Source organism: Podarcis bocagei (assembly GCF_964188305.1).
Source record: "Podarcis bocagei genome assembly, chromosome: W".
Classification (NCBI taxonomy): Eukaryota; Metazoa; Chordata; class Lepidosauria; order Squamata; family Lacertidae; genus Podarcis; species Podarcis bocagei.
The window spans coordinates 59,270,232-59,342,320 of record NC_138131.1 but is presented as its reverse complement, the minus strand read 5'-3'; the positions used below and the strand labels follow the sequence as shown (position 1 = coordinate 59,342,320).

General features: G+C 44.2%; 1 pseudogene across 1 annotated transcript; it reads left to right on the top strand.

Moving 5' to 3' along the window:
* Positions 1-35,187: 35,187 nt before the first annotated feature.
* LOC308578201 (protein CIMAP1C-like) lies at positions 35,188-61,054 on the top strand (annotated as a pseudogene). Its single transcript has 5 exons — positions 35,188-35,299; positions 36,191-36,360; positions 37,699-37,809; positions 38,430-38,533; positions 60,578-61,054. The product of its transcript is annotated as a protein CIMAP1C-like (transcript).
* The last annotated feature ends 11,035 nt before the right edge of the window (positions 61,055-72,089 follow it).

Below are 72,089 nucleotides of genomic sequence, written 5' to 3'. Positions count from 1 at the left end.
CCTCTGGATTTCCCTCTTGCATAGATGCTGTATTGGGTCCCTGGACAGCAGGTGGAGGATATCTGCAGGATTAGGAGCAACCGAGGAAAGACACAGTTGTTGAAAATTAGGCTTCGGGGTACTTACAGAGGAGAAGGAAGGGGTGAGGCATACAGAACTTGGCTGGGAGTGGGATTTGTGGGGCTGGCAGGGTGAGGTTTGGGGCTGGGGCTGGGGCTGGGGCTGGGGCTGCAGCAAGAAACTGCTAGGGTGTTTTCCTTGGGGGAACAGTTTGCGACAGAACACTGGGGAAAGAGTTTGTGGTGTAAAAATCCTTTTTTAAAAAAGTTTGTATTTATTGATTGATACTTATTCTAAGACAGACAGAAATAATATTCATTATAAATATATATTTTATAATATACTGAGTTAAAACAGCTACTTAAGCTAAGAAAGAGCAGAAAGAAAGTCAGAAGGAAGAAAATACAAGAAAAAGAGAAAACAAAAGTAGAAGACAAAGGGAAAGAAAGAAAACAACTAAAGGGAGAGACTAGAATAAAAGGACTTCTGGGTCTCAGTAGCTACGTATGATACTGGTTTATAGAAAATAGAATGTTAAAGAGAGTATTTTTTTTTCAATCTTCAAATTCAGATACTGCAAGTTCATTTTCTCTTTCACACAAAAGGTCCATAGGAAACTTCCAATCCTTAACAAATGCTAGTAATGATTTTTCTCTAATTAAACATGTTAGCTTAGCCATCTAAGGCAATGTGGGGTAAAACTCCTGTGGTTGTAGATATTTTTATTTTATTTTTTGCAGCAAGGGGAGGGCTGGGAGCAAGGTCATTGAGGCTTTTCCCAGTCCATGAAATTCAGAAGCATTATAAACAAACATTACAATTCAACTTTAGCTTAAACACATTCCTACTTTCATCTCGGGTTTCCCCCACCTTAAAAAAGAAAGAAAAAAAGCTTTCAGACTACCCAAAGAGGATTAGCAATGAGATTGTAAACTTGAGGACGGGAACTATCTTTTTTGTTTGTGTGGGGGGGAAATTATTTACTTAGACATAATATTTGTACCTACTTAACATTTGGTTTATCAGTTTTCCTACTACATAAAAACCAAATATTAATACAACTTTTATAGTAGCAAAAAGCAAAGGCAGCTTTGCATAGCCTATTGCGTTTAGGCGTTATTCAAGCTTAAGCTTTAGGCCCGGACCCAAAATTTCAAAGCCAATGTTTCCAAAAGATTGTGCTGTTTTAATATTAAGTGTGAAAACATTTAAACAATCGTCACTTACAGTTCCCATAGTTGTTTGCTAATAGTAATGGAGAATCTGTGACTCTTTTGGATGCTATTGGGACTCCAGCTGGAAGAGAAGCTGGAAAAGGAATACCGTATTTTTCGCTCTATAACACGCACCAGACCATAACACGCACGTAGTTTTTAGAGGAGGAAAACAAGAAAAAAAATATTCTAAATGAAACAGTGGATGTATGATTTTTGTGGTTCATGCTGTGGCCACAGACATGTGATCTGACAGTGAGTTTGGAGTAGCCCATTGCAAAAATCCTGAGGATCCATGTGGATCCATGCTTTGTAACCATGTTTTTGCACCACTGCGACCCTAGGCAACAGTGGGTGTGTGATTTTTTGGGTGCAGGCTGTAGCCATGGACATGTAATGTGATCTGATGGTGAATTTGGGGTGACCCAGTGCAAAAATCCTGAGGATCCATGTGGATCCGTGCTTTGTCACCACGTTTTTGCACCATTGCAGCCCCAGGCAACAGTGGGTGCGCGATTCTTTTGGTACAGACTGTAGCCATGGACATGTAATGTGATCTGATGGTGAATTTGGGGTGACCCAGTGCAAAAATCCTGAGGATCCATGTGGATCCGTGCTTTGTCACCACGTTTTAAATGGGGTGGGAAGGAAAAACACAGAAGGGACAAGGAGCACAAGAGGGGTGTGCGGAGAAGCAGCTGGCTAAGAATGCAGGGGAGGGGGTTTAACGGGGTGGGGGGAGGAAAGGAAAGCAAAAGTCCCCCCCCAAGCCAGCCCCCCCTCCCTCTCTCCCACCTGCATGTTTTTCGGCTGCCTGCGAGTCCCTAGAGCACGGAGAGGAGGAGGTGGTGGGCTGGAGCCTGCACGCAGTGTGACTCGGAAAGAATTAGAAGGAAGGACTCAATCCTTTCCTTAACCCTCTGCTTGCCAGGAGGGCAGGGGATTCCCTTCTCTTTGTTGAGTTTGAGCAAACGCAGCAACAGAAGCAGGTGGGCAGTAGGACCCTGAGGCAGAATGCAGGAAAGCAGCAGCTTCCGCCTTCCCTCCGCCCGCCCGCCCGATCTTATTTTTGCCTGATTTTTGCCTATTTTTGCCCCTGCGCTCCGGCGAGTCAGCTCCAGGGACCACACATTCGCTCAATAACACGCACAGACATTTCCCCTTACTTTTTAGGAGAAAAAATCTGCGTGTTATAGAGCGAAATTTACGGTAGCTGGGGAAAGACACAGCTGTTGATAATGAGGCTTCAGCGTTCTTAGAGGAGAAAGGGGCGAGGCAGAAAGGCTTTTGATTTTCTTTCACCCATAGAAGCCCAGCTAATACATTTATATATATTAGAAAATTTCAGTACTTCCTAATCCATGAAATTCAGAAGCTTTATAACGAAACATCGCAGTACACCTTTAGCTTAAACACATTCCTGCTTTTCTCTCTGGTACTGAATGTGGGAAACACCCTATGTGCTTTACAGGCATTTCACACAACCTTGCCATTACTTGATAAGTGTAATTGCGTGTCAAGGTCCCCAAGCCACCCCTCAAATAACTCACAACACACACATAATTTTTGTTTAAGGTTTTTGGCATAATTTTGGCCACAACTTTATTAACATACATGATTGTTAGTGGTTGCTTAGGCATTGGTTAAGACTATCTTTTTTTTTAATATAAAATATTTTATTAAGTTTTAAAACACACAATAAAGAGTAAACACACAAAATCCCCTCACCAAACAGAATAACAAACAAAACACCAAATGCAAGAACACCAACAAACACTATAGATAGAAAAAAGAAAAAAGAAAAAGAAAAACATAACTATTCAAAAACTTTTTTATATAACTAACTGGACTTCCTCACATCTCCCTTACCCTGCGTTCTTTATAATAGAAAATACCAGCAAATTGTTACCTTATTTCATATCTTATTTTGTACTTTTCAAACGTTATATTTTTTAATTTTAAAGTAGTTTTTGTCAGTTATTTGTACCTTAAATTAAACATTGTATTACTTTAAACTTCGACCTTATCTTACTTATAACTTAGTTTCTATATCTCACAATCAAATTACTGGAGCCATATTTTTCTAGACCATGCAATTTCTTAACATTCATATAACTTATATTGTTTTTGTAAGTAGTCTTTAAATTTTTTCCAGTCCTCTTCCGTTGTTTCTTCTCCCAACTCCCGGATTCTGCCAGTCATTTCAGCCAGTTCCATATAGTCCATCAGTTGCGTCTGCCACTCTTCCAGTGTGGGCAAATCTTGTGCCTTCCAATGTTTTGCAATAAGTATTCTTGCTGCTGTAGTCGCGTACATAAAAAAGGTTCTGTCCTTTTTTAGCACTTTCTGGCCGACTATGTCCAAAAGGAAGGCCTCTGGTTTCTTGGTAAAGGTATATTTAAATACCTTTTTTAGCTCATTGTAGATCATTTCCCAGAAGGCCTTCACTTTTGGACAAGTCCACCAGAGGTGAAAAAATGTCCCTTCAGCCTCCTTACATTTCCAGCATTTATTATCAGACAGGTGATATATCTTTGCAAGCTTGACTGGGGTCATGTACCACCTATATATCATTTTCATAATGTTTTCCTTCAAGGCATTACATGCCGTGAATTTCATTCCGGTGGTCCATAACCTTTCCCAGTCCTCAAACATAATGTTATGCCCAATATCCTGTGCCCATTTTATCACGGCTGATTTGACTGTCTCATCCTGAGTGTTCCATTTAAGCAGCAAGTTATACATTCTTGAAAGTACCTTAATCTTTGGTTCTAACAATTCTGTCTCTAACTTCGATTTTTCCACCTGGAATCCTATCTTTTTATCCAATTTAAATACCTCTTGAATTTGAGCGTAGTGTAACCTTATTCTTTAATTTTTCCAAACTCTGCAACCTCCAATTATCTCCGATTTTTTCTATTATTTCCCAATATTTCGGCCAACCGGCCTCCATATTGAGTCTTTTTCGGGCCTTCGCCTCCATTGGTGATAACCATCTCGGGGTCTTGTTTTCTAATAAGTCTTTATATTTTGTCCAGACAATAAATATTGCTTTTCTGACAATATGGTTTTTGAATCCTTTGTGAACCTTTACCTTGTCGTACCACAAATATGCATGCCATCCAAAAGCATTATTAAACCCTTCCAGATCTAGGACATCAGTGTTCTCTAACAGTAACCAATCCTTCATCCAGCAGAAGGCTGCGGCTTCATAATATAACCTTAAGTCCGGCAGGGCAAATCCCCCTCTTTCCTTTGCATCAGTTAAAATCTTAAATTTTATTCTGGGCTTTTTGCCCTGCCAGACAAACTTAGAAATATCTTTCTGCCACTTTCCAAAACACTCCACTCTGTCCACAATCTGTAGGGTTTGAAACAAAAACAACATCTTTGGCAATACATTCATCTTTATAGCTGCAATTCGACCCAACAAGGAAAGTTTCAATCTTGACCAAGTTTCTAGATCCTTTTTAATTTCTAGCCAACATTTTTCATAATTGTCTTTAAATAAGTTCAGGTTTTTAGCAGTCAAATTTACCCCTAGGTATTTCACCTTCTTTACAATTTTTAGGTCTGTCTCTTTCTGAAACCTTTCTGATTCCTCAGTTGTCAATTTTTTCCCCAAAACCTTGGTTTGTTTGCTTGTTCAGTTTATTTTTTTTTTTTAAATATTTTTATTGGGTTTTCACATTTTATATAAACACAAACAAGACACCAAAACAAACATAAAAAACAACGAACATGAATAGTTCCCGAAAATCTTATTTTCTAACCCTAGTCCTTGACTTCCCCCCACCCCCTCCCCTGCATCCCTATTCCCAAACTTATGTCAGCAAGTTGGCATTTCTTCCATCTTAATATTAGTCCTTTTATAAAAAACAAAAATAAATTTTCCCTAAGTTGGACCCCAATTCTCTTCCCTCGATTTCTCATTTTTTCTTACATAATTTTCTTAATACTAAACCCCCTGGTCTTGAGTGTTGTTTAAATTTGATACTTCCCTCCCTCCCCTCCCCGCTTTGCGTCCTTTCCCGAGACATGTCCAAAATAACAGTTTTTAGCCTGGATTCCGGATATCCGAGGCTCTCAATTCTCTTTTAGTCCCTCTCCGCCGGTTTTGTTGGTAGTCCTTTTTGTCTATCATCGAGTCTCGAAAGATTTCCTTAACAATCAATCCAATCAGTCCATAGTCTCTTCCCATATTTAAAAGCAACTGCTGAGGAATTTCCACAAGGCCTAAGTCTTGCTGATAGTCAAAATCAAAGTCTATGTGGAGGCCCCAATTGTACTTCTTTATTTCGAGCTCCTGAATTCCATAAAGTCCCAGGGCCTCCACTTTCATCTTCTGTATCTTTCGTAGGCTTAGAGTGGATTTAATCCAATAGTCTCCTTGCTTGTGTTCTCCAGATGTCGGCTTCTGGTTAGTACTTTCCCAGATAACTTGTTCTCTTTCTTGTTTTGTCTTCTCCTCTTCTTTGTTTATTGTTTCAAATTCAGCTGTGGGTTCTTTCTCACTCAGGCCCTCACTACTTTCAGCAGAACTACTTGTTTCCAAATCCAAGGTCGTCAATTGTTTACTCATAGCTGTAGTCTGCTCCTGTAGGGTTCCCACCAGTGAGAACATTCTTTCGATTTCTCTCAGTATCTTTCCACCCACAGCCATTGTAATTCCACAGAATTCCCCCTAGAGGGAATCTGGTTACTGAGTAACCTTTTCTCCAACAATCCTCTGTCCTATTATTGTTTCTTTGTTTCTCAAAATTTTAGTTCAATTGTAACTCCTTTTAATCCGGAGAGGTCTTAAACAGCATTTTTTTTCACTATTAATAGTCCATTTGACAGCTTTTGACAGCTGTCAAATTCTGCTCCTCTATACAGGCTCCAAAGCAGGTCGCTCCCGGGCCCGGGAGGGAGGGTTGTTTACCACAAAACAAAGACTCTTCCAACACTCCACTCTCCTGCTCAAATTTACCTTTCTAAATCTTGGAAGTTACTGTCTTTTTAAAACTCACCCTTTACAGGGTAGGCACTCCAGCTTAGTTCTTATTTCGTTGCTCTGGATCGTCTGCAAGGGGGGGTGTGGGGACTTCCTTTTAGCACACCCCCCGGTCGTCTCAAATTCAAAAGGTAAAAGTTTTAAAGTTCAGTTCCAAATTACTCACGGGTTCTTTTTTCAGTCCGAATTTCAAGGAAGGAAGTCAGCGCTCTCCAGTTATGGCTCGCGGCTTCGCTCAGCGGCGGTAGCGGTCGACTCTCAGTGCCACGCCGTCCCCTGTATCCCCTCCGTAGCCTTTAAAAAGGCTCATTGCGAATCAGGGGGGGCGCTTAAGGCACCCGCCGAGTCTTCAGTCCGCAGGCTTCCGCGCCTGCGGTTTTTAAGGGTCCCCGTGTCGCCGGCACGGCAAAGACCCATCCACCGCTGAGCCGATTCCCTCCGGAGCTCGGAGGGAATCCGCCATTTCCCGATCGCGCCAACCCGGAAGTGTTTGCTTGTTCAGTTTAAACCCCGCCACACGACCAAACTCATGAATTAATTCTAAAACTCTTTTCGTGCTAGATTCTGGCTCCTGTAATGTTAAAACCAAGTCATCTGCAAAAGCTTTCAGTTTGTATTGTTTCACTCCGACCTGTATTCCTTGCACCAACCGGTACTCCCTAATCATGTTCAAAAACACCTCCAGGACTGAGATAAATAACAAAGGGGATATGGGGCAACCTTGTCGTGTTCCTTTTTCAATTTTAAACTCTTCTGTCACCACATTGTTAACTATCAGTTTAGCTTTTTGCTCTGAGTAAATTGCCTCTGTTCCATTTTCAAACCCCCGTCCCACTCCCATCCCTTCAAGGTTTTTCTTCATGAATTTCCAAGAAATGTTGTCAAAGGCCTTCTCTGCATCAATAAAAATTAGCACTGCTTTTGTATTTATGTTGGTTTGCAAAAGTTCCAAAATGTCAATAATGTTCCTAGTGTTATCAAACAAATGTCTACCTGGGAGAAAGCCTGCCTGGTCTTTATGAATTACTTCATTTAACACTTTTTTGAGTCTATTTGCCAAGATATCTGCAAAAATTTTGTAATCCACATTTAGGAGTGAGATGGGACGGTAGTTCTTAAGTTGAGTCTTTTCAGTTTCCAATTTAGGTATCAATGTGATGAAAGCTTCTTTCCACGATTCCGGCGCCTTCTTCCCCTCCATGATCTGATTACAAACCTCCAATAGTGGTTGTATCAAAAAATCTTTCAATGTTTTATAATACTTGGAGGTAAGACCATCTGGCCCTGGAGATTTGCCTAGTTGCATATTCTGAATGGCACCCTCAATTTCATGTTGTGTTATCTTATAGTTCAGGATTGTTCTCTTTTCCTGAGATAATTTCGGTAACCCATTAATTTTTATGAATTGGTCTATCTCCGTCTCATTTTGCGTCCCTTGCGTATAAAGGTGTTTGAAGTATCTCTGGAAGCACTTTCTAATTTCCTCTGGTTTTTGGATATTTCTCCCTTCAATCTCTAGGTTTGTAACCGTATTCAATTTTTGTCTCTTCTTCAACTGCCATGCTAGCAGTTTCCCACACTTATTCGCTGATTCAAATGATTTTTGTTTCATTTGTTTAATTTTCCACTCAACTTCTTCATTTATCAATTTAGCATATTGTGCTTGGTGGAATTTGATTTCTCTCAGAACCTCCTGTGATTTTGGTTTTGATCTCAATTTTTTCTCACCATCTCTTATCTTCTCTAAGATCTTATCCTTTTTTTCATTCCAAAGTCTTTTCTTTATCGTGTTCTGTTGTATCAAAAACCCTCTCATAACAGCTTTACTTGCGTCCCAGATTACTCTTTTTTCCACCGTGGTATTCAAATTTATTTCAAAGTAGTCTTTCAAAGTTTTTTGGGCCTTCTTCACAATCTCCTGATCTCTTAATAGGGTGTCATTCATTTTCCATCTGAAGGAACCGATTGGAGTAAGTCTCATTTCCACTTTCATAGCGTTATGGTCGGAGCAGGTTTTGGGGCAGATTTCCACTTTTCTGGTCTTAGGTGCCAGCCCTCTAGTTATCCATATTTGGTCGATTCTTGTCCAAGACAGATGGGCTTCAGAAAAGAATGTTCCTTCTTTACCTAGGGGGTTCTTTGTCCTCCAAATGTCAATCAAGTCCATATTGTCAATTAGTTCAAAAAAGGTTTTAGGTAGTCTGCCGTCTTTTGTTAAGTTTTGATTTTGTGACTTGTCCATATTTGTGGAGACCACCCCATTCATAACTCCCATCATAATGATGTTGGTATAGTCCAAATAGTCCAGCATTGTCTCATGCAGTTTCTTATAGAATTCTGATTTCCCCTCATTCGGTGCATAGATTCCTAAAATTAAAAACTTTTCTCCTTGAGTCTGTATCTCAATAGCCAAAATTCTTCCTTGCTCATCTTTAAATAAAAATTTTGGTGACAGGCTCTCCTTTGCATAAATCACCACTCCTCTTTTCTTAACTCTCTCCGATGAGATAAATTCTTGGCCTAATCTTTTATTGATTAACACTTTCCTATGGAGCCTAGTCACATGCGTTTCCTGCAAGCAAATAATGTCCAATTGTTCTTTTTGCAATATGTGAAATATTCTTCTTCTTTTTTCCGGGGAATTCCCGCCATTAATGTTCCAACTAAGAAGCTGCAGAGCCATCCTGGATCAATCTGTTATTCCTTTGGTGGTGGCGTCTCTTCCTTTGAATCCTCTGGTCCCGAGGGTGCAGGTGTAGGTGCAGGTACCGGCGGAGGTGGTGGCCAGGATGCTATTGCTCCTTTCTGAAGGTCCTCTTTGTGGTCGTTCAAAAACTTTTGTTGGTCTTCTGCTGTCTTAATTTTAACTTTCTTTCCTTTGAAGTTGAAGGATAATCCTTGAGGAAATTCCCACCTAAAGGGAATTGAGTTGCCTTTCACTAGTTTTGTTAATTCCGTATATGTAGCTCTAAGGTCCAAGAGTTGTTTCAGAATATCTTTGTAAGTTTCTGCTCTGTTGCCTTGAATGTCAAGTGATTTTCCAAAATGAAGGCCTAGTATTTTATCTCTCTCTTGCTTGGATCTCAAAATGATCAAACAGTCTCTGGATCTGTCCTTCCTCACCACTCTTCCCAATCTAAAAGCACTTACAATTTTAAAATCCTTATCTTCTTCTATCCCCCAGAACTTTGAGAATTCCGATGTCAAATAGCCGATCAAATCTCCCTGTTCAAGTTCTGGGATTGCTCTCAATCTAAGGTTGTTTTCCCTATTTCTCAGTTCAACCATAGACAGGTAGGCCTGCTGTTCACCAATCTGTTTGTGCAAGGGCTTTACCTCCACCTTTATTGCCTCAAGCTTCTGATTGGCTTCCACGGCTTTTTGGTTAGCTTCCTCAGCCAATTTGCGATTTTCTGCAGTTGCTTCCTGGAGATTCCCAATTGCTTGTGTATGTTGAGCAACTTGGTCAGTCGGTTTGCTTATAGTGGCTGTGGCTTGGTCAATTTTGGACGAATGCTCATCCGCCTTCTTATTTAAAATTTCCAATTGTCCCAAAATTTGATCTAAGACTGCTGCAGATCCTCCTGAAGCCATATCCTCTAATGGTGTTTGCTCAGCTACCCCTTCTTGTGTCCCTAAAACAGCTGGGACAGATGATCTGCGTGGCGGAGAAGTCAAGGTTGTTTGTACCAGTTGTTTAGCTTTCGTTTTCGCCAATCTTGCTTTCCCTGTGCCACTTATTCCAATCCTGTCTACGTGCGGCATTGGTTAAGACTATCTGTCCCCCCCCCCCGCCCCCCGCCTGGGGACAGAACTTACTTCCGGATTCCACCGAAAGCCAGTAAGGGAAAACAATATTGGGGAGAAATGGAGCTGAGCGACAGGCCCTCACTTCTCCCCGCATGCTCCCTAGGGCTTGCCGGTCCTAGCCCCATTCCAGGGATTCGGACGAAAACATGGCAAGCCCCTGGGTTCCTTTAACGGAATTCCCTTTCCGCAGCAGCGTTGGAGGGGCAGGCCCAGCCAATCCTTGCCCCTGTTCCAAACAATTTGATAACCAATGCCTAACCGCAACTTACAAGTTGTGACGATTTGCAGTAGGCAAAAAACAAATCAGCCAGATGGACAAAATTCCTACCAGTCCCCTGCCACAACAGCAGATGACCCCATGACAGGCATAGCAAGGTCGATGCAGAAAACCCTTAAATTTAGGGCGGGCGGGCGGGCGGGCGGGCGGGTGTTCCGATGCACGCAGCAAAGAGAAAGTTTCCAAGCTGCGTGCACAGAGTATAAAGCATTAGATCCCTCCCACCAAATTGCAACACATAAATTGCCCCAGCAACTCAACCAACTAATCATTGCCACAGGCCAACTTTTCAATCATGCCTGGCAACCAAGGAGGGGGTGTGTGGCCTGATAGACCCCACCGCAACCAGCGCTCTCCATTAAGGAGAACACTCTTTGTCACATGAAAGTGGTGGGGCGTGGGTGAGAAGGCAAAACCTGTTTACATCCCAGGGGAAAGAAATGACTTGGGTATCAATCACCCATTTTCTGACTTCCTTCTACACTTGACCAGATGTACCCTCTTCGGCTGTGTCTGTCTTTCCAACCAGGGAAATGTTAATGCAATTTGGACTGTAAACAGAGTCAGGTACAGCTGTCCCCGTGATCATAGCTGGAAGAAAATTACATCTGTGTCCACAGAAATGCCTGCCAGTGTTTCAGTCAGTAGTTCAGTTCATGCTTACATGCCCACATGTGATTTCAGCTGAAGTCTGCTTATGTGCGAGGGAAATCAAGCAGGCAAACATTTGGCAGCAACTCGCCATGCACTCATAATGTACAGTACTTCCAGTCTGTAGGATGGTTCAGTTAAGAGAGATGTGATGTTTCGTTTCTCTGTGCCAAGTAACTGCAGCATCACAAGCAAGTTCCCCAGAGGTTGCAAAACTTGACACACAGATTCCATAAGCCCCTCTGCTTCTCAAAAGGCTAAACTGTGCTCTCGCCTCTTTTTTTTGCTCATTGTTAGTGCCCTCGCGTATGCATCTTGCTTTGTTGGGTTGCCAGGCTCCATAGAATCAGAGAGTTGGAAGAGACCACAAGGGCCATCGAGTCCAACCCCCTGCCAAGCAGGAAACACCATGAGAGCACTCCTGACATATGGTTGTCAAGCCTCTGCTTAAAGGACCTCCAAAGAAGGATGTGGATGGCATAATGACCCGCAGAGAATCTTGTGGTAGATAATGAGGTATGAAAAACAATAAATCACATTTTCTGCTACATTGTTAAGCATCAGGTCACCACTAGATCTTGACAATTTCCTGCAATGATCGGTGCTTAGAAGGCCTATGATTCAGTTCCAGGAGATATTGGTGACAGGCGCTGTAAGGCAAATACTGCTTCAGCCTACCAAGAAATTCCTCTTGAAAGAAATTTGTCTCTCACCTGAGGGATAATTACCTCCTGTACCTGGAAATGCTTCATTTCAAATTACTGTGGACTTGACTGTTCACATAATTTCACTCTCTGTGCTTATGTGCACATTCCACATGTACTAATCCAGGGATTCAAAGGTGAAAAGTAGGCGAATAGGTAAGCAGTGGCGGCGGTGGGGGGAGAATGGTGGGGCCAGAATGCACAAACTTTTCAAGGCTAACTTGACTGAAGCTGCATAGGCAGACCAAGCAGCTACTCACAGGCAGGAGAAGGGATGGCGGGCACAATTCAAGAGGCAGCTGCTATTCTGTAATCAGCTTTTTGCCAAATTGCAGTCAAATTCCTCGGATGTGACCCAGGCGTGTCCATCCACGTCCATCGCATCTCCTACTTGGCTACCTACATCCCATGCCTCCTGTGGCTGCTCAAGACGGCCACTTGCAGTCCCATAACAACCCAGCGGTGGCCAGTGGCGGCCCCTTCGGTATCGGAGGGACTGATCCCCCTGCCTAGAAATATTGAGGGGGCTGAAGCCCCATATACCCGTTACCCCTGCTTTCTTGTATCTTTTGGTTTAGAAAGGGGTCCTTACTGTCACAGTTGCTTCTCTCATAGGAGATAGATGGTGAAGACTCCACCTGTTCTGATTCTCTCATGTCCCACTCGGCTACCTATGGTGTGTGCCTCCTGCAGCTGTAGGTGACTGTCATTTGCAGCCCCATAACTACAACCTGGCGATGGGGGATAGTGGGGGGGGGGGGCGGGCTGAGCCCCCATGGCCAGGATTTAATCCAGCTGGGAATGGATTTAATAATCTTGTGTTTTCCGAGAATGCATGTAGCTGCCCCACCAGTTTGCCTGAGATGGGTGGGAGGAGTTATTAACATTCCAAATTCTCCTTCATCTTTCACTCACTGGCCCATCTGTGTGGTCAAATTACTCAATGTGACCTAGATGTGTTCATCCACACCTGTCGTACGTCCCGCTCAGGTACCTACGCCCGGCGCCAAATGAATTGTTTGGTCCCATAGGCTGCATTAAGATGGGGTGAAAAACTAAGGATTTTGCTCTAGTTTGAGTTGCCAATCATTCTGGTTCCTTCGTCTTGGTTAAAAGTTGTTTATTTGTTTGGAAACCTGTTATGATACCCTGCAGAATGCAAATGGATTAAATCAAATTTTTCCCCTCCCCTCTCCTCTCCTCCATCTTCGCCTCCCCTGCCAGGCGTGGCCATTCATATTTCTCGCATGTCCCTCGTGGCTAACAGGGCCCTTGGCCTCCCACGGCTGCTGGGGACAGTCATTTGTGGCCACAGCAACAGCCTGGTGGTGGGGGATGGCGGTCCCCTCAATACTGGGGGGACTGAGCACCCTTCCTAGAAATATTGAGGGGGCTAAAGCCCTGGGTATCTACGAGGTCTGCCCTGCCTTGTACCTGCAGTCAGTCATTCCGGCCAACTGAGGCAACAAGTCCTCAGTAGAGAATCAGCTCTGCTGGGATCATTAGAATTCTGCAAATAGCAGGGGCATCAGTGCCTTGGTACTTCATCCTCTGTTGGGTTCCTCATCGTCTTTTACAAAGGAAATGGGGCTGCTGCAGTTGGACAGTTGCTTAAGACATGCCTGCAAGGAGGTGTGGGCCAGCTCTGACACAGAGCACTCTGCACCCAAAATGGCAGGAAATGCAATCAAACTTCCGAATCTGAACTACACACAGGCTAACACCAGGCAGGCCCCAGAAGAAGGATCTTTCTTGTATCTTTTTGTTTGCAAGGGGTCCTTGCTGTCATAGGAGCTTCTCTGCTAGGAGAGGTACGGGGTAGGTTTCTTTTCCTGCTTCTGCTTTCCCAACAAATATTTTAAATTGCTAAATTATGGCTTGATTTTTGTATTTTTTGTTAACTGCCTTGATCTTTTCAGAAGAAAGGAAAGGAGAGTGTAGCAGGAGACCCCCCTTCATTACACTGTAATGCACAAGCTACACACACACACACACACACACCTCCCACACACACACACACCTCCCACGTCCCCGAGCCTGGAGATGCCCCTTCTAGAGGGGCATCCCCTGAAAACCTTCTGTAAATAAGGGAGCACTAACTTGACAGCTCCGCACGGAACCCCTGTTATTTTCATATCTTTTCCCTGAGTAGACCGTGAAACTCTACCTCGCCCTATTCTTATGGGTTGACCAACTCTCCGAACTCGAGGTCAATCGGCTGCCGCTTCAACCAATCAGTGCTACCGAACAGCGCCCCTTGTGGCGGCCACGCTGGTACTGCAGGCAAAGGCGCGCTTCCCTATACTTTGACAGCTCTCAAATACAAAGTTTCCGAGTTCAATTGACTGTGACTGATCTAATCAAAATGTTGCAACCAGCTTCCGGAAAAGCGAAAGCGCTTTGAACTTCTAGGACAGTTTTCTTCATAAATTCACTATAAATCAGCCGTACATCGGATCTTCACCGGACCACTTTTATTCTGCTTCATATCACAAGGACTATCAAAGGGGGGTGGCCATAATCCCTCAAGCAAGGAGGCACGTACACTACAGCCCTTCCCAGTTGGCATGGCAACCTTGATAGTCATCCTGATGGGCTCAGACAGAAGACTATCAAGAACACAACGAACTGCATACACTAGTGGATTCAACACGGACTATGACAAAGGGACAGTGATCGGATTCCCCTCAGGGGGCAGGAAACTGCGCCTATCCTTTTGTCTTCTGGAAATGACTCATGGGGAGGGGGGAAAGGGGCTCTGGCCAGGTGTCATGGTACTCAGATTACCTGAGCAACCCCTCCCCTGACTCCTCCTGTTTTTAATGTAGTCATGATGTAGTTACGATGTATTTCTAGGGGTGTAACTCAGGGGATTAGAAGCTAATAAAAGTTGGGGTCTTCTTTTGTTCTGGGCTTCCATCTTGCTTCACCTCGTGGGCGGTGGGAGTCCTGTCGCGACAGTCTTTCTTCAATAAAGACCGAGCCTACAGGCTGCTGATTTGCTCCAAATTGCTTTGGTTGGTGTCTTGATTTCTGCCCAAGGGAGCCCTCGGATTCTCCGGTAACAAGAGCAAAAGTAAAAATATTTTAAATAAATACATAAAGATATTCAAGGAGCCCATTGCTGTATACAGTGCTAATGTTACCATGGATTAAACTAGGGGTTTTTTTTTTATTTGTTTAAAAACATTGTATGATTTATTCTTTGTACCCCGCCCATCTGGCTGGGTTTCTCCAGCCACTCTGGGTGGCTTCTAAGCAGCCCATGGGGGTCGTTTAACCGGCCCCCGAGCCACCCTTGAACTGAACTGCCCGCTTCGCGAGTCCCCACAAGCTCAGGCTACCTTTTGGGGTGGCCAGGATGACATAATAGCAGCACGGGACATTTCAGCTGACAGCTAGAGTGGGCATAAGACAAACAGACTGCTGCGTTGATATTTGACAAGGTGACCACAGCTGTGCTTATCTCCATTTCCATTCTTTGGCCACATAGAATGGTGTCGGCTTCCTTTGTTTCTGAGATACATGGTACAAGTGGTGAGGCAACACATGCCATGGTCACATTACTTTGTATCAGTCTGAGCATCCGTTTCTTTGGCCTTGACTGTCATTGTCAGCTGAAACCACAGTAACAGGCTTTCCTGGGCTGTGTCCTCATGCTACACCCCAACCCCCAATGGTCTGCTGAGTCTATCTTGAGCCATCATGAAATCAGGCTCTGGTCACTTGATCAGATTATCAGGACACAAACATGGAAAATTCTCTCTTCAAATGACTAATCTCTTCACCACATATTTATGTATTTGAGGGGGAAACATTGTAGCTCGGTGGCATGCAGAAGGTCCCAGGTCCCTTCCCTGGCATCTCTGATTAAATAAGAACTAGGGAAGAATTGTCACTCCCTGAGACCCCATCAGGGCTATGCGGACAGATATTCTGTTGTTGTTGTTTTTTTAAATCATGGTTTTTATTGAGTTTTCCATATTTCATTTCATTTTATAATACATATCCCAAGCTTATATTACTGCTCCAAGCGAGCATCGACTTCCTTCCATCATTCTTTCTGACTTTCCTATTAGTTTAACATATTTGTCACATTTCTATAATCACTTCTTTACCATATATAATCATTTAACAATCACCCTTTCATTTGTAAATTAGCTCCTTCTTTCCACATTACAAAACATTTCACATTAATGTTACAAACGTTTTTAGGTGTTTACAACTTTCTTTCAAATAATTTATAAATTTGCTCCAGTCCCTTTGAAATCTTTCAGCGGGTCGGTTCCTAATTTTCTCCGTCAACTTTGCCAGTTCCACGTACTCTACCATCTTTATCTGCCAGTCGTCTAGAGTGGGGAGCTCTTGCTGTTTCCATTTTTGGGCCAGAAGGATTCTTGCCGCCGTTGTGGAGTACATGAATAGGTTAACATCTTTTTGGTGGATTTCCTCGTCAATTAATCCTAATACAAATACTTCTGGCTTTTTACTATTTATAATGTATTTTAAAAGGTATTGACCTTTTTAAATTCATTATAAATAGTATCCCAGAAGATTTTAACTTTGGTACAAGTCCACCACATATGTAGGAAATTCCCTTCTTCTTCCCTACATTTCCAACATAATTTATCTTGGCTTCTATACATTTTGGCTAATTTACTTGGTGTGATGTACCAACGGTACATCATTTTCATTCAGTTTTCTTTAAGTGCCACACATGCCGTAAATTTGATTGTTTTATTCCACATTACCTGCCACCTCTCAAAATCAATATTATGCCTCAGATCCTGTGCCCATCTTATCATCACACTCTTTACCTCCTCATCCTTTGTTTTGCACTCTAGTAGTACCTTATACATTTTTGATATCATTTTCTTATTACTACCCAGCAGTTCTGTCTTAATCTCTGATTGGATGTTACTAAAACCATTGCTTTTATTGTCTTTCTTAAAGATATCTTGTAATTGGTGGTATTGTAACCAATCGGTTAATTATCCTCTCAATTCTTTGAATGATTTTAACTTTACTTTACCATCCCCCTCCAGTAACATGTCATAGACCAAATGGAGCAAACAGCACGCAGACCTAGTGGTGGGAGGAAAAAATCCTTAAATAAGAGACACGGGGGAATGATTAATGGACTTCAATGTCTGTACACTAATGCGCAAAGCATGGGAAATAAACAAGATGAGCTTGAGCTCTTGGTACAGCAAACTAAATATGACATAATAGGCATCACTGAAACCTGGTGGGATAAGTCCCACAATTGGAATGTAATAATGGGGGGATACAATCTATTTCAGAGAAACAGACCAGACAAGAAAGGAGGAGGAGTGGCATTATATGTCAGGGATGTGTATACCTGTGAAGAGATCCAAGATTTAGAACCTCAAAGCCAAAGTGAGAGCATTTGGGTCAAAATTAAGGGAGAGAAGAATAACAGAGACCTCATTAAGATTAAAAAAGGATGTGTACAAAAAATGGAAAAGGGGGGAAACCACCAAAGAGGAATTCAAGCAAATAGCCAGCACGTGTAGACACAAAGTCAGAAAAGCTAAAGCACAGAATGAACTCAGGCTTGCTAGAGAGGTTAAAAGCAACACAAAAGGCTTTTATGGGTATGTTCGTAGCAAAAGGAAGAACAAAGAAACAGTGGGGTCACTCAGAGGAGAAGATGGTGAAATGCAAACAGGGGACACAGAAAGGGCTGAACTCCTCAATGCCTTCTTTGCCTCAGTCTTCTCCGATAAAGAAAACAATGCCCGACCTGAAGAATTTGGAGCAAATGATTCAGCAAAGGAAACACAGCCCAGAATAACTAAGGAGATAGTACAAGAATACTTAGCTAGTTTAGATGTATTCAAGTCTCCAGGGCCAGATGAACTGCATCCAAGAGTATTAAAAGAACTGGCATATGTGATCTCAGAACCACTGGCAGTCATCTTTGAGAATTCCTGGAGAACAGCCGAAGTCCCGGCAGACTGGAGGAGGGAAAATGTTGTCCCTATTTTCAAAAAGGGGAAAAGAGAGGACCCAAATAATTACCGCCCAGTCAGTCTGACATCAATACCAGGGAAGATTCTGGAGCAGATCATTAAGCAAACAGTCTATGAGCACCTAGAAAGGAATGCTGTGATCACCAATAGTCAGCATGGATTTCTCAAAAATAAGTCATGTCAGACTAACCTGATCTCGTTTTTTGACAGAATTACAAGCCTGGTAGATGAAGGGAACGCAGTGGATGTAGCCTACCTTGATTTCAGCAAGGCATTTGACAAGGTGCCCCATGATATTCTTGTAAAGAAGCTGGTAAAATGCGGTCTTGACTATGCTACCACTCAGTGGATTTGTAACTGGCTGACTGACCGAACCCAAAGGGTGCTCATCAATGGTTCCTCTTCATCCTGGAGAAGAGTGACTAGTGGGGTGCCACAGGGTTCTGTCTTGGGCCCGGTCTTATTCAACATCTTTATCAACGACTTGGATGATGGACTCAAGGGCATCCTGATCAAATTTGCAGATGACACCAAACTGGGAGGGGTGGCTAACACCCCAGAGGACAGGATCACACTTCAAAACGACCTTGACAGATTAGAGAACTGGGCAAAAACAAACAAGATGAATTTTAACAGGGAGAAATGTAAAGTATTGTACTTGGGCAAAAAAAATGAGAGGCACAAATACAAGATGGGGGACACCTGGCTTGAGAGCAGTACATGTGAAAAGGATCTAGGAGTCTTGGTTGACCACAAACTTGACATGAGCCAACAGTGTGACGCGGCAGCTAAAAAAGCCAATGCAATTCTGGGCTGCATCAATAGGAGTATAGCATCTAGATCAAGGGAAGTAATAGTGCCACTGTATTCTGCTCTGGTCAGACCTCACGGAGTTTTACGTTCTAAGAGATTTTTATGTCTAGTCCATACCTCATACAAGGATTTTCTAATGATGTGGTGCAGAAACCCTCTGTGAACTTTTGTCTTTCCATACCACAGGTAGGCGTGCCACCCGTATCTATTATCGAATCCCTCTAAATCTAGTACCTCCTCATTGTCTAATGCTATCCAATCACGCAACCAACAAAAACAAGATGCTTCATAATAAATTTTTAGATCTGGCTGGGAGAATCCACCTCTTTCTTTTGCATCAGTCAGGATTTTATATTTGATCCTAGGTTTCTTTCCCAGCCAGATATATTTAGAAATAAGTTTTCGTCAGATGTCAAATTGTTTCGTTCCACATATAATAGGAATGGTCTGGAATAAGATTAACAGTTTCGGAAGCATGTTCATTTTAATACCAGCAATTCTGTCCATCAACGATAATTTCATTCTGGTCCAAATTTCCAGGTCTTGTTTAATCTCTGTCCACACCTTTTCGTAATTATCTTTATATAAGTTGATGTTTTTTGTCATTAGCCATACCCCCAAGTATTTTACTTTTTTTTGCAATTGTTAGTCCTGTTTTCATTTGTAACTCTTCTATTTCTTTACTATCCATGTTTTCTGTTAGTAGTTTTGTTTTGCTCTTATTAAATTTAAATCCAGCAAGATGACAATATTCTTCTATTTTTTCCATTGCCTCAATTGAACTATTTATTAGTTGTTCCAACGTCAACACTACATCATCTGCAAAAGCTTTATATTTGTATTCTTTTAAACCAATTTCTATACCTTTTACTCTTTTTGTTTCAGTTATTTTTTTCAGCAGAACATCTAGTGTTGTTATGAATAATAATGGCAATAGCAGGCAGCCCTGCCTTGTCCCCTTCGTTATCTCAATTCTTTCCGTTAAAGTATTGTTAATTATTAATCTAGCGAATTGTTCGGAATAGATAGATTTAATTCCATTCAGATATTCTGAGCGAGTATCGAGGCAGCTTCTTATGTATTTTGTAACTTGATGCAAGAACCTTCCCTCTCAGTCTCAGTCACCTCACTGCTATGTTAGGAAAGTGATAGTGGCCTACCTTGGAAGACTGTTGTAAGAAAAAAGTAGGTTTTTTAAATTGTACCCATGGTTTTTCAGAACCTATGGCTTGTCTAACTGATGCACTTACCTGAACTCACCTTTTACATGCCTTCTGAGGACATCAATTTTTCTTTTTCTTCCATGCTGCCCCCAGCAAAGGAAATTTTTGTGTTTCATTTGTGTTCCTTTGCATACTTCTGTATCTGTATTTTATTTTGTTGTACTTAGCTTTGGGGAAAAACCCTTAATAGACAAATATACAATGTTTAAATTGTTATATTGAACCAAAAACAGAGGTGCCACACTACTGGCAATTGCAAGTTTGAGAACACTGCTGGAAATTAGCATGTTGAATCCTAAGATCATCTGTCCAGTGGTTGTTGCTTCTGCTCGGATGAATTGGATAAAATGATTCTAGGGTAATTAAATGTTGACCTACATATCCATTTTTCATTTTCATATACAGTGGTACCTCGGGTTAAGAACTTAATTCATTCCGGAGGTCCATTCTTAACCGGAAACTGTTCTTAACCTGAGGCACCACTTTAGCTAAAGGGGCCTCCCACTGCCGCCGTGCAATTTCTGTTCTCATCCTGAAGCAAAGTTCTTAACCCGAGGTACTACTTCCGGGTTAACAGAGTCTGTAACCTGAAGCGTATGTAACCCGAGGTACCACTGTATAGTTATTGTGTTCTATATAATTTTAAGTATAATTCCCCATACAAGTGAATAGTAAAAGAACTCATACAAGTAATGCTGACACAACCCCTCACACACACTACCATATTTTTTGCTCTATAAGACGCACCAGACCATAAAACGCACCTAGTTTTTGGAGGAGGAAACAAGAAAAAAAATATTCTGAATCCCAGAAGCCAGGACAGCAAGCGAGATCGCAGTGATCCCGCTTGCTGTCCTGGCTTCTGGGATAGCCACACGCAGCCCCCGGCAGCAGGATGAAGGCTTCTGTTGCCCGGGAGAACTTGCGCATGGCTAAGGCTCCCCCAAGACCTGTGCTCCCTTTAAAGAGCCTGTGAAGCGCTCTTTCCCTGGGGAAAAGCCAAGAGCCGCACACAAGCTCCACACGGCTAATAAAAGGGAGCACTGAGCAGAGCCTCCCGCCTGCATTCGCTCCATAAGACGCACACACATTTCCCCTTACTTTTTAGGAAGGGAAAAGTGTGTCTTATAGAGCGAAAAATGCGGTAAGTAGAATAAGAGAAGCATAACCACCCGACCCCACCCCTCTCCCTCTTTTGTCTTTTTCTTCTTCTTCTTCTTCCTAATTGTTTAAACCAGTTCATAAACCAAGAACTTATACACTGATCACTAATAATGAAACATATGTTGCAGATATTTTTCCACAATTATTATGCTATTTTTGTGACATACTAATGACATGAGAAAACTTGTATAATGTTATTCTTGTTTATATAAGCCAATAAACACACACACACACACACAATTTTAGTTCTCATTTCCCCTAATTTCTTTCCAAGCAATTTCCCCCAAAATAACACATTTCTGTTTGTTATTGCCACAAATATATGTATTTTTGATGCACACTTTTCCCTAACGTATGTGTCACGGGAAATGGGGTTGCTTGTGTGTAAATCTCCAGCCGTTCCAAACTGCTTAGGTGTGGTTGTGTCTTTTTCTGACTGAGCAGCCCTTTGCGCTGCTGCTCAGTCGCTAGCAGAATCCGTGAGTGAGTGTCTCCTAAATTTCCTCCAGCATAAGAATTCCTTAACGGACAACCTTCGCCTCGCCTCTCTGCGCGGAAGCCTTCTGCGCAGAGTGGGCGTGCCGAGTGGTGGTCCTCCACCCTCCTCACTGACTTCACTGGAAGAGTCTCGGAGCCTCGCCTCCGAGCTGCTCTCTGCCTCTCCCTTCTTCCTGGTGTCACCTGAACTTCCTTCCCCAGATGACGTTCTCTCTCTTCCCTTACTCTTCCCCTCTCCTGCAGAGTCCGGGAGCCTCGCCTCTCCCCTCTGCTCCGATGTCAGTTCCCTGACATCCACCTCCCTCCCAGGGCCCTCCAACCCCCCCGTCCTTTCCTCGGACGGTGATGCAGGAAACCCCCGGAAGGAACTCTCCCCTCCATCTGATGATTCAAACACCCCTCTCCATTTGCTGCTGTCTCTTCTCTCTCCCCTATCTCCCCAGTCGGATTCTTCTTCGGACAATTCCCCTTCCTCCTCTTCGGAGGCGGGAAAACCCTCAAACTCTTCCTCTTCATCGGTGGTGCCAAATTGCTCCCCCCAGAACCTCTCTGGTGGTTTGGGCTTTCCCGGATACCTGCTATGAAACTCCTCCTGCAGATACTCATCCCTAATCTCTTCTGCTGGGACCCATGCGTTTTCCGCTTCTGGCTCCCCCTCCCACGCCACCAAATATTCCACTCGTCCCCCTCTCCACCTGGAATCAAGAATTTCAGCTGCATGGCCACTGAATTCCCTTTCCTCCATCTGTGGATGCAAGGGTGTTTCACTTTGCTGACCCAGAAATTCCCTCCCCTCCCTGAACGGTGAGAGTAAGGACCTGTGGAACATGGGGTGCAGTTTCATGTGAGATGGCAATTTGAGCCTAAAGGCCACTGGATTAACTTGCTGGGCTACTTCGAACGGTCCCAGTTTCTTTGGCCTTAGCTTCTTGCACCCTCCTTTGAACGGCAACCCTTTGGTAGACAACCACACCTGGTCCCCCACTCTTATGGTTTCTCCCTCTCTGCGGTGCTTGTCTGCCTGCCTCTTGTACTCTTCCTTGGCCCTTTCCAGGTTTAACTTAAGCTGTTGGTGTAAAGCCTCCATTTCTTCCACAAATTTTTCAGCTGCGGGAACACTCCAACTTCCCTCCCCTTCCCCGGGGAAAGCCCTGGGGTGACACCCGTAATTCGCCATAAACGGACTCATCCCTGTGGACACATGTTCTGCGTTATTGTATGCAAACTCAGCCAGCGCTAATTTGTCCACCCAATCCTTCTCCCTCTCGCTGACGTAGCAGCGTAGATATTGTTGAAGTATGCTGTTAGCTCTCTCTGCTTGTCCATTGGTTTCTGGATGTCTGGCCGTTGAGAACCCAACCTCGACGTCCAGCAGACTCATGAGCTTCCTCCAGAATCTGGACGTGAATTGCCGGCCTCTGTCGGATAAAATCCTCAAGGGGGCGCCATGCAACCTGAAAACATGCTCTACAAACAGCTTTGCTGTTTCTTCTGCAGTCACCGCATGCGAGCACGCAATAAAATGGCACATTTTGGTCATCAAGTCAACTACCACCATTACTGCCGTTTTCCCCCTGGCTTTGGGTAAGTCCGTCATAAAGTCAATTGATACCACCTCCCATGGCCTCTCTGGTGTGGGTAAGGGCTCCAGTAACCCTGCAGGTGCTGTCCTCTCCCCCTTCGCTCTCTGGCAGCACTGGCACCCACGTACATACTCCTTCACATCTTCCCTCACCCGTGGCCACCAAAACTGCCTGGTGACCAGTAGCATTGTCTTATGTTGTCCAAAATGTCCTGCCGTGGGGTTGTCATGCAGTTGTTTGAGTATTCTGCTCCTCAAATGCCCCTCAGGTATGTACAATGCACCCTTATAGTACAGTGCCCCGTCCTTTACTTCGAACCCCCCCCCCTGAGTTTCCCCAGTGATACCAATTTCTCGGATTTTGGTTTGTGCATATTGATCATCCCTCGTCAACCCGGCCAGCTCTTGCCTCCCGACGAACACTCCCCCCCACACCCATCTGCCCTCGGGAATGACATGACGTGCTTCTGGCCCTCCCTCCCCTTCTGCGTATTCGGGCTTGCGGGAGAGGGCGTCTGCTCTGACATTTTCCTTCCCAGGCACGTACCTAATCTCAAAATTAAACTTGGAAAACTCCTGTGCCCACCGCACCTGTCGTTGGTTCAGCACTCTCGCCGTTCTCCAATATTCCACGTTCTTGTGGTCAGTACACACCTGGACTTTGTGCTGTGCGCCTATGAGAAAATGTCTCCATCGTCGAAAGGCCTCGTGAATTGCCAGCAGTTCCCGATCGTACACTGTATAGTTTTGCTCTGACTTGTTCAGCTTCCTGGAAAAGAGGGCACACGGCTTCCACTGTTCCCCATTTTCCTGCTGGAGCAATATGCCCCCCACAGCTCTGTCTGGCGCGTCCGTCTCTAGCCTCATCGGCTTCCGCAGATCCACATGTAGGAGCTGCTCTTCCGACGCGAAAGCCCTCTTAAGCTTTTCAAAGGAACGCTGGGCCTCTTCTGTCCATTCGAACTTCTTACTGCTGAGACAATCCGTTATGGGTGCCGTTAGATGGGCGAAGTTCTTGATGAACTTCCTGTAGAAATTTGCAAACCCCAAGAACCTCTGCACGTCCTTCCTGTTCTTGGGAGGCTTCCATTCTAGAACGGCCTGCACCTTCCCCGGGTCCATGGCCAAGCCCTTGTCTGACAACCGATAGCCAAGGAACTCCACCTCTCGAGCGTGGAATTGGCACTTCTCCAATTTGACCCACAGCTGGTGCTCCTGCAGTCTCTTCAGCACTTCCCTGACGTCTTTTACATGCTGCTCCTCGTTCTCTGAGTAGATTAGGACGTCGTCCAGGAAGGCTACACAATTCTTGTACAGCAGGGACCCCAGCACGTGGTGCATGAAAGCTTGAAAGGTGCTCGATCCCGATTGTAATCCGAAGGGCATAACTAAGTACTCAAAGGCTCCCAGAGGGGTGAACATGGTGGTTTTCCATTCATCCCCCTCCCTCATCCTTATCAAGTTGTACGCCCCCCGAAGGTCCAGCTTGGTAAAAATCTTCCCCTTCCTTACCCTGGCCAAAATGTCATCAATTCTGGGCATTGGGAAGGTCACTGGTTCCAACACCCTGTTCAATCCACGGTAGTCCACTACGAGCCTGGGCTCATGGGAGTCTCGCTTGTCCACAAAGAACACTGGACTACCCCCCACCGCCCTCGATTCCCTTATGAACCCTCGCTTCAGGTTCTTGTCAATAAACTTCCGCAATTCCTGCATCTCCCTATCTGACATGGCGTACAGCTTGCCCACTGGCAGCTGAGCGTCTGGGAGCAAGTTGATCTGGCAGTCAAAGGGCCTGTGGGGGGGGGGTAGCCGATCCGCCTCCTTCTCGCTGAAGACTTCTTCCAAGTCCGCATACTGAGGTGGTATCTTCCCTTTTTCCCCTACTGCCATCCCTGCCACCCTGGCTACTGCCATCCTCAGGCCTTCACTTCCGTGGCAATGCTCTACGCAGTGAGCTGACCCAAAGGTGACTGTCCGCTGGTGCCACCCTACTACTGGGTCGTGCAGTGCCAGCCAACTCATTCCCAGTATGATAGGTGGTCCTGCTAAGGTGGCTACGTGAAAGACAATTGTCTCAGTGTGTCTGGAAACTGTCATTTTCATGGGCGGGGTCTGGTGGGTCACTTCCCCTCCCAAAAGTTCTCTCCCATCTATCGTGGTTACTTGCAGGGGATGTTCTAGAGGCACCACCTGTAGCTGGTGTTCTAGCGCAAAATCCTTGCTAAAGAAGTTGCAAGAGCTGCCTGAATCCAGCAGCGCCTTCACTTTGATGGGGTGTCCGTTTGGGAGTTCTAGCACCACCTCTATTGTGATGGCTGCTCGGGGGGGGGGTCTGGTTTGGGCACTACTACTGGTTGCTCGCCTGGCTGCTGTGCCCTCCTTCCTGCAGCCAAGCACGGCCGTTTCCCGGCGCCTCTTTTTTTTCCTCCTCACTCCCCACTGCCCCCACCATTCCTTGCCACGCCTTCTTCTGAGGGCATACTCTGGCAAAATGTCCCGGCTGCTGGCATAGGAAACACCTCTTACTGGTTTTCCCCTCCTTCTTACGCACCTCGCTGGAGTTTGAAAACCCGCGCACGCTCGCTTCTCCAATCTCCATTGGCTCCTCGGGTGGCACAGTAGACACTGGCATGTCTGGAATGCGGTTGTCATGCCAACGCTCTGCTCTCCCTTCCCGCCTTTCCAGAGCGCGCGTCTCTTGTCGGACTCCTACAGCGAGCGCCAACTTGGTCAGCTGGTCCATCGATTCCGGGCGGGGTGAGCGGGAAAGTTCGTCTCTCACCCAAGAGGATAAGCCCTCCTCAAATAACATTTGTACTGGTTGAGAACTCAGATCCCACCCAAGTTTATGGATCAGCATAGCAAATCTCGACCAGTACTCTCTCACTGACTGGTTTCCTTGTTTGCACTCCATCAGTTCTTTACGAGTCACACTCTCTTCAACATCGCTCGCGAACATGTGATCCATCACGCTAAAAAACTTTCTCAGGTCCTTCAAAGCCGCGTTCTCCGCCGCCATTAAGGGTCGGACCCAATCTCTGGCCCTCCCCTGCAGGTGCCCCACCACGAAAGCGACTCTTCCCCCATCGTCGGCAAAGTCATCGTGCTGCAGATCCAGCGCATACTGCACTTCAGTCTTAAAAGCGTTATAATCTCTGGGGTTGCCCCCAAAAGTCCGCACAAGTCCCCGTACCTTTCTTGCGATGGGGGTAATCTTCCCCTGGGCGTCATGTGTCCTCCTTTCATCCAGCCGCGCCGCTAGTAGAGCCAGTTGCTGCTCCAAGTCTCGGTTTCTCTCCTCCAGACTCTGTCCGCCTTTGGCCCCCTCTCCTGCGCCGGCTCCTCCGGTTTGACTCATGACTGTACCCCGGTCCTCTTGCACACAAGCAACGTAAAGGACTCACGGATTGCTGTCACGGGAAATGGGGTTGCTTGTGTGTAAATCTCCAGCCGTTCCAAACCGCTTAGGTGTGGTTGTGTCTTTCCCTGACTGAGCAGCCCTTTGCGCTGCTGCTCAGTCGCTAGCAGAATCCGTGAGTGGGTGTCTCCTAAATTTCCTCCAGCATAAGAATTACTTTGATCTGAAGCCTTTGAAGAGGAATTTAAAAGTTTCAATTTCGTGCATGACCTGAACTGTCGCTATAGGTACTAAGGGATTTAAACTTTTTTTTCTGCTTTGCTTTGAACTTAGTTTTTCCTCTCCCTGTGGATTTACAAAATTATTTAAAGAAACCCAGGTACTTGACTGCCAAACTATTAGAGCTGTCAGTTTGCGGACTTGATTTTTGCTACTCTGAACTGTTACTTTTGAGTGTTACTGGACTAGCTACTTTGAAACACTATTATCTGGCACTTTTCCTGAAACTTTGTTTAAATAAGGACTCACTCTGCTGGCTATAAAGAAGAGCGGAAGGTCTTTCTTGAAATTTATGAGTGGTTGGATACTGTTGGATTTTGGCAAAACTTTTTTAAGCTTTTACGCTTTGGAACAACTATTGGAAAAATTTCCTTTGTTCTCCTCAAGATTTGTTTGAACTCCCCCTGGTGGATTTTGGATTTACAACTGGTTGGGACTTGTTTTTTCTCTTTTTTCTTCCTTTAACTTGTTGTTTACTCTCTGGGCTTGTGGATTCCCATGGGAGCATACTAAATCTGACCTTGGTACGCAGACAGGAGTGGAATGAGTGGCACTGGGAAAACAAGATCGGCCAAAGCTAAAGCTAAACAATTAACTCAATCAACATTAACTTCCCAGTTGCGCAGATCATCTGTTCCTACTGTTTTGGGAACACAAGAATTAGAAACTGAGCTGACTTTATCAGAAGGCATGGCAGCTGGAGGAAACGAATCAGTACTAGACAAAATCTTGGAGAAGTTGGAAACATTGGACAAAAAAGTGGATGTACAATCGGCAAAGATTGACCAAAATACTGCCAGCCTAAATAAATTAACTGAACAAGTGACCTTACATGCACAATCAATTGGGAAGCTTTTTGAAGCTACTACAGAGAATCGTAAAGCTACCACAGAGAATCGTAAATTCGCTGAGGAAGTTAACCAGAAAGTGGAAGCAGTGAAGGAGGAGGTTAAACCACTGACTAAACAGATTGGTGAACATCAGGCCTACCTGTCTATGATTGAATTACGCAGTCGGGAAAATAATCTGAGGCTGAGATCAATTTTAGAACTGGAACAAGGGAATTTAACGGAATATTTGACAAAAGAACTTTCCAAGTTTTGGAACTTGGAGGAAGACAAGGACTTTAAAATCGTTAGTGCCTTCAGACTTGGAAGAGTAGCAAGGAAGGACAGACCCAGAGACTGTTTGATTACTTTGAGATCTAAGGAAGAGAAGGATAAAATACTAAGTTTACATTACGAAAAATCACTTGTAATCCAGGGAAGGAGAGCAGAAATTTACAAAGATATCCCTAAACAACTTTTGGATCTAAGAACCACCTATACAGAACTAACCAAACTGTTGAGAAGTAACTCAATCCTTTTCAGGTGGGAATTTCCTCAAGGATTATCTTTCACATTCAGAGGGAAGAAGGTGAAAATTAAAACACCCGAGGATAAAGATAAGTTCCTGCATGATTACGGAGAAGACCTTCAGAAAGTGATTACAGGGCCTGAGGCTTGGTCACCGCCACCGCCTGCACCTACACCTTTGGGATCTGAGGAACAGAAGAAAGAAACACCACCCTCTACAGAATAACAGACTCGCCCAGGATGTCTCTGCAACTTCTTAGCTGGAACATTAATGGTGGAAATTCCCCGGAAAAAAGGAGAAGGATATTCCATATATTAAAGAAAGAACAATTGGACATTATTTGCCTACAGGAAACACATGTGACTAGGCTCCACAGAAAAGTGTTAATTAACAAAAGATTAGGCCAAGAATTTATTTCATCAGACCGAGTCAAAAAGAGAGGAGTGGTGATTTATGCAAAGGAGAGCCTATCACCAAAATTCCTTTTTAAAGATGAACAAGGAAGAATTTTGGCAATCGAAATTCAAACCCAGGGTGAAAAGTTCTTGATACTGGGAATCTATGCACCGAACGAAGGGAAATCAGAATTTTATAAGAAGCTGCATGAGACAATGCTGGACTATCTGGACTATAATAACATCATTATGATGGGAGATATGAATGGGGTGGTGTCTACAAATATGGATAAGTCACATGGCCAAAGCTTGACAAAAGATGGCAGACTACCTAAAACTTTTTTTGAACTGACTGACAATATGGACTTGATTGATATCTGGAGGACAAAAAAACCCCTAGGAAGAGAACGAACATTCTTTTCTGAAGCCCAACTGACATGGACAAGAATCGACCAAATCTGGATAACTAGAGGTCTGGCACCCAAGATCAGAAAAGTGGAAATCTGCCCAAAGACTTGCTCCGACCATAACGCAGTAAAGATGGATATGAGACTAACTACAACCGGCTCCTTTAGATGGAAGATGAATGACACCCTGCTCAGAGATCAGGAGATTATCAAAAAGGCCCAAAAAGCTTTGAAGGACTATTTTGAAATAAATTTGAACACCACGGTGGAAAAAAGAGTAATCTGGGACGCAAGTAAAGCTGTAATGAGGGGGTTTCTGATACAACAGAACACCATAAAGAAAAGAGCACAGAACGAGAAAAAGGAAAAGATTTTGGAGAAAATTAGGGAATGCGAGAAAAAGTTAAGATCGAAACCGAAGTCAAAGGAGATTCTGAGAGAAACTAAACTCTACCAAGTACAATACTCTAAATTGATAAATCAGGAAGTGGAGTGGAAAATCAAGTTAATGAAACAAAGATCATTTGAATCGGCAAATAAATGTGGAAAGCTGTTAGCATGGCAGCTGAAAAAGAGACAAAAACTAAATACGGTTACCAACTTAGAGATTGAAGGGAAAAACATTCAGAATCCTGTGGAGATTAGAAAGTGCTTCCAGAGATACTTTAAACAACTTTACACTCAAGCTTTTTGTTCAGAATATATCGCACCCATACCATTCTCAAATCCTTGGCCTACCCCCATCCCATGAAGATTCTTTTTCATAAAACTCCAAGAGATATTGTCAAAGGCTTTCTCCGCGTCCACAAAAATCAGAACTGCTTTAGTGTTTATATTCACCTCTAGTAGTTCCAAAATGTCTATTATGTTCCTCACATTGTCTGATAAATGCCTTTTAGGGAGAAAGCCTGCTTGGTCCTTATGAATTTTCTCCATCAACACTCTTTTCAATCTTTTTGCCAAAATGTCTGCAAAAATTTTGTAATCCACATTAAGTAATGATATTGGGCGGTAGTTCTTAAGTTGAGTCTTTTCAGTCTCTGTCTTTGGTATGAGTGTAATATACGCTTCTTTCCACGATTCTGGCGCCCTTTTCCCCTCTAAAATCTCATTACAGACTTCCTTTAGCGGTTGCACCAACCACTCCTTCAAAGCTTTGTAGTATCTGGAAGTCAGTCCATCTGGTCCTGGAGATTTGCCCAATTGCATGTTCTGAATGGCACCCTCTATCTCTTGTTCTGTTATTCTCTGATTTAGATCCACCTTACTTTGATGAGAGATTTTTTGTAATCCATATTTTTTAAGGAATTCATCTATGTCCTCTTCATTCTGTGATCCTTGTGAATATAACTTTTTAAAATAACTCAGGAAACAATTTCTAATCTCGTTGGGTTTGGATATATTCTTTCCATCCACTTCTAGATTTGTAACTGTATTTAGTTTCTGTCTCTTCTTCAATTGCCAGGCGAGAAGTTTACCACATTTATCTGCCGATTCAAATGTCTTTTGTCTCATTTGCTTTATCTTCCACTCAATCTCTTGATTCATCAATTCCATATATTGTGTTTGATATAGCTTGATCTCTCTCAAAATCTCCTGGGACTTTGGTTTTGATCTTAATCTTTTCTCTCCTTCTTTTATCTTTTCCAAAATCTTTTCCTTCTTCTCATTTTGCTTTCTCTTTTTTATTGAATTTTGTTGAATCAAAAATCCTCGCATCACAGCTTTGCTTGCGTCCCAGATCACTCTTTTTTCTACATCGGCCTTTAAATTTATTTCAAAATAGTCCTTTAAGGTTTTTTGGGCCTTTCTGTGGATCTCCTCGTCTCGAAACAGGGTGTCATTCATCCTCCATCTGAATTGACCAGTTGTTGTAAGTTTCATCTCCATCTTCACGGCGTTATGGTCGGAGCAAGTCTTTGGGCAGATTTCTATTTTTTTAATCTTTGGAGCCATCCCACTAGTAATCCAAATTTGGTCGATTCTGGTCCAGGTCATCATTGCTTGAGAGAAAAAAGTTCCCTCTCTCTCTCGAGAGGGTTCCTTGTTCTCCAAATATCTATTAACTCCATATTTTCAGTCATTTCAAAGAAGGTCTTCGGAAGTCTCCCTTCCTTGGAGATTGTCAGTCTTTGTGCCTTGTCCATATTTGTAGAAACCACACCATTCATATCTCCCATAATTACTACGTTATAGTCCAAATAATCCATCAGAGTTTCATGCAACTTCTTGAAGAATTCCGCCTTCCCTTCATTTGGTGCATAGATTCCAACTATTAACAATTTTTCTCCTTGTACTTGTATTTCCACTGCCAGGTATCTTCCTTGTTCATCTTTAAACATCATTTTTGGGGCCAATTTCTCTTTTGCATAAATCACCACTCCTCTTTTCTTAACTTTGTCCGATGAGATGAATTCTTGTCCTAATCTTTTATTTATAAGTAGTTTTCTGTGTACCCTGGTCACATGGGTTTCTTGTAAACAGATCAAATCCAATTGTTCTCTTTTCAAAATATGAAAAACTTGGCGTCTTTTCGTGGGCATGTTCAGCCCATTACAATTCCAACTAAGGAATTGCAGGGCCATCTTGTTATTTGTCACTTACTCCTCCTACCGCTCCAAGTTGTTGCTCTTCCTCTGATGGTGGTGGTTTAAGCCCAAATGATAGATTCAGAATGTCCACTACTCTTTTTTGCTCTGAGATTGGGTCTACCGTTCCCTTCTGCAGATCCTCGTGGTTTCTCTCCAAGAATTTCTCTTTGTCTTGAATTGTTTTTATTTTCACCTTCTTTCCCTTGTAGTTAAAGGACAGTCCTTGTGGAAACTCCCACCTGAAGAGTATGTTGTTCTTTTTCAGCAGGTAGACCAGATCTTTATAGAAGGTTCTCACCTCCAAAATATATTTAGGGATGTCCTTAAAAATCTGTATATGAGAATTTCCAATTTCCAAGGCCTTTTGGTAATGTAGTTTCAGTATTTTGTCTCTTTCTTCCTTGGATCTGAAAGTAATCAGGCAATCCCTCGGAGTCTTTCTGTTTTGTCTCCTGCCCAGTCTAAATGCTGTTATTATCTTAAATTCTTCTTCCTCCAATTCTTCCTGCCAAAAGTCAGAAAACTCTTGTGTAAGGAACTCCACAAGGCTGTCTCCTTCACTTTCAGGAATTAGTCTTAATTTCAAATTTCTCTCCTTTCTCTGTAATTCCATCAAAGACAAGGCCGCATCATGTTCATACACTTTTTTAGAAAACGGTTCTAATTTTTCCTGTGTCTCCTCAGCAATCTTTCTGGCATCCTCTGCGATTTTACGTGTTGCCGAGTTTTCTTCAATCAGTTTATTTATAGATTCTGTGTTGGATATCACACTTTTCGTATTCAAATCCAGCCTTGCTGTTAATTATGTTAGTTTTTGTGAATTTTCTGTACTCTGCTGTGTCAAAGCTTCCAGGGATTGATTTATCTTGAGTAACGCCTGTTGGAGACAGCCGTCACTTTTTCCTGCCCAGCTGCACCTGTCGGTGTTAAACTTGATATTGAGCCTCTTTTCTTCTGTTGCTGTTGCTGCTGTTTTGCTTTAGCTCTCGTAGTTATCTCCTCTGCTGGGCCACTCATGTCCCAAGGACGTTCTCACAGGAACAATTTCCAAATGGAAAATCCCACTGTCTTAATCTGTTATTCTGCAACTGTTACTTCTCAGCCCTCTAGAGGGGGCAAAACATAATGTCCAAGTGAAGGAAACAAAGAATATAGAACAAAGAAACCAGGAAACTTCAATATAAATGCTGCAACACTTTTTCTATGTAGTTTCTCTGTCAACACAGTCCAGTCTGGTATATTGTAGCAGCAAAACCCCAAAACTTTGTATCAGTTAAGTCCTCAACTATGTAGCCTTGTAACAAGTTTCTAAAATCTTTTCACTGTCCTGGTATCTTATTTTGACAGTCCGTCTCAGGGGATTGAGGCAGCGGAAAGTTTTTCTCTTTCAAAAATCATGCAGGTTAATGAGGTTACTTTCCCTCCCCTCTGCCCCTGCCTGCTAGAGAGGAGATTTATATCCAAATGCCAGACTTAAATAGTCCTATTGTTATTTCCCTTCAGATGCAGCTCTTTGTTTTTCGTTGCTTCATCTGTCATGCAGTCGGGGGAAGGCAGACTTCCTTGATTTTAACCTCCCCCGTTTCCGGCCAAATTTCCAATTTAAATTTAAAAGTTCCCGATAGTCATTCAATCCGAATTCAATTTGCAGGAAGGAATCGGCGCTCTCCGTCAATGGCGACGCGGCTTCACTCTGCGGGCTGGGTAGCGACTCTCAGCACCGCGCTCTCCCGATGCCGTTCCGGAGCCTTTAAAAAGGCAGTAAAGGGGGGCGCTTCTGGTGCCCACCGAGTCTCCTTGTTCACAGGCATCCGCGCCTGTGATTTTAGGGGTCCCCCACTTGCCGTAGCGGGTCAGACCCGAACTCGTGGAGCAGTCCTCCTCCGGAGCTCGGAAAGAGGACCGCCATTAACGCTGGCGCCGACCGGAAGTAAAGGCTTTCTGGGAAATGATCTATAATGAGTTAAAAAAGGTATTTAAGTATACCTTCCTTAAGAAACCAGAGGCCTTCCTTTTGGGCATTGTCGGCCAAGGGGTGTTAAAGAAAGATAGAACCTTTTTTATGTATGCAACAACAGCAGCAAGAATACTCATTGCAAAGCACCGGAAGACCCAAGATTTACCCACACTGGAAGAATGGCAGACGCAACTGATAGACTACATGGAACTGGCTGAAATGACTGGCAGAATCCGAGACCTGGGAGAAGAGACAGTGGAAGAGGATTGGAAAAAATTTAAAGACTATTTACAAAAACACTACAAACTGTATGAATGTTAGGAGAATGCACGATTGAAAGTAACACGGCAGTAGAAACTTTGTTGTAAAATATATGAGAATAAGTGAGGTTTAAGGAAATGATGAAATTTGAAGCAATATTATGTTTAAATCAAGCAGTTTAATTTACGATAAAGTTATTTAAAAGTTGGGACATAATATCCGAGATTTACAAAATAAGAATTGAAATAAGGTAATAAATTGCTGTCTATAACTATGTGACTGAGAACGCAGGGAAGGGTGATGCGAGGAAGTCCAAAGATTATGAAAATATGACTTATGAACAACTGTGTTTTATATGTATTCTTCTTTTATTCTTTGTTTATTTCTTAACTTTGCTTTGACTTTTTCTGTCTGTATGGTGATGGTATTTTATATGTTTGGTGGTTTGTTCGTTATTTTAAAAATTGCAATAAATATTTTATTTTTTTTAAAAAAAGAATTCCTTAACAGACAACCTTCGCCTCGCCTCTCTGCGCGGAAGCCTTCTGCGCAGAGTGGGCGTGCCGAGTGGTGGTCCTCCACCCTCCTCACTGACTTCACTGGAAGAGTCTCGGAGCCTCACGTCCGAGCTGCTCTCTGCCTCTCCCTTCTTCCTGGTGTCACCTGGACTTCCTTCCCCAGATGACGTTCTCTCTCTTCCCTTACTTGTCCCCTCTCCTGCAGAGTCCGGGAGCCTCGCCTCTCCCCTCTGCTCCGATGTCAGTTCCCTGACAGTATGTCCACATTGTTTTTTGTTGGAGAACCATGTGGCAAAATTCCAAGAAGTGCAAATTTCAAAAGAAAGCTGCGTTTCAGTGTGCCTCTTGTTTAAGGAAGGGTGAATTGGGTCAGTTTCATGTTAAGGGAACTGAATTTCCTCTCCATCCCTCTGTTCATATTGAGAAACATTCTCTTTTGCTTTGAGGTTCATTTTTTTATGCTTTCTGGACTTTTTGTTTCATTTTAACTGGGATGTGGTCATTGTTGCCCAGGCAGCCTGTGCAAACACCCCTCTCTGAGCTCCTGGGAATGGGGAAAGGTTAGAATACAAATGCTGCAAATAAAACGAAAAAATGGAACCAAAAAAATCAATGAATACTATATCATATGAAGGCAAAGGAATGGGGAACATGGTCTTAGCATGGGCATAGCGAGGACTTTTGTTAGCGGGGCAGAAATGACATGATTGGTCAGTTAAGTATTTCTATTGTTTTATTTGATAGGGAGCAGCTGCCCTCTGTCCCCCCCCCCCTTAGCTATGCCCATGGGTCTTATGAAACAAAATGTGGTATTTTGGGCTTGTGGCTCTCCCCCCCCCCCCGGGCTGGTAACTTGCAAGGAAGGAGGACTTGTATTAGCAGCACACAAAGAGAGAGAGAGAGAGAGAGAGAGAGAGAGAGAGAGAGAGAGAGAGAGAGGGAGGGAGGGAGGGAGGGAGAGGGAGAGTATTCTGCCAGAACCATGGTAATATGGAAATAAACAAGTCTGGTTCCACACTTGCATCAGCATCGCCTGGGCAACCTGGGAGCGAATTGCGACATGAGGCATTGTTTATGTTCCAAAAAGGAGGGGGTAGAGGAGGAATTGGAAAGCTGAGTAACATCCCCACTCCTTATTGAAATCTACATCCAGATTTCCATTCCATCCAGAGAAGCAGCATCAGCGGTATGGGTGACTGACACAACCAATTGCTACTTTGATTGGTAACTGAAATCCTAAGACCTTTGTTTACTGTGTATTAGCATGATTAGGGTTAGGGAGCATAGCAATGCAAAGGCCAGTTGCCACCTCTCTTAGAAACTCCAGAGAATTAGAAAGACACAGAAGAAATTGTTTGTATTCTCCAAATGCTGCCCCACAGACCATGCCACTACAAGGAGATGACAAAAGGCATTGTTTTTGTGCCCTGTATTTAAGTTTTATTCCCCACCCCCTCCAAAGTGCTCAGGGTGAGGGATCAGGCCTGGTCTCATGCTCTGGAGGTGGTGCTCCCTTCATTCTGCTCCCATTCCTGGTTTAAATAAACAAAGGCACACAGACCTCTGGATTCACCCTCATTCCCTTAGCCCTTACAGTGCAGGGGCTGCAAAGGGGCTCTTCTCTGTCTGTTGTTGGACTAAAACTCCCATCATCCCATGGTGACTGGGGCTGATGGGAGTTGGAGTCCAACAAGCTCTTGGGATGTTGGCTACCCTGGCCTAGGTACATGCCGTTAAATCACATAAACAAGCAGCAATCTCCATTCTTTTAGCACTTATGGTCCTTATGTGGCCAAAACAGCACCATCTGTGCAAGACGGAGGGCTCAGCAAGCCTGGAGAAAACGGCAAGGTTTGAAGATAGGATAGGATAGGATAGGATAGGATAAGATCCCTCAGAGGAGAACACTCCCCCCTCCCCAAATAGCCCAATGTGAACTTAGCATACTTAGTGGAAATTGAATACTGTTTGGGGTGGGGTAGAACGGAGTAGCTGGAACCCTGAGCTGCAACACTCCATGGTGCAACATTTTATTGCAGGTTGGACTTGCATTCATTCATTTACTTTCATTCCCCAGAGCACTGGTGACACATACGACTCCCCACTGCAGTGGGCACACTCCAATGCCGACTTCCAGAGCCAAAGGTGCAGCTCAGCCTGTTAGTTGTCTTTCTGGTATCTCTAAGCATCCAGCCAGAGTGCCGGCCATCAAGAAGCAGTATGCGTCCATCAGTGCCAAGTATAAAGGTGAGCTGTGGGAATAGATGGGGCAAGAGAGAGAAGGAGATCAGGAATACAGAGGTACCCATATCTTTGCCAGTCTGGATGTGTTCAACAGCATTGTTGAAAGACCCTCTGGCATCTGGTTAGCCCCTGTGAGAACAGGATGCTGGACTCGGTGGCTGGCTGGCTTGATCCATCAGGGTTCCTTTTTTGTTCTTGTGGAAACCAAAGAAGGAAACTGATCTACATTTCTCAGTCACCATCAGAACTTTCTTCCAAGAGTACTGCTAGCATGCGAGACAGTGCATATTTCCTTGTTAATAAATAATAATAAATAATAAATTTTATTTATATCCCGCCCTCCCCAGCCGAAGCTGGGCTCAGGGCAGCTAACAACAATAAAATAATACAACATTCTAAAATCATTTCATTATAAAATTTATTCAAATCAAATTGATGGCAACCATTGGGCTAGAGTTCTGTGAAGATTGCCAAAGGAGGGAGTCAGGCTAATAATATTTTTTTTTCTTTTGTTTTCCTTTTCCTGTGGCTGGTATGTCACCACTGCTGTTGTCCTACCAGGGTAACGCTTGTTTAAAGGGGATGAAGGAAGGGGGTTGGGAAAGTACAGGCAGAGCATAGGTGGTTGAGTAAAATGGGAAATCTTCTCTGGCTTGAATTATAGTCCGAGCCACAGAAGAATTCAGGTGCCTTGTAATGCTCACTTCCTATTGCAATGCAAATATCCTGGCCCAAGGCTAGCGAGATTTTACCAGAGGGAGAAGAAAAGTATGTTGTGGGACTTCCATCAGCCCCAGCCAGTCTGGTTCAATGGTCAGAGATGATGGGAGTTGCAGTGCAGCAACACCTGGAGATCAAACACATCCATTCTTAAGGAAATTAGCCCTGAGTGCTCACTGGAAGGACAGATTGTGAAGCTGAGGCTCCAATACTTTGGCCACCTCATGAGAAGACTCCCTGGAAAAGACCCTGATGTTGGGAAAGATGGAGGGCACAAGGAGAAGGGGACGACGGAGGATGAGATGGTTGGACAGTGTTCTCGAAGCTACAAACATGAGTCTGATCAAACTGCGGGAGGCAGTGGAAGACAGGAGTGCCCAGCATGCTCTGGTCCATGGGGTCACGAAGAGTCGGACACGACTAAACTACTAAACAACAACAACAACACCTAGAGAGCTGTAGCTCCAAAACCCAATATATTATTCAATATATTATTCAACACAATATATTATTCCATTTTGCCCTTTTACCCAGTGTGGCAGCTCATAATCTGCAAATGCTAATGGTTCCGGGTTGTCTTCCCATTATTTTATTCCTCCCCCCCTTGTGGTTCTCTTGCAGGGCCAGGACCTGGGAAGTATGGTAGGTAGCCTCTCACTGGCATTAAGGACCATGACTTCACCAAGTATGCTGAGCCAGCCTACACAATGCGTGTGAAATCCAGTGAAAGATGTAAGATGCTGACAAGTTAGGTTCTGTGTTATTTGGGTTTTCCCAACAGCATTAACTGACCCACAGGGTGAAGCTGGCTAAACAACTGTTAAATTTGCTGGCAAAACATTTGAACAGAGATTGACAACCTGTGTTTTTGGGACTCTCTAATTATCGGGGCCACAGTTGATGGGACCTGGGTGATCCATGATCAAGAGCTGGGTGGCTTTCCAAAGTTTCCATTCCAACTGGATCAATGGCACTGCATGTAGGGGGCTAATGTAGTTGTTTCTTGACTACAACTCCCATCAGCCCCAGTCAGCATGGTCAAGAATGATAGGAGTTGTAGTCCAGCAAGGGCTGGAGGGTCTTATACTGCTGATTATTATGGTTGCACAAAAATCAGGGTTCTCAGTTGTACAGCTGTGGACCTTAGTGGGAAGAGGATGATCTACACTTAAGCCATGTTGAAGGATAACAGGAATGGAGGTGCAGGGGGGCGGAGCTTAACATATTCACTGCTATCTAGCTAGTGGGTGCCTTTAATTGATATCGGATAGGAAGTCAGTCATTGCAACCAAGCTAAATAGCTCAGAATCCACACCATGCCTCATGCAGACAATTCTTCTTTCCTTTGCAAGTGATCTCGATCACGGAGAGTCCTGGGCCCTGCTACTATGTGGACCCAAGCATTTCCCGTCTAGGGATATGGAGACCAGTTTCATTCCGCATGGTGCAAGACAGAAAGCGGGCATGTAAGTTGAAAGATGAGAGATACTATGATGGTCAAGATGGGGCTGGAGTGGCATCTGTGCAATTTTGTGATGAAAATGTTTCTTTCTCACCTTGTGCAAAGAAGGCTTGTTGGTCAATCCCTGAACATGAAAGAGAGGGAATGAAAAAGAATGAGTGTGAGTGAATGAGCAGGTGTGTTATGCATGAAAATGGATGTGTGGGAGCATTATGTGTGGAGCTGTGGTCTTAAACCACTGAGTCTCTTGGGCTTGCTGAGCAGAAGGTTGGTGGTTCGAATCCCTGAGACAGGGTGAGCTCCTGTTGCTCTGTTCCAGCTTCTGCCAATCTCGCAGCTTGAAAGCATACCTGTGCAAGTGGATAAATAGGTACTGCTCCAGGGGGAAGGTAAACGGCGTTTCCATGCACTCTGGCTTCTATCACAGTGTCCCGGTGCACCAGAATGCTGGCCACATGACCCAGAAAGCTGTCTGCTCCTTCAGCCTGAAGTGAGATGAGCGCCACACCGCATAGACGCCTTTGACTATGTATGTAAGGTCCTTTACCTTACATTTACCTTTTACCTGCATGCATGTGGATTTGTGTATGAATGACAGAGAGCAGGGGTAGACTTTGGTAATACGGTTTTCTAAGTGAGGACAAAATTTGGCACTTCCCCCAATATATTTTATTTCCACAGTAATTCCTTTTGGTACAGTTGCTTTTTAATGGGGTTTCTCAGTAGGTACCCACATGAATATAAGTATTAATTATTATTATTATTATTATTATTATTATTATTATTATTATTATTATTATTACTACTATTATTATTGCTACTACCAATATTATTATTACTATTATTATTATTTTATGCCCCCTTGGCTCAGCACCCTGAGCAGGGGAACAGCCTGCACTGCCCTAGATCTGGCACTACAGAGAGAAGCATATGAAAAAGAGACAGGTGGCCTCACCCTCTTTTTTTATCAGCCACACTCACTGTTTGTCCCAGCCCCACTGGTTTGCAGGCCCTGGAAGGTTGACTGCATGGGAGTGTTGTCCATAGGCTGTAAAAGTTTATTCACTCTTTGATAAAAAAAATATTTCTGAGTAGGGGGTGTCAAGAACCAGACAGGAAAACCAGCTATGTACAGAGACCTTACCTAAGTGGGCTGTTTGATGTGGGAGATTGTCTGGGGTGATATCAAAGTGTAGTTTAAAAGTGTCTGTGACGCCCATCCATCCCTCCATTCATTCCATGTGAGTGTGTGATCCCTATTGCTTTCCAGCTATTGGCCTTGACCGAGTGGGGCTGCTCTGGATAAAGGGGCATTCAAGGAACTGGGGGAAATATAGTTTTCCTGATTGGTGTTCCACCAAGTCAACTGGGTTGAAAAACACTTTTTACCATTAGGGTGTCTAAGTGTCCTACTTTACAGAGGGCAATCCTCTAGGCAAAGGGTTCTTCCATGTGCTATATATATCAATAGTAACACCTTGAACCTGGCCTGGTAGCAAATCAGCAGCCAGTGCAGATCTTTGAGCACAGGTGTTATATGCTGACAAGGTCTCACTCCTGCCAGCAATCATGTTGCAGCATTCTGGTCAATCACGCTGGAAGTCTCATCTTCCTGATGCCAAGGGACCATAAGATGTTGAGCATGTGGCTGATGAACGGACAGAAAGGAGAGCCACCAAAAACAGCATAAGGGAAAACAAGAGGGTCATGTTGCTTTAGAGTCATAATCTAGGAAGTAGTCTGGAGGGTACCTATGGAATTAACAGTAAATGACAGTGAATTGCAAGGGAAGATGTCATGGAAGAGATTAATAGCAGTGCACTCTTAACTCCACAGGTGATGAACTTAGTTGGAAAGGCTGCTAGAAGAGGAGATTGGAGGACAATGCCATGATTTTTAAAAGTGGGGGGGATTTTCAGTCAAAGCAAGGAGGATAGTGCCTCTTCCTCCAACATCCTCAAAATCACAACAGTTTACAAATGATTCAGCTTAAGAACAAATAGAATTCTCAAATTTAGAGAGAGAAAGAGAGAGAGAATATGCAAGGCTTGTCATCTACAAGGAGGAGCAGAGTATTGTAGCAAATACATGGGGAATGCTTTTCCCTTTCGTTTGAGAAACATCAATGGAAGCTTGGGATCTACTAATAGATCAATAAGTGGGTTTTTTTTACTCCTAACATTAGCAAGTAAAACAGCAACTTAAAAAACAAACAAACCCTGCATGGCAGATTGCTCCTTCTCTTTAAGCCTCAATGTTTCTCACCTGTCAGATTTTACATCCATCATTCCTGCCTCCTCCTGTGCTCCTGTAGGATATGATGTATCTGTTACAATATAGAAGCAATGCGGCCGCGAGCTGGTAGCTTGAAAGCAAAACATAATGGGAATGTTGGGACTGTTCCTCTTTTTTTATAATAATTTTTATTACTTTTTTTACAACAGAAAAAAGAAAGAACATAGAAAATAGAAAGAAAAAAGAACAGAAAATTCAAACCATTTCAACAACTTATTTCAAATTTCCAACGGACTTCCCCGCATCTCCCGCCCGGTGCATTCTTAACAATAAAAATTATCAGCAAGTTATACCCTTGTTTCTTGTGTTTCTTTGTACTTTCAATTGCAATTTTAAGTTTAAATCCCTTATTTTCCATTTACTCTAAAAATATAGCATATTGTCGTTTTTACCCATTTAAACTTTGATTCTTTCATGAATATTATCCAATTTCTTATATAATCCACTCTCATTGCTGGGGCTGACCTTCCAAATCATACGGCACCTCACAGTTCATATAACTTATAATACTTTTGCAAATAGTCCTTAAATTTTTTCCAGTCCTCTTCCATCGCTTCTTCTCCCAAATCTCGGATCCTGGCAGTCATCTCAGCTAGTTCCATGTAGTTCATCAATTGCGTCTGCCAGTCCTCCAGTGTGGGCAAATGTTGAGTCTTCCAATATTTGGCGATAAGGATCCTTGCTGCTGTAGTGGCATACATGAAAAAAGTTCTATCCTTCTTTAACACCTTCTGGCCGACAATGCCCAGGAGGAATGCCTCTGGTTTCTTAGGAAAGGTGTATTTAAACACCTTTTTTAACTCATTGTAAATCATTTCCCAGAAGGCCTTCACTCTTGGGCAAGTCCACCAGAGATGAAAGAACGTCCCTTCAGCCTCCTTACATTTCCAACATTTATTATCGGACAGATGGTAAATCTTAGCAAGCTTGACTGGGGTCATGTACCACCTGTATACCATTTTCATAATGTTTTCTTTCAAGGCATTACATGCCGTAAACTTCATACCGGTGGTCCATAACCTTTCCCAGTCCTCAGACATGATGTTGTAACCAATGTCCTGAGCCCATTTTATCATGGCTGATTTAACTGTCTCATCCTGAGTGTTCCATTTAAGTAGCAAGTTATACATTCTCGATAATAGCTTGGTCTTTGGTTCTAACAATTCTGTCTCAAGTTTCGATTTTTCCACCTGGAATCCTGTTTTTTTATCTAGCTTAAAAACCTCATTAATTTGGGCATAATGAAGCCAGTCTTGCACTTTACCCTTTAATTTTTCAAAGCTCTGCAACCTCCAGTTGTCTCCAATGTTTTCTATTATTTCCCAATATTTCGGCCAACCGGCCTCCATATTAGGTTTTTTCCGAGCCTTGGCCTCTATTGGTGATACCCACCTCGGAGTTTTGCTTTCTAACAAGTCTTTGTATTTTTTCCAGACCATAAATATTGCTTTTCTGACAATATGGTTTTTAAACATTCCATATGTTTTTGCCTTGTCATACCACAAATACGCATGCCAACCTAGCGAATTATTAAAGCCTTCCAGATCTAGGACATCAGTGTTTTCTAACAAAATCCAATCTTTCAACCAGCAGAAGGCCGCAGCTTCATAATATAACCTTAAGTCTGGCAGGGCAAACCCCCCCTCTCTCCTTTGCATCAGTTAATATTTTAAACTTTATTCGGGGCTTTTTGCCCTGCCAAACAAATTTAGAAATATCCCTCTGCCACTTTCCAAAACATTCCACTCTGTCCACAATCTGCAAGGCTTGAAACAAAAACAACATTTTTGGCAAAACGTTCATTTTTATAGCTGCAATTCGGCCTAACAAGGATAATTTCAATCTTGACCAAATTTCTAGATCTTTTTTAACTTCTGACCAACATTTCTCATAATTATCTTTGAATAAATTCAAGTTCTTGGAAGAGAGATTGACCCCCAGGTATTTCACTTTTTTAACAATATTTAGTTCTGTTTCCTTCTGAAACCCCTCTGTTTCAATGGTTGTCAAGTTGTTCCCTAACACCTTAGTTTTTTGTTTGTTCAACTTAAAGCCCGCCACCCGACCAAATTTCTGGATCAATTCCAAAACTCTTTTTGTACTAGATTCTGGCTCCTGTAATGTTAAAACCAAGTCATCTGCAAATGCTTTCAGTTTATATTGTTTCACTCCGACCCGTATTCCTTGTACCTGCCGATCCTTCCTTATCATATTCAGCAAGACCTCCAGGACTGAAATAAACAATAAAGGGGAAAGGGGGCACCCCTGACGTGTTCCTTTTTCAATCTGAAGTTCTTCTGTCACCACATTGTTCACTATCAACTTAGCTTTTTGTTCAGAATAGATTGCTTCTATTCCATTCTCAAACCCCCTTCCCACTCCCATCCCTTCCAAGTTTTTCTTCATAAATTTCCAAGAAATATTGTCAAAGGCCTTCTCCGCATCAATAAAAATTAACACTGCTTTAGTGTTAATATTTGTTTGTAAAAGTTCCAGAATATCGATAATATTCCTAGTGTTATCAAACAAATGTCTACCTGGGAGAAAACCTGCTTGGTCCTTATGAATTACTTCATTTAATACTTTTTAAAATCTGTTTGCCAGAATATCTGCAAATATTTTGTAATCCACGTTTAGGAGTGAGATGGGACGGTAGTTCTTAAGTTGAGTCTTTTCAGTTTCCACTTTGGGTATCAATGTGATGAATGCTTCTTTCCACGTTTCTGGTGCCCTCCCTCCCCCCATAATCTGGTTACAAACCTCCAGTAATGGTTGTATCAAGTAGTCCTTTAACATCCTGTAGTACTTGGAGGTAAGTCCATCAGGGCCTGGAGATTTGCCTAGCTGCATATTCTGGATGGCAACCTCAATTTCCTGTTGTGTTATTTTACAATTCAAGATTGATCTCTTCTCTTGAGATAGTTCTGGTAGGCCATTGTCTTTCAAGAATTGTTCTATCTCAGTCAGTTCCTCGGGCCCTTGGGTGTACAGTTTTTTAAAATATTTCTGGAAGCACTTTCTAATTTCTCCCGGTTTCTGAATACTTTTTCCTTCAACTTCTAAATTGGTGACATAATTTAGTTTTTGTCTCTTTTTCAACTGCCAAGCTAGCAGTTTCCCACATTTATTCGCAGATTCGAAAGATCTTTGTTTCATTTGTTTGATTTTCCATTCCACTTCTTGGTTAATCAATTTCGTATATTGTGACTGATGGAATTTAATTTCTCTTAGAGTCTCTTTTGATTTTGGATTCAATCTTAATTTTTTCTCTCCATCTCTTATCTTCTCTAATATCTTGTCCTTTTTCCCATTCCAGAATTTTTTCTTGATCGTGTTTTGTTGTATCAGAAACCCTCTCATAACAGCTTTACTTGCGTCCCAGATTATTCTTTTTTCCACCGAGGTGTTGAGGTTAATTTCAAAGTAGTCCTTTAAAGCTTTTTGGGCCTTCTTTACAATCTCTTGGTCTCTTAGCAGGTTGTCATTCATTTTCCATCTGAAGGAGTCGGCAGTGGTAAATCTCATTTCCATTTTCAGAGTGTTGTGGTCGGAGCAGGTCTTTGGGCAGATTTCTACTCTTGTGGTCTTAGGTGCCAGCCCTCTAGTTGTCCAAATTTGGTCAATTCTTGTCCATGACAGGTGAGCCTCAGAGAAGAAAGTTCCTTCTTTACCTAGGGGGTTTCTCGTCCTCCATAGGTCAATCAAATCCATATTGTCAGTTAGTTCGAAAAAAGTTTTTGGTAGTCTTCCATCTTTAGTCAGATTCTGGTTCTGTGACTTGTCCATATAGGTAGAGACCACCCCATTCATGTCTCCCATCATGATGATGTTAGAATAGTCCAGATAGTCCAGTAATGTCTCATGAAGCTTCTTGTAGAATTCTGATTTCCCCTCATTTGGTGCGTAGATTCCTAAGATCAAAACTTTTTCTCCTTGGATTTGTATTTCAATTGCCAGGATTCTTCCTTGTTCATCTTTAAACAGAAATTTTGGTGATAAATTCTCTTTTGCATAGATCACCACTCCTCTCTTTTTAACTCTGTCTGATGAGATAAATTCTTGGCCTAATCTTTTGTTTATTAACACTTTCCTGTGAAGCCTAGTCACATGAGTTTCTTGCAGACAGATTATATCCAAATGTTCCTTCTTCAAAATATGAAAAATCCTTTTGCGTTTTTCCGGGGAATTTGCACCATTAATGTTCCAACTATACAGCTGCAGAGACATCCTGTAACAATCTGTTGTTGCTCTTTATGGGGCGTCTTCTTTCTTGTCCAAATCCGAGGGTGCTGGCTCTTTTCCAGAGTCAGGTGGTGGCCAAGGAGCAGCTACTCCTTTCTGCAGGTCTTCTCCGTGGTCGTGTAGAAACTTCTGGCTGTCCTCTTTCGTCCTGATTTTAATCTTCTTTCCTGTGTAGTTGAATGATAGGCCTTGTGGAAACTCCCACCTGTAAGGTATTCCGTTGCTTCTCAGAAGTCCAGCTAGATCAGTATAGTTAGATCTGAGATCTAGTAGTTGTTTAGGAATATCCTTGTAGATTTGTGCTCTTCTGTCCTGGATCTCAAGTGCTTTATTAAAATGTAGGTCAAGTAGTTTGTCTCTCTCCTGCTTGGTCCTTAAGATGATCAAGCAATCTCTAGGCCTGTCTTTCTTGACAACTCTTCCCAATCTGAATGCAGTTGTTATTTTAAAGTCTGTATCTTCCTCTATACCCCAGAATTTAGAGAATTCTGCTGTCAAAAAGCCGGTCAAATCCTCTTTCTCAATCTCTGGGATAGAGCGTAATCTTAAATTATTTTCCCTGTTTCTCAGTTCCACCATAGACAGGTAGGCCTGCTGGTCGGTGATGTGTTTATGTAGCGGCCTTACCTCTCCTTTCAATTCATCCACTTTCTGAATTGCTTGACTTGCTTTTTCGTTTGCAGCCTCGGCCAATTTCCGGTCAGATGTTGCGTCTTTTAAATTCCCAATTTCTTGTGAATGCTTAGCCACTTGTTCAGATAGTTTAGTAATTGAGGATGTGGCTAAGTCGATTTTTGCTGTTTGGTCATCAACCTTCTTATTCAAAATTGCAAATTGTTGTAGCATTTGATCTAGAAGAGTGTCAGATCCCCCTGCTGCCATATCCTTGCTTGAAAGCAAAACATAATGGGAATGTTGGGACTGTTCCGTGGGAAACAGAGGGACAGTCAATTAACAGTGCAGAGAGCACCGGAATTAGCTGAGAGCGTAATATGAGCTGTACAGGAAGTACAGGTGGAGTTTGTCTCTCGGCTGTTGGAGTTTGAAGAGAGCAGTCGTGTTTTTCTGTAACGCTGCAAAGACAGAAATAAAGGCATGTAAATACGTTTCTGTCTATCTCTTTCCCCTGCCTGGGGGGGGGCAGGAAAGAGGGGGGGTGTTCTTCTCACGCTGAGAAGGATCGCCTATCACGACCTAGCCTGTATCCTGCTGGGGAATGCAGACAGGGAGGTCATCAGGAGATCAAGCCGGGTGCCTAGAGAGTTGCCAGTTTCTCCTAATAAAGGCTTGATTCCCAACATCTGGTAGCAGAGGATGGTTTTGATCCATGAAAGCAACAAGAGAGGTTGATGGAGCGTACTTCATCCTCTGCAAGGAGATAAGGAAGATATGGTAGCGTGCGGATGGAAGCACCGGAGGAGGTGTTTTTGCTGAGCAACGGAACCCCTAAGGTATGCTAATTTTATGGCTGTGAGAGTGAACGCGAATTGAGACATTCTTCGGTTCACTGAGTGTCTGCTTTTGGATGAAACCAGCACTGAAAGAGAGCCACATATTTCGCATACCTGAGTCTTGATAAGCCTGGAATGTCCAGTTGCTAAGCAACGAAACGTCAGTAAAGTGGAAAGTTACCGGCCAACAACGGAAGAGGGGCTGGGACTGTGAGAGGCTGGTAAACAGCGTTTGTTTTGTCTAATATCTCACTGCTCTTGAAAGGACTTTCAAAACAGCCTGTGTTTAACTGCCAAGTGAGGCAGTAAACAGCCAATAGACTCTTGGAATTTTACAGGCTCGAGAGTGAGAGCTGAGGCTTGGATTCAAAATGGATGCCAAGAAGGGAGGAGGCTTACCTTACCCACCTCCACTGACTAATGACAATTATTCCTCATGGTCTGTAAAGATGAAAGCCCTGCTTCAGAATCAGAGGATTTTTGGGGTGATTGAAAACCCCATCCCTGCTGCACCAACGCCAGGTTGGAATTCACAGAATGTGAGAGCCAGGACGGCCATAATTCTGTGTATCTCAGATGATCAACTCGTGCATATTCAGAATTTGCAATGCGCGCGTGAGATTTGGCAAACGCTGCTGTCAGGGGTTCAGGAGCAGAGGCACAGGAAAGGGAGGAAACAGAGAGCGAGGGGGAGGAATCCGGAGGTAATATGAGCGATGACAGCGGCCCGAGATCTCCGAGTCTTTCCAGTGAGTCGGAAGATTCACAGAAAGGGGCGCCAGTGGTCAGAGCAAGGGGGGCGCCTAGGGGGACACCCCAGGTAGAAGGGACCAGAGGGGACTCAGGGAGCAGAAGTTGGAAATCGGGACCAGCTTCCCCACCAGAGCGCAGTAGGGGGGAGGGGTCCCAGGTATCGGGATCTGGCGGCTCGCCGCAAGCGGGAGGGCAGGAGTTAGGATTGGCCACACCTCCATCGGGGAGCGAGGAAACGGTCAAGAGGAAGGTTGAAGGCTGCGCGCGCGCGCCAAGTTCAAATGCACAGGAAGGCGGCACAGTAAGCAGCCCGGATAGGGAGCCAGGTCCTAAAGCCCGCCGCAAGGAGGGAGAAGAGTCGGGGGGGTCAGCGTCAGAAGAGTCCAGGAAGGAAGAGACCACGGGGGGTAGAGGGACCCAGAGGAGAAAGGAAAGACGGAAGAGGTGGAGTAAGGCTAGAGTATTAAGTTGGTGTACAGGAGGCGGAGACTCAGACGGAGCTTCGCCGGTCTAGCTTCTAAGACGTAGAGCTGCGCGCTGCGGCTTGAAAATGGAAACTGTAGCTCAATAAAGAAGTTTGTACAATACTGCCGGCTAGCGTGGTCCTCTGTGAGCTGGGACCTGGAAGCGGCTCTGACAGCTGCGTAGAATACATCAAAGAGATGCTGGTTCTTCAGCGTTGCTGCATTTTGAAAAGCTGACCAATCTAAGGCTAGTGCCAGATGGAGATGTACAAGCGCATCTGACAGAGATGAAATTCTTACGCCAGCAGATGGCGGAATGCAATTTCCCTCTACAGGAAGAGATATTCTGCTTCATGATTATTAACAGCCTTAATGGGACTTATGCTGCTGCATCGTGAGTGTCGGAGAAGGCCTCTCCCTCCTCAGGCTCACTCCATCCGGCCTAGGGGGCGGGGCCCAGGCTCACCTTCGCCACAGCTTTAAGAGGCCTCATTGGGGTCTGGGACATCGCTGCTGCTGCATCGGAGTGTCGGAGAAGGCCTCTCCCTCCTCAGGCTCACTCCATCCGGCCTAGGGGGCGGGGCCCAGGCTCACCTTCGCCACAGCTTTAAGAGGCCTCATTGGGGTCTGGGACATCGCTGCTGCTGCATCGGAGTGTCGGAGAAGGCCTCTCCCTCCTCAGGCTCACTCCATCCGGCCTAGGGGGCGGGGCCCAGGCTCACCTTCGCCACAGCCTTAAGAGGCCTCATTGAGGCCTGGGACATCGCTGCTGCTGCATCGTGAGTGCTGGAGAAGGCCTCTCCCTCCTCAGGCTCACTCCATCCGGCCTAGGGGGCGGGGCCCAGGCTCACCTTCGCCACAGCTTTAAGAGGCCTCATTGGGGTCTGGGACATCGCTGCTGCTGCATCGGAGTGTCGGAGAAGGCCTCTCCCTCCTCAGGCTCACTCCATCCGGCCTAGGGGGCGGGGCCCAGGCTCACCCCCGTAATAGCTTTAAGGACACTGGTGCTGCTGCAGCAAATGTTGAAGATGTTTATATATATTTTAAGGTGTTTTTATTGTTTACTTTGTTGTACCACCGTGAATGGTGGTTTTTATCTATGTATTTTTGTTTGTTCCGTCTTGTTTTGTTTTTGGGGTTGGACATCAAGTGGGGTGGGGATTGGTTTTGTTTGGGCATAATTGTTTTGGTTGTTTTGTTTTCTAATTTGTAAATGGAGGTTAGTATGAGGCTTGGGATTGCTACCGTGGAGGGGCGAGGGAGGTATGGAGGTGGGGGCAGATGTTATAGGCGAAGGGGATTGAGATACGGATATGCTCGTACCCCTTCCAATCTGCGCCCCATCCCGAGGGACGAGGGTAGGGTGAGCAAGGATTACTCACCTCCTTCACTGGTGTTGTGCAATGCCAGGTCTATAGGCAACAAAAGCGCTACCCTGCGAGATTTCTTTACCTCGCAGGGGGTTGACCTGGCTTGTGTGATGGAGACCTGGGTGCGTGAAGGGGTAACTGTTACCTTACGAGAGATGCCGCCCCCGGGTTTCTCCGTCCTCCACCAGTCACGGACTGTGGGCCGGGGGGGAGGGGTGGCAGTATTAATCCGGGAAGATTGTTCTTTCAGGGCTCTACCATCGCCATTGATCCCCGGCATTGAATGTGTTGGCCTAGTGTGGGGCTCCGAGGAGAGCTTGGCTGTCTGGCTGGTGTACCAACCACCTAGCGTACCAGCAGCCACCCTGTCAGGCCTGTTGGAGGCGGTGGCCGGCTGGGCCTTGGAGTTCCCTAACCTATTGGTATTGGGAGACTTCAACTTCCACGCTGATGCCACTCCCTCCTCACAGGCTCTGGACCTGGTGTCTTCCATGGCGACACTAGGGCTCTCCCAGTTTGTTTCGGGCCCCACACATCAAGCAGGCCACACGCTGGATTTGATCTTTGGCGCCGGTATAGATGTGATCATGTCTCCTTCGATGAAGGTGCCATGGTCTGATCACTATGCTCTGAAAGCCAGGATTGATGTTCCACCCCCACCCTGCTTAGGTGGCGAGCCGATTTGGGCTCGCCCGCAGAGGCTGATGGACCCTGATAGATTCCGTCAAGCCTTGCGGGACCTTTCTCCCCCTGGCGACTCATTGACTGAGCTTGTTGAGGGCTGGAATACCCAGCTCCTGGCAGCCATCGATGAGATTGCACCTAAGCGCCCTCTACGACCCCGCAGAAACCGGGCTCCCTGGTTTACCGAGGAGCTTCGGAAAATGAAGCGGGACCTCAGACGGCTAGAGCGAGTATGGCGGGGTGCCCGTGACGGAGCCTCAAGAACATCTTATAGGGTTTTTATGAAAACCTATGAGATGGCAGTGAAGGCCGCTAAGAAGTCTTACTTCTCGGCTTGCATTGCATCCGCTAGCTCTCGCCCGGCGCAATTATTTAGTATAATTCGGTCTTTAACATCCCTTGAAGGACAGCCAAATTTAAATAACAATCTGACAAACAGCTGTGAGGCATTTGCGAGCTTTTTTGCGGAGAAGGTCCTGTTGCTCCGCCATGACCTCCCTGCCAATTTGGATACAATAAAGGAACTGGAGGCCCCTCGACTGTCCTCGGGTCCAGTATTGGACCACTTTGACCGGATATCTCCAGCCGATGTGGACAGATTCCTCCAAGCTGGAAAGCCCACCACCTGTCCTCTTGACCCGTGCCCGTCATGGCTGATTAGAGCGTGTCCAGACGAGGTGCGGGCCCCCCTGGGGGATATCATCAATTTGTCCCTTGGCACCGGGATATTCCCAGGGGAACTGAAGGAGGCGGTGGTGCGTCCGCTCTTAAAGAAAACATCATTAGATCCCTCAAATCTATCCAATTACCGCCCGGTCTCGAATCTTCCATTCCTGGGTAAGGTGATTGAGAGAGCGGTTGCTGAACAGCTTGGTAGGTTTCTGGATGAAACATCTGCTTTGGATCCATTCCAGTCCGGCTTCCGCGCTGGTCATGGGACCAAGACGGCTCTGGTCGCCCTAACAGATGATCTCCGCAGGCAGCTGGATCGAGGCGGGTCGGGGCTGCTGATTCTTCTAGATCTGTCAGCAGCCTTTGACATGGTCGATCACGAACTCCTGGACCACCGCCTTGCCGACGTGGGGATCCAGGGCACAGTCCTTCAATGGCTGCGCTCGTTTCTCTCTGGTCGGGGACAGAGGGTGGCGCTTGGGGGGGAATTGTCATCGCGCCACTCCTTGGTGTGTGGAGTGCCTCAGGGTGCGATTCTCTCCCCGATGCTTTTTAACATCTTTATGCGCCCCCTCGCCCAGCTTGTCCGGAGTTTTGGGCTGGGTTGCCATCAGTATGCTGATGACACCCAACTCTATCTGTTGATGGATGGCCATCCTGACTCGGCCCCAGACACACTGACCAGATGTCTGGAAGCTGTCGCTGGATGGTTACGTGGGAGCCGGTTGAAGTTAAATCCTTCGAAGACAGAGATCCTCTGGCTGGGGCGGGACGATATGGGATTGAGGGGGCAACTCCCATCTCTTGCGGGGGTGCAATTAGTGCCAGCACCGTCCGTTAAGAGTTTGGGTGTAATCTTCGATACCTCCCTCTCCATGGAGGCGCAGATTACAGCTATAACAAAGGCGGCATTTTTTCATCTCCGCCAAGCTAAGCAGTTGGCCCCTTATCTCTCTCGCCCTGACCTAGCCACTGTGATCCATGCGACGGTCACCTCCAGACTGGATTATTGTAACTCGCTCTACGTGGGGCTGCCCTTGAGACTGACCCAGAAACTCCAGCGGGTGCAGAATGCCGTGGCGAGACTCCTTATGGGGTCTTCGCTGCGAGATCACATTCACCCGGTACTATACCAGCTGCACTGGCTCCCGGTGGAGTACAGGAGAAAGATACAGTGTTTATAGAGTGCTGGTTTTAACCTTTAAAGCCCTATACGGCCTAGGACCCTCGTACCTACGGGACCGCCTCTCCTGGTATGCCCCACAGAGAAACCTACAGTCTGCCAATAATAACATCCTCAAGGTCCCAGGCCTCAGAGAGGTTAGGCTGGCCTCAACTAGAGCCAGGGCCTTCTCGGCTGTGGCCCCAATCTGGTGGAATGCTCTGTCACAAGAGACTAGGGCCCTGCGGGACCTGACATCTTTCCGCAGGGCCTGCAAGACAGAGTTGTTCCACCAGGCCTTTGGTCAGGGCGCAGCCTGACTCCCTCCTCTGGCAACCTGCACATAATTTTGCTTAATTGGTTGCCTTCAATTTGATTTAATTAATTTTTATAATGAAATATTTTTAGATTGTGTAACTATTTTACTGTTTGATTATTTGATTGTTGTTAGCCGCCCTGAGCCCGGCTTCGGCTGGGGAGGGCGGGATATAAATAAAAATTATTATTATTATTATTATTATTATTATTATTATTATTATTATTATTATTATTATTATTATAAAACGGTTGCAAGTCAGCTTGGTTCTCTACTTGCCGCAGAACTCACGACGGAGAGAATCTGCGCCGTGATTCTCAATGAGAAAGATCGCCTTGCTGCAATAGATGTCAAAGACAGGGGGAGAGAAGCTCGGAGTTCTGACACCCCCACTGCTATTGCTAGTGAAGAACAGGCTGTTGCTTTGAATGTTGTCCATTGTTTCAATTGTGGACAGACTAGGCATCTTCAGCGGAATTGTAAGAAGCCATGTCAACACAAAGGAACTAAGGGGAACTCTGCAAAGCCTGAAGCGTCAGGCAAAAGTCGTACCAAGTCCCAGGTGAAACCTGCAAAAGACTTCCGGTCAGCACCAGCGACAAATGGCGGATTCCCTCTGAGCTCCGGAGGGAATCGGCTCCACGGGGACAGGGTCTGACCGCTGCGGCGAAGCGGGACCCGAAGAAATCTCAGGCGGGGAAGCCTGAGAACTTGGAGACTCGGCGGGCTCCGTTTGCGCCCCCCTTTTTAAAGGCTCCGGAACGGAAAGGGGGTGTGTGGCGCGGAGAGCACTGATTTCTTTCTGGACAATTGGAAGCTAAAGCAACTACCCGTGAGTAGGAGTAAGCAAGTAATTGGAAGAAAAATTTAGTTAATTTGGCACCGAAACGGGAAAGGCACAAACAGGAAGGCTGCCTCTTCCGACTTGTAAATAGATTAAAGTAAAGAGACTGTAAAGCTGTAACCCTGAAAGACGACTTTTAAAGGTCAAATCCAGCACCAAAAAAGACGACTCCCCTCCGGTTTGCAGGAGTGGAGGGGGGAGAACCGAGCATTATTTTACCTGCAAGAAAAGAGGGTGTAAACATATTTCTGCTGTCTCGGAAATCTGGGAACGGACTGCCTATGACAGGGAAGGTCGACCAGTGGGAAGAATTGTCTGCATGTTAAGGGTAAAGAATATTGACACTTTGAGAAAGATACAGTGTTTATAGATCTGCCTTTGACTATAAAGTAACTTTTTAGAGACACTGAAACTTTTCTAAAAGCATTGAAACTCTGGCTTTTGAGGGATATTGGAACTTTTAAGAACTATACTTGTTTTTAACAGTTGCATAGTGAAGTTGGAAGGGTGTCCCCCTAGAGGAGACTACGTTGTAACAACTATTTTGTCATCAAGTTACCAAGCTCTGGAAAATTACTTTGCAAAACAAACTCACCAAGCGTGTGACTGACCTTGGGCTTGTTATGGCAGATGGGAAAGGGAAGATAGAGCTGGTGAGTGGCATACAGGATAAAACTACCAGATCCGGCAGACAATACAAGACTGATATTACTTTTCAGAGAAGGGCCTCAACATCCGGAGCGGCAGGCACAGTAGGAGCTGCTGCTTCGCAAGTAAAATCAAAAGCTATGTCATCTGAAGAGCTATTGGCTCAGGCACTTGGCAAAATTGATGCATCTTTGGAAAAATTAGCCAAACAGGTTGCAGAGACAAATAAACAAGTAGCTGGGGCCTCAGCAAAAATAGATTTGAACACTCCAAGTATTAATGAACTGGGGAACAAGGTGAACTTCAATACACAGTCCATTGAAAAACTATTAGAGGAATCGGCCTCGACTCGACAGATTGCAGAGGAAGCTAAGGATATTGCAACTGCTGTTCAAGAGAAGATACCACCGGTATATAAGAAATTAGAGGATCACGACCTGACACTCTCTATGATTGAATTACAAAGAAAGGAGAGAAACCTAAGAATTAGAGCAGTACCTGAAAGTGAGAAAGACAACTTGATAGACTTCCTTACAAAGGAATTCACAGACTTTTGGCAACAAGACCTGGGGAAAGATGAATTCAAGATAGTGAGTGCATTTAGACTCAGCAAAAGACAAGGAAAGAACAGAGCAAGAGATTGTTTGATCACCTTAAGAACAAAAGAAGAAAGAGATAAAATCTTGAATCTGCACTACCAAAGAACCTTGGAAATTGAAGACTCATTTGTTGAGTCCTTCAAGGATATACCTAAACACATTTTGGATATAAGGGCTTATTATAAAGATCTTGTCGGCCTACTTAGAAGAAATAAAATACTCTTCAGGTGGGAATTTCCCCAAGGTTTATCTTTTAAATACAAAGGAAGGAAAATAAGAATAAGGACAGTGAATGATAAAGACAAGTTTCTGAAAGATCACGAGGAGGACTTACAGAAGGAAGTGGAATCAGGAGAGGAGCTGACTGCATCAGGAAAAGGAATTCTAGACATAGCAAACTTGTCATTTGGATTCCCGGGCCCAGGGAAAGACAACAACAACTCGGTGCAGTTGGAGGGAAAGCTAAGTAACTTACCATGGCTCTGCAACTTTTAACCTGGAATTGTAATGGACTGAATTCCCCTCGGAAGAGGAAATCTGTTTTTCATGTATTAAGGAAAGAACAATTGGACTTGATTTGTTTAAAAGAAACACATGTAATGAGGCTACACAGGAAAATGCTTATTAATAAGAGATTGGGACAAGAATTTAATTCGTATGACAAAGTTAAAAAGAGAGGCTTGGTGATATATGCAAAGGAGAAATTGCTACCAAAATTTCATAGAATCATAGAATCATAGAGTTGAAAGAGACCACAAGGGCCATTGAGTCCAACCCCCTGCCAAGCAGGAAACACCATCAGAGCACTCCTGACATATGGTTGTCAAGCCTCTGCTTAAAGACCTCCAAAGAAGGAGACTCCACCACACTCCTTGGCAGCAAATTCCACTGTCGAACAGCTCTTACTGTCAGGAAGTTCTTCCTAATGTTTAGGTGGAATCTTCTTTCTTGTAGTTTGGATCCATTGCTCCGTGTCCGCTTCTCTGGAGCAGCAGAAAACAACCTTTCTCCCTCCTCTATGTGACATCCTTTTATATATTTGAACATGGCTATCATATCACCCCTTAACCTCCTCTTCTCCAGGCTAAACATGCCCAGCTCCCTTAGCCGTTCCTCATAAGGCATCGTTTCCAGGCCTTTGACCATTTTGGTTGCCCTCCTCTGGACACGTTCCAGTTTGTCAGTGTCCTTCTTGAACTGTGGTGCCCAGAACTGGACACAGTACTCCAGGTGAGGTCTGACCAGAGCAGAATACAGTGGCGCTATTACTTCCCTTGATCTAGATGCTATACTCCTATTGATGCAGCCCAGAATTGCATTGGCTTTTTTAGCTGTCGCGTCACACTGTTGGCTCATGTCAAGTTTGTGGTCAACCAAGACTCCTAGATCCTTTTCACATGTACTGCTCTCAAGCCAGGTGTCCCCCATCTTGTATTTGTGCCTCTCATTTTTTTTTGCCCAAGTGCAATACTTTACATTTCTCCCTGTTAAAGTTCATCTTGTTTGTTTTGGCCCAGTTCTCTAATCTGTCAAGGTCGTTTTGAAGTGTGATCCTGTCCTCTGGGGTGTTAGCCACCCCTCCCAGTTTGGTGTCATCTGCAAATTTGATCAGGATGCCCTTGAGTCCATCATCCAAGTCGTTGATAAAGATGTTGAATAAGACCGGGCCCAAGACAGAACCCTGTGGCACCCCACTAGTCACTCTTCTCCAGGATGAAGAGGAACCACTTATACCGAAAACAGAGACTGAAAAGACTCAACTTAAGAACTACCGTCCCATATCCTTATTAAATGTGGATTACAAAATTTTTGCTGATATTTTGGCTAAGAGGCTGAAAAAAGTACTGATTGAAGAGATTCATAAGGACCAAGCGGGTTTTCTGCCGGGAAGACATTTATCTGATAATCTGAGGAACGTAATTGACATTTTGGAAAAGTTAGAAGTGAATATAAACACTAAAGCAGTTTTGATATTCGTGGATGCAGAGAAAGCCTTTGATAATATATCTTGGAGTTTTATGAAAAAGAACTTGCAGGGTATGGGGGTAGGCCAAGGTTTTGAAAATGGTATAGGTGCAATATATTCTGAACAAAAGGCTAAATTAATTGTAAATAATGTGGTTACGGAACAATTTAAGATAGAAAAAGGAACACGACAGGGGTGCCCAATTTCCCCATTGCTTTTTATATCGGTCCTGGAGGTTCTGCTCAATATGATCGGAAGAGACCGGCAGGTTAAAGGTATACAGGTCGGAGCTAAACAATATAAATTGAGAGCATTTGCAGGTAACCTAGTTTTGACGTTACAGGAGCCAGAGTCTAGTACCAAAAGAGTATTAGAATTAATTCAAGAGTTTGGTCAGGTGGCAGGATTTAAATTGAACAAATTAAAAACTAAGGTTTTGGAGAAAAACTTAACATCATTGGAAAGAGAGAAGTTCCAGAATGAAACAGGTTTGACTGTGGTTAAGAAAGTGAAATACTTGGGGATTAATATGACAGCTAAAAATGGAAATTTGTTTAAAGATAACTATGAAAAATGCTGGACGGAAGTTAAAAAAGATTTAGAAATTTGGTCAAACTTGAAGCTTTCCTTGTTAGGTCGAATTGCTGTTATAAAGATGAATGTATTGCCAAGAATGTTATTTTTGTTTCAATCATTGCAAATTTTGGACAAAATGGACTGTTTCAAGAAGTGGCAGAGAGACATTTCTAGATTTGTCTGGCAGGGCAAGAAGCCCAGAATAAAATTTAAAATATTAACTGATGCAAAGGATAGAGGTGGATTTGCCCTGCCAGACTTTAAACTCTACTATGAATCAGCGGCATTTTGCTGGCTGAAAGAATGGCTGCTTCTTGAGAACACAGACATTTTGGATTTAGAAGGTTTTAATAACGTTTTTGGGTGGCATGCATACTTGTGGTATGACAAGGTTAAAGCACATAAAGCATTTAAAAATCATATTGTCAGAAGAGCATTGTTTAATGTCTGGATAAGATATAAAGATTTACTTGAAAATAAAACCCCAAGGTGGTTGTCACCGATGGAAGCAAAGGCCCAGAAAAAGCTCAATATGGAGGCCAAATGGCCGAAATATTGGGAAATTTCGGAACAAGAAGGAGATAAACTGAAATTACAGAGTTTCGAGAAATTAAAAAGTAAAGTGAGAGATTGGCTCCATTATTATCAGATAATGGAGGCCTACAATTTGGATAAAAAAGTTGGCTTCCAGGTGGAAAATACTAAACTGGAAACAGAACTGTTAGAACCCAAAACCAAGATTTTTGTCAAAAATGTATAACTTGCTGTTGAAATGGAATACTCAGGATGAAACGGTTAAATCTGTCATGATTAAATGGGCACAAGATGTTGGACATAATATTAATTTTGCTGACTGGGAACAGTTGTGGACCACCAGAATGAAATTTACGGCATGTAATGTCTTAAGAGAAAATATTATGAAAATGATTTACAGGTGGTACATGACCCCAGTCAAGCTCGCAAAAATCTATCTATCATTTGCCCGATAACAAATGTTGGAAATGTAAAGAAATGGAAGGTACATTCTTTCACCTTTGGTGGACGTGCCCAGAGATTAAGGCTTTCTGGGAGATGATATATAATGAACTGAAAAAGGTATTTAAGTATACCTTCCTGAAAAAAACAGAGGCCTTTCTCCTGGCCAATTGGTGCCAAAGAAGGACAGAACTTTTTTTATGTATGCAACGACAGCAGCAAGAATACTTATTGCAAAGTATTAGAAGACGCAAGATTTGCCCACTTTGGGAGAATGGCAGATGAAGCTGATTGACTGTATGGGACTGGCAGAAATGGCTGGCAGAATCCGTGACCAGGGAGAAGAGTCGGCAGAGGAAGATTGGGAAAAATTTAAGGACTATTTACAAAAATATTGCAAAATTAAGGAATGTTGAATGATGTTGGATTGAAATTAAGCGGTTTTCAGCTGTAATGGTAAAAGGAATTTGATAAAATGGTTTTCTTTTATTCAAAGTTATAATAATCTAAGAAAATAAAGTGTTTTTTTCTTCTTTTTCTTTTTAAGCTGTAATGCTTTGAGATAAGGATTTGCTGTATGAATAATCTGAATTGGATATACAAGAAGGGGAGGTATGAGGAGGTCGGGGAAAGATGTTATGAGAAAATAAGCTGTGAAATTTATGTGTTTTTGGGTTTTTTTGTTCTTTTTTCTTTTTGTTTGTAAAAATTGGAAACTCTAATAATTTTTTTTTAAAAAAGGAAAGAAACCTGCAAAAGCATTGCTGTCAACAAAAGCCGCATTTTCAACGGAGAACGCTTTTGTTCTTGACACGGGATGCACACAGCACATGACATCGCACAGAGATCTGTTTTCAACATTTAAGAAGCAAAGCTTCACTGTGAAACAGGCCAATGGCCAGGAGCTGAAAGCGACCGGGTTTGGAACTGTGCATCTTGAAAGTCTGAACTTGACTATAAACAATGTGTATTTGGTTCCTGATGTAAAGTTCAATCTGCTGAGTGTTTCGCAGATCACAAAGAAAGGACTGACTTTGTCCTATGATAGAGAAAGCTGCAAAATCTTCAAAGATGGAGAGCTGTATCTTTCTGCCAGAGAGAAAGATGGGCTGTATTTGTTGACTTTTAATCAAAATGATTGCATAAATTGTAATGCATCTGAATCTAACATGATTTCTTTCGCAGGTGTGTAGAAAAACGTCCAGAAGACGACGCAAGTAATCAAAGCTTTTCAGCGAGTGTATGCTGATGTGATTGGTCCTCTAGCACCATCTAGAGGCAATGCAAGATATTATCTTGTGTGTGTGGATTATTTCTCTCATTATGTGTGGGTATATATATTGCAGAAACCACAAGAAGCCTTAGAAAGGTTTAAAGAATTTTGTGACAAGGTTAAGAATGTTCATAATGCTAACATTGATTGTCTTTTCACAGATGAAAAGCCAGTTTTTCTTTTACAGGATTTTCAGGATTTCCTGGATAAGAAAGGGATAAGGCACAAGACTGCTGTTTCTGCAGAAGCATGGAACAGAAGTGTCTGTGTGCAAGTGAACAAAGAATTGTAAAATGGCATGAAGGCACAATTGCTGAGTTCACATTTGCCACATGAGTATTGGGCGGAGTCGATATTGTGTTATTGTTAGTCTTGATTGAGAAAGGTTTCAAAAGATTTGGGAAGTTCTCCTTTTGAGAAGCTGTTCCGTAGAAAACCTTTTGTTGCCCATTTTAAGGTTTTTGGGTCTCATGTGAAGACAGAAGCTCCAGGTGGAGTAAAGAATGCTAGAGGCATTTTTGTGGGTTATGAAAAGGGTCTCTACAGAGTAATTTTGTCTGAATCTGGTCAGGTGATTCTCAGAAAATTTCTAGAGAGTGCTCCTGAACAGGAGAGAGTAATTGTTCACACATTTCCCACTGAGGACAATTCAGATGTTGATGATGATTTTACTGATTACAGTGGTACTCAGAGTGACAGTGATAGCTCAAAGAGCTCAGTTGACACAGTCATTGAGAGGAAATCTCACACAATGGCTAGACCTTCACAAATGAAGGATGAACCACTGTTTACTATTGGAACTGGTTCTCCAAAGAGTCCTGAGACTGAACCAGTGAGCAAAGAGGATCAGCACCTCATACGTAGGTCTGAGAGAGTTACAAAGGGTGTACCACCCAAGAGGTATTCAAAAGAGTTTGCTAACTTAGCTGTTGCATGTGTTACTATTGTTGACAAGTCAAGACAGGTTGAAGCTGTGTCTAAGTCAGAGACAAAGACACAACAGGGAGTTGCTAAGTGTAACACTACATTCCCTAGCCAAGGTAATGCAGATGCACTCATTCCTTGGAAGTCAGACTACCAGAGAGGTACACTGGGGAAACCAGTGGCGGGTAGTTCCAAGGGTGGAACTGAAACAACAGGGGAGTGTTATATGTATAACAACTGTTTGTTTTCTTCTCTGGATCACGCTTTGCTCGCAGCGCACATTGATTCATATGGGGGAGTATGTTACGATATAGAAGCAATGCGGCCGCGAGCTGGTAGCTTGAAAGCAAAACATAATGGGAATGTTGGGACTGTTCCATGGGAAACAGAGGGACAGTCAATTCACAGTGCAGAGGGCGCCGGAATTAGCTGAGAGTGTAATATGAGCTGTACAGGAAGTACAGGTGGAGTTTGTCTCTCGGCTGTTGGAGTTTGAAGAGAGCAGTCGTGTTTTTCTGTAACGCTGCAAAGACAGAAATAAAGGCATGTAAATAAGTTTCTGTCTATCTCTTTCCCCTGCCGGGGGGGGGGGCAGGAAAGAGGGGTGTGTTCTTCTCACGCTGAGAAGGATCGCCTATCGCGACCTAGCAATGCAGACAGGGAGGTCATCAGGAGATCAAGCCAGGTGCCTGGAGAGTTGCCAGTTTCTCCTGATAAAGGCTTGATTCCCAACAGTATCCACAGGTTTATCCACATGCTCGACAGTGGGGAGCACCAAGTGAGGGGTGTCACCTCCTATCTGCTCTTGGCTTGCCGTTATATCTTGTACGCCTGCCCCAAATGAGTACTACGTGGAGAAGATACACCCACTTGAAGAGTCGAATGCACCAGCGTACACTATGGGCCTTCGAACGCACTACTGGGTGAGCAGCCCAAACCCAGCACCCAACCAATACACCCTTCCACAGACACTGGGTCCAAAGCTGCCTGTCAAACCTGCAGCTCCCTGCCTCTCAATGGCATCCAGTGCCTCTGTGTGGGGCTATGCTAAAGACCTGGTGAGAGGGCCTGGCCCGGCAATGAATACCATACCTGAACCAGATGTTTACCTGTGCCACCAGCCATCCTACAGCATCTCCCAAAGGTTTGCTTCCTCCAGCAAGAACTATACACCAGGACCCCCTGACTACAATGCGGAGCTGGTCACCACCGACAAACCCAGAGCCCCACAGTTCAGTCTTGGGATTCGTCACTCTGAGTATTCTCATGGCACACCTCCAGTTTGTTTACTCAAAGAGTGAGGGTGGACTCACAGGCCACAGAGGTGACTTGCCCCTTTGGGTAGACCCACCTCCAAATAATTCCATTGTGACACAGTGTCAGGAAGCAGGTGTAAATAGCTTGTTTCAGAGGGAGAGATTCTGATGAACTTTGAACACGTTTGGGCTATGCCAGGGTCAGGTAATTGGGGAGGGGGACTAGATAGCCCTCCTTGGTGAGACAGGGGGTCTGCCTTGGTTCTTGGCAAAATCCTTTCTCTATCCTTCCTCCTTCCAGTGTGCATTACTAGTGAAGTGTTTCTCACCCCACCACTTAATTCGCTTTCTGTTACAGAAGATTATTGGGAAGAAGGCTAAAATGCTCTTTTTGCTCATATAAGAAATAGTTTTATAATTTTATAAGTATTACCTTTTTTTTTTTACAAAGCTCCATAAATATTTATTTTCCTTGCTACTATTCTATTTACACTGAGAATGAAATGCAAAATGAGAGAGCTGTTTTTAATATTGTGTTTTACCAGTGTGTATTGAAGAGCCTTCCAAAGAGTGAATTTATAGGGCAGTCTATGTAACTTGTTTACATGTTACTTGCTTTGCGTAAGTAAGTAAATAAATAAATCCAATTTAGATCGCAGTTTTGGATTTTGTCAGCTTGGGATGACTAATGTACCTTCTAACATGCCTATCATCAAACCACATTCATTATGCTCTCAATTGATAAATGTAGGCTACATTGATTATGTTTATGAGCTCTGTGCATCCCTTCCCCCTCCATACCCAGGTGATTCAATGTATGAAAGGGAGAGTGAGACTGGGCTGCTTAGGTATCGTTTTCTATCCTAACCTCTTATTTGTTGCATGCAGCACCATTTCTGTTCTGCTACAGTTTGTCTCCTGCCAGCAAATATGTTATTTGTCTTGTCTGCTGGTGGTGAAATTATGGCACTTCACATCAGTCTCAAGGTTGAGGGTGCCTCTTGCCCACAACACATACACAGAATTTCCTCTAAGAGAAATGCTGGTTCTTAGCTCTCTCCTCCTAATCTAGATGAGCACCACAAGCCAAAAACCACTTTCTTGGGAAGAAGACTCACTGAACTCACTCACTTCACAATAAGAATGCGTAAGAACCAGGCTCTAAACTGCCTTTTTTCAATGTATTATTTATCCTGTAACAGGAATGTTTTCCCACTATTCTATTCTTCTATAAACCAGATGGGAACTAAGCTGACCCCCTTTCTCTCATTTGTTTGCTGCTCTTGCTCCGTGTATCATTTTTACAGCACTTCCAGCCAACTTTATCCAACCTCTTTGCAAGTGCATGAGTGAAATATTATTATTAATATTAATAATTCAATTTTTTTAATAATCTTTTAGCAAAAGATTTCAGGGTGGTGTACAACATTAGGAACACATTACAAAACATCAATGAGCAGGGCAGCAGTTGAAAAAGGAGCAAAAAGGGTTTTCTTGTGTGTGTGTGTGTGTGTGTTTCTTTGTGGCTGATTAGCTGTTCTCCCTTTGCAAAGGTCAGAGGGGGCAGGGTTTCTGTTGAGGCAGGGGATTAGCTGTGGGAGGAGCTTATCAGACCTAGCAGGGCAGCAGTTGAAGAAGGAGAAAAAAAGGTTTTCTTGTGTGTTTCTTTGTGGTTGATTAGCTGTTCTCCCTGTGCAAAGGTCAGAGGGGGCAGGGTTTCTGTTGAGGAAGGTGATTAGCTGTGGGAGGAGCTTATCAGACCTAGCAGGGCAGCAGTTGAAGAAGGAGCAAAAAGGGTTTTCTTGTGTGTGTGTGTTTCTTTGTGGCTGATTAGCTGTTCTCCCTATGCAAAGGTCAGAGGGGGCAGGGTTTCTGTTGAGGCAGGTGATTAGCTGTGGGAAGAGCTTATCAGACCTAGCAGGGCAGCAGCGTGCGCAGTTTGATCCATCGTGTAGATTTAGGGAAACTAGTCTCAAACGTTTGTTGGGGGAGACCTAGGGTTTTTTTATGGGAGGAGTTATTTGTCCTGTCTTCACGCTTTTTATGATGGAGGACCGCTGTAGCCACCCCCAATGACACATTCTCAAGATGGAGGGTGAGGGAACAGCTGCAGTCGCCTGCGGTTCCTGCGCAATGTTTGCCATCTTGCCAAAGGTTGCAGGCAGCTTTACCTGTAGCAATTGCATGTTGATTGCCCTCTTAAAAGACAAAGTCCAGCAACTGGAGGAACGTGTAGCTACGCTCCAAAGAATTAGAGAGCTGGAGCTCTTCTTGGAAGCAACAGAGCACACCGTCTCCACCAAGGAGGAGACAGGGGACTCCCCTGAGAAGGAGGCTAGTTCACCAACACAGGAGCCAGATATATGGAGAAACGTGACTCAAAGAAGTAGGAGGCCCAGGGTTCGCTCTGATTGTTTAGAAATACACAATCGCTTTGTGGTCCTCTCCCCTAGCATGGAAGACGAAGAGCAGACTCCATTTGAGGATCTCTCCCTCATTTCAGTCGATCAGGTATATGAAGACGAGCAGCAAAGTCAGTCCTCAGGGAATGTGCAGGCGACCTTGGAACGGACAGCTCACGGAAGAACCCCGACCAAACCTAAGAGGAGGCGTGTAGTGGTGATAGGGGATTCCCTACTGAGGGGAACAGAAGCAGTGAACTGTGGGCCTGACAAGATGTCTCGGGAAGTGTGCTGACTCCCCGGGGCTAAGATCCAAGATGTAACTGAACGACTGCAAGGAATCATAAAACCCACTGACAAATACCCCTTCCTCTTGGTTCATGTGGGAACCAATGACACTGCAAGCAATAGCCTCCAGAAGATCAAAAGAGACTACGAGGCCCTCGGCAGGAAATTGAAGCAACTAAATGCACAAATTGTCATCTCATCTGTCCTCCCAGTTGAACGACGTGGCCCAGGGAGAGAGGGAAAAATAGTGGAAGTGAACAGCTGGCTTCGCAAATGGTGTAAACAGGAACGGTTTGGATTCTTAGATCACGGACTGCAGTTTCTTGAAGATGGACTTCTGGCAAGTGATGGGCTGCACCTCACAACGGTTGGGAGAAATGTTTTTGCCAAGAATCTCAGAAACCTGAAAAATAAATAGTGGAAAAATAAATAGCTCTCCTTTCAGCAGCTCACCCTTTGCTCCAAAAATCGATTCTGTTGACAAAGGGAATCAAAGGACTCACAGATTTAAAAATGGATCAAAGTAAAATAGAAGTGGACTAAGAGAGAAAAAGATGAATTAGTTCCTGTAACTCCAGTCCTCTGCTCTTCCTGCATTCAGTGGTATTCTTGTCAGGGACTTTTTTTATTAATGTATTTGTTTGTTTGTTTGGTTTTTTTTTTGTTTGTTTATTAAACTTCTATCCCAAAGTTGCCCAAGGCAGCAAACGTGATAAAATGATAAAAACCTCTTAAAAACATACCATTCCAGTAGAGATGCAGACTGGGAAATATTTAATCTTAAAAGGCTTGTTGGAAGAGGAAGGTCTTCAACTGGTACCAAAAAGAGGTGGCACCTCTCCAGTCATAGAATCACAAAATTGTAGAGTCGTCTAGTCCAAGCTCCTGCTAAATGTAATATTCAAGGGAAGGGCATTCCAAAGGCCAGGTGCCACAAAACTAAAGGTGCGACTCCTGTATTTTGCAGAACACACCTCTTAATAAGAGGGTATCTGCAGGAGGCCTTTTCCTGCAGAGCACAGTGATTGACAGTTGGGGGGGTCTAAAACCCTAGGTGCCTAGGGTCAAAACGATCCCTTTGAGTAGTTGTCGAAGCCAGCCTTCGACAATCTTTGGGGTTGGCTAATTTGAGTAGCCAACCCCAAAGATCAAAGTATGGGTATGTTCGTAGCAAAAGGAAGAACAAAGAAACAGTGGGGTCACTCAGAGGAGAAGTTGGTGAAATGCAAACAGGGGACACAGAAAGGGCTGAACTCCTCAATGCCTTCTTTGCCTCAGTCTTCTCTGATAAAGAAAACAATGCCCGACCTGAAGAATTTGGAGCAAATGATTCAGCAAAGGAAACACAGCCCAGAATAACTAAGGAGATAGTACAAGAATACTTGGCTAGTTTAGATGTATTCAAGTCTCCAGGGCCAGATGAACTGCATTCAAGAGTATTAAAAGAACTGGCAGATGTGATCTCAGAACCACTGGCAGTCATCTTTGAGAATTCCTGGAGAACAGGCGAAGTCCCGGCAGACTGGAGGAGGGCAAATGTTGTCCCTATTTTCAAAAAGGGGGAAAGAGAGGACCCAAATAATTACCGCCCAGTCAGTCTGACATCAATACCAGGGAAGATTCTGGAGCAGATCAGCATGGATTTCTGAAAAATAAGTCGTGTCAGACTAACCTGATCTCGTTTTTTGACAGAATTACAAGCCTGGTAGATGAAGGGAACTTATTTTTCAGACTTATTTTTCAAACTTATTTTTCAGACTTATTTTTCAGAAATCCATGCTGACTATTGGTGATCACAGCATTCCTTTCTAGGTGCTCACAGACTGTTTGCTCAATGATCTGCTCCAGAATCTTCCCTGGTATTGACCAGATCTAAAATGGCTGTTGATCTACTCCAGAATCTTCCCTGGTATTGACCAGATCTAAAATGGCTGTTCCTCTTGTTGCTTCTCCCACTTTCTGGACAATGAAGTTGTCTGCAAGGCCAGTGAGGAATCTGTTTGACCGTATGCTCTTGGCTGAGTTTGACATCCAACAAATATGTGGGTAATTGAAGTCCCCCATTACTACTATCTCCCTTCCTTTTGCATGCTTGGCCATCTGTTCCAGGAAGGCATCATCTATGTCCTCCGTTTGGCTTGGGGATCTATAGTAAACTCCCACAATGAGGTCACTGTTATTCTTCTCTCCCTTAATTTTGACCCAAATGCTCTCACTTTGGCATTGAGGTTCTAAATCTTGGATCTCTTCACAGGTATACACATCCCTGACATATAACGCCACTCCTCCTCCTTTCTTGTCTGGTCTGTTTCTCTGAAATAGATTGTATCCCCCCATTATTACATTCCAATCGTGGGACTTATCCCACCAGGTTTCAGTGATGCCTATTATGTCATATGTAGTTTGTTGTACCAAGAGCTCAAGCTCATCTTGTTTATTTCCCATGCTTTGCACATTAGTGTACAGACATTGAAGTCCATTAATCATTCCACCGTGTCTCTTATTTAAGGATTTTTTCCTCCCACCACTAGGTCTGCGTGCTGTTTGCTCCATTTGGTCTATGACATTTGGATGATCATCTTCATCAATTGATGGACTCCTACCTTCAGGAGCACTGTCTCCCTCCCCCACATTAGTCAGTTTAAAGCCCTCCTGATGAGGTTTCTGAGATTCTTGGCAAAAACATTTCTCCCAACCGTTGTGAGGTGCAGCCCATCACTTGCCAGAAGTCCATCTTCAAGAAACTGCAGTCCGTGATCTAAGAATCCAAACCGTTCCTGTTTACACCATTTGCGAAGCCAGCTGTTCACTTCCACTATTTTCCCCTCTCTCCCTGCGCCACGTCGTTCAACTGGGAGGACAGATGAGATGACAATTTGTGCATTTAGTTGCTTCAATTTCCTGCCGAGGGCCTCGTAGTCTCTTTTGATCTTCTGGAGGCTATTGCTTGCAGTGTCATTGGTTCCCACATGAACCAAGAGGAAGGGGTATTTGTCAGTGGGTTTTATGATTCCTTGCAGTCGTTCAGTTACATCTTGGATCTTAGCCCCGGGGAGTCAGCACACTTCCCGAGACATCTTGTCAGGCCCACAGTTCACTGCTTCTGTTCCCCTCAGTAGGGAATCCCCTATCACCACTACACGCCTCCTCTTAGGTTTGGTCGGGGTTCTTCCGTGAGCTGTCCGTTCCAAGGTCGCCTGCACATTCCCTGAGGACTGACTTTGCTGCTCGTCTTCATATACCTGATCGACTGTAATGAGGGAGAGATCCTCAAATGGAGTCTGCTCTTCGTCTTCCATGCTAGGGGAGAGGACCTCAAAGCGATTGTGTATTTCTAAACAATCAGAGCGAACCCTGGGCCTCCTACTTCTTTGAGTCACGTTTCTCCATATATCTGGCTCCTGTGTTGGTGAACTAGCCTCCTTCTCAGGGGAGTCCCCTGTCTCCTCCTTGGTGGAGACGGTGTGCTCTGTTGCTTCCAAGAAGAGCTCCAGCTCTCTAATTCTTTGGAGCGTAGCTACACGTTCCTCCAGTTGCTGGACTTTGTCTTTTAAGAGGGCAATCAACATGCAATTGCTACAGGTAAAGCTGCCTGCAACCTTTGGCAAGATGGCAAACATTGCGCAGGAACCGCAGGCGACTGCAGCTGTTCCCTCCCCCTCCATCTTGAGAATGTGTCAATGGGGGTGGCTACAGCGGTCCTCCATCATAAAAAGCGTGAAGACAGGACAAATAACTCCTCCCACAAAAAAACCCTAGGTCTCCCCCAACGAACGTTTGAGACTAGCTCCCCTAAATCTACACGATGGATCAAACTGCGCGCGCTGCTGCCCTGCAAGCTCTGATAAGCTCTTCCCACAGCTAATCACCTGCCTCAACAGAAACCCTGCCCCCTCTGACCTTTGCACAGGGAGAACAGCTAATCAGCCACAAAGAAACACACACACACAAGAAAACCCTTTTTGCTCTTCCTTCAACTGCTGCCCTGCGAACGGCGATCTGGCACCTCTCCCTCTTTACCTTGAGCGCGGCCTCCTGGAACCTGGTCAGTACGGTGTGGAGGCGCTCGAACAGCTGCTGGTGTGAGTCTGCGGACACCAAGACATCATCAAAATATGGTACCATGCCCGGAAGCCCTTGCAGGAGACGCTCCATAAGGCTTTGGAAGATCCCAGGAGCCACATTTACTCCGAACTACAAACGGCGGCAACAGAATGCCCCTCGGTGGGTGACGATTGTCGGGGCTTCAGCGGTGGCATCATCGACGGGCAGTTGTTGATGGGCTTGGGCAAGGTTCAGCTTAGCAAAGACCTTACCCTCATCCAAGGAACGCAGCAGGTGTTGAACAATAGGAACCGGGTAAGCGTGCTGCTGAAGTGCCTTGTTGATTGTGCACTTGTAGTCGGCGCAGATTCTCACCAACCCATCCGGCTTGACAGGCGTGATGATGGGGGTTTCCCACTTGGCGTGGTCAACTGGCTCCAAAACTCCTTGGGCGATCAGCTTGTCCAATTGTTCATCCACCTTAGCCTTGAGAGCAAAGGGAACCCGGCGTGGCTTTAGCTTGATGGGGGCGACTTGTGGATCAAGGCTAAAGGAGATGGGCGTACCTGTATATTGCCCCAAGTGCCGTCAAAAACCTCAGCAAAGTCTTTGACCAGATCCTCAGTCTCTGCGTTAGAGATGCAGTTGATGCTGGTGACTTCCATCAAACCAGTCTAGCCCTAGGAGGCTTGGCCGCTGACCTTCGACCACCACCAGTCAGAGCAGGCCTGAAAAATCCTTGAAGGTGATCTGGAACCGGCCAACGCCTACCACGGGAATGTTGTTTCCCTGGTAGTCTCTCAGGTGTACACGGTGAGAGTCGAGTTGCCTTTTAGACACTCTGGGTACCAGTCTTTTGATGGTGCTCCAAGACACGATGGACAGGGCAGACCCAGTGTCAATCTCCATGTCACATGGAGCTCCTTCAATGAGCACCGTGACGTTTAGCTTGCGTCGCGTAGGCGAGTCGGTTTGGCCAATAGTGGTTCCAGACGGGCAGTGGCAGTTGGTGAGAGCGAAACAGCTTTCCTTGGCGGACTGGAGTGAAGACTTGGACTTGTGAGGCAGTGAAGGGGGGGTGCCGGACGGAGCCAATCGGCAGACCTTAGCAATGTGGCCCCTTCTGGAACACTTCTGACAGATGGCATCTCTGAATCGACACTTGGCACGGGAATGGTTGCCTCCGCAGCCGGCATATTCCGATTGACCTTTGGACTTCTGTTGGAACTTCCTGCGCTCCCGCTTTATCTGGTGCACGTCATCGTCTTCACTGGAGGATGCCTCATCACTGCTGGCCTCTTCATGATGCACTGGAACTGGCTTCCTAGCAAGACGTGGGCTGCTGGCTTGAGGATCAGCAGCTTCCGAGGCCACGGCCTCCTCAATGGCTTTCTGCAGCGTGAGGTCTGGTTTGGCGAGGAGACACCGTTGCAGACAGATGTCCCGGACCCCGCAGGCGAATCGATCCATCAGGGCATCGTCTAAGTCTCAGAACTTGCAGTGCATTGCAGCCTGTCGCAGGGTGGTGGTGTAGTTGTTGATTGACTCCCCTGCTGCCTGGTTCCGGTGATAAAACGCATGGCGGGCAGCAATCTTGGATGGCTTTGGCGCGTAGTGGTTGCGGAGCTTCTCTTGAATCGTGTCCCACGGAGCTGCCTGGACTGCTTCAGGTGCAAGCTGCTTCAGGTGCAAGCAATGCTCAGGCCATCTCAAACACCTCAGGCCCACAGAGGATTCTTCTTTCTATGTAGATGGAACCCAAAACAACCTGTTTTGCTTTGTTTAGCCTTATTACACTTCGCTTTGCTATTTGTGGGTGAATGAACAATTTGTTCAGGACCTGAGACAGTGGTGGGCAACCCAAATTCCCTTCTAAATTCCCTTCCTGGCAGGAACTACATGGTACAGCGCTGCAGATCTATGCTCTGCATTCTTCAGTCTCCCTCTAGCCCCTGAGAGTCAATTCCTCTTTGCCTTCACCTGGGGACCTAGTTAACTAACCTGGACCAGACTACCCCAGGGTTATGCGGAATCACCCGCTATATTTTCTGCAATATTACACCAGGATTTACAGGATGTACATCTGTCTGGTCTACCTATCTGCTCTATGTAGACAACATTTTAATATGTTCTACCAGCGAGGAGGCGTGTAAATTATTATATTTTTTTAATAATATTTTTTATTGCATTTTTTCCCAGATAAAGACACAGTCAGATATACAAAGAAACAAGAACAAAGAGAAAAGAAAAAAGAAAAATTCGTCATTTCAGAACTTTTTTCAATCTTCTACTGGACTTCCCCACATCTCCCTCACCATGCATTCTTAACAATAAAAATATCAGCAAATTATAACCTTGTTTCATGCGTTCCTTTTGTACTTTCAGATAGTTGCTTTTTGTGTTTAAATTCCTTATTATCAATTTACTCTAAAAACAAATGTTATTTTAAACATTAGTCCTTTCATTAATATAATTTAGTTTCATAAACCGTCCAATCTCGTTGCTGGAGCTAGCCTTTCAAAATCATGCGAAATCTTATAATTCATATAACTTATAAAGTTTTTGCAGATAGTCCTTAAATTTTTGCCAATCCTCCTCCATTGCTTCTTCTCCCAAATCTCGGATCCTGGCAGTCATCTCAGCCAGCTCCATATAGTCCATCAATTGCGTTTGCCACTCTTCCAGTGTGGGCAAATCTTGAGTCTTCCAATATTTGGCGATAAGAATTCTTGCTGCTGTGGTTGCATACATAAAAAACGTTCTATCCTTCTTTAACACCTTTTGGCCGACAATGCCCAGGAGGAAGGCCTCTGGTTTCTTAGGGAAGGTGTACTTAAACACCTTTTTTAACTCATTGTAGATCATTTCCCAGAAGGCCTTCACTTTTGGACAAGTCCATCAAAGGTGAAAAAATGTCCCTTCAGCCTCCTTGCATTTCCAGCATTTATTATCAGACAAATGGTATATCTTAGCAAGCTTGACTGGGGTCATGTACCACCTGTATATCATTTTCATAATGTTTTCTTTCAAGGCATTACATGCCGTAAACTTCATACCGGTGGTCCATAACCTTTCCCAGTCTTCAACATAATGTTGTACCCAATGTCTTGAGCCCATTTTATCATGGCTGATTTAACTGTCTCATCCTGAGTGTTCCATTTAAGCAGCAAGTTATACATTCTCGATAATACCTTGGTCCTTGGTTCTAACAGTTCTGTCTCTAGTTTCGATTTTTCCACCTGGAATCCTATTTTTTTATCCAACTTAAAAACCTCTTGAATTTGAGCATAATGGAACCAATCTTGCACCTTATTCTTTAGTTTTTCATAGCTCTGCAACCTCCAATTATCTCCAATTTTTTCTACTATTTCCCAATATTTCAGCCAACCGGCCTCCATATTGGGTTTTTTTCGGGCCTTAGCCTCCACTGGTGATAGCCACCTCGGGGTCTTACTTTCTAGTAAGTCTTTATATTTTGTCCAGACCATAAATATTGCTTTTCTGACAATATGGTTTTTGAACATTTTATGGGTTTTTACCTTGTCATACCACAAATACGCATGCCATCCTAACGAGTTATTAAAACCTTCCAGATCTAGGACATCAGTGTTCTCTAAAAGCAACCAATCTTTCATCCAGCAGAAGGCTGCAGCTTCATAATATAACCTTAAGTCTGGCAGGGCAAACCCCCCTCTTTCTTTTGCATCAGTTAGTATTTTAAATTTTATTCGGAGCTTTTTGCCCTGCCAAACAAACTTTGAGATATCCTTCTGCCACTTTCCAAAACATTCCACTCTGTCCAAGATCTGTAGAGTTTGAAACAAAAACAACATCTTTGGCAATACGTTCATCTTTATAGCTGCGATTCGGCCCAACAAGGAAAGTTTCAGTCTTGACCAAGTTTCTAGGTCTTTTTTAACTTCTGACCAACATTTTTCATAGTTATCTTTAAATAAATTCAAATTTTTGGAAGTCAAGTTAACCCCCAGGTATTTCACTTTTTTAACCACATTTAACTCTGTTTCCCTCTGAAACCCATCTGTTTCTGAAGATGTCAAGTTTTCCCCCAAAACTTTGGTTTTTTGTTTATTCAACTTAAATCCCGCCACCCGACCAAACTCCTGAATCAGTTCTAAAACTCTTTTTGTACTAGATTCTGGCTCCTGTAATGTTAAAACCAAATCATCTGCAAAAGCTTTCAGTTTATATTGTTTCGCTCCGACCCGTACTCCTTGTACCAGCCGGTCCTCCCTAATCATATTCAAGAGCACCTCCAGGACTGAGATAAATAATAGGGGGGAGAGAGGGCACCCCTGCCGTGTTCCTTTTTCAATTTGGAACTCTTC